The 72,089-nt window shown below is 40.2% G+C and overlaps 1 protein-coding gene across 1 annotated transcript; it reads right to left on the bottom strand.

Annotated features, from left to right (window-relative positions):
* Positions 1 to 27,904: 27,904 nt before the first annotated feature.
* On the bottom strand, positions 27,905 to 58,278 carry LOC117542109. The gene is made up of 3 exons (XM_034209591.1): positions 58,172 to 58,278; positions 35,965 to 36,054; positions 27,905 to 35,836 (listed from the first exon to the last, which is right to left on the bottom strand). The coding sequence occupies exon 3, from the start codon at positions 33,158 to 33,160 to the stop codon at positions 31,718 to 31,720; it is 1,443 nt and encodes a 480-aa protein (XP_034065482.1). The 5' UTR covers positions 33,161 to 35,836; positions 35,965 to 36,054; positions 58,172 to 58,278; the 3' UTR covers positions 27,905 to 31,717.
* Between the last annotated feature and the right edge of the window lie 13,811 nt (positions 58,279 to 72,089).

Below are 72,089 nucleotides of genomic sequence, written 5' to 3'. Positions count from 1 at the left end.
AAGTCACCTCTCAAATATCTTTCACAGGGAAAACGGGACGGCAGTTAAAGCGGAGCGAATACACAGGCCGCGGGATCCATTCCATTTGATTATTGCGCCATTTGAATAATTTAACATAAATGCAGTATTGCTAGTGGTAATGGGTGGAGGCGGAGTATCAGGGATAAGTGAAGGGAGATGAGGAAAAAATATAACTGCAAATCAAACCCGGAGTGCTGAATTTTAAAATTGAAATGCATTATTCATGACTAATCACTTCTGGCAGTGATTGCATGAACACAAATTGCAAGTGGTGGGGAACTGACAAATGCTCAACAAACAACACATTTAGGATGTAAATACTTCTATTAAGCCACAAACATACAGGGTTAGGATGAGGTTGAATTAATCAAAGGGTGCTGTAGCTTGACTTTTGATTTAGGACCCTCAGTAGGAGGCTGGCACCTATCCAGGACAATACAGGCTCCTTATCGCGGCAGTGAAGAATGAAAAAGAATAACAAACTCTGCAGAAGACACTGATAGTCTTCTGCATATGCATTGAAATTTCTGGTCCAATAAACACAGTTTTTCACAGGAAAAAATGATGGTTATCCAAGCGTGCTGACGTTCCCGGAATATCTTACAGAATGTGTGTATATGATACTAATTTGTTTTGCCATTTGGGAGAGAACATAACTGCTGACAGGCTTACATTCATTGGCAACAGTTCTTCCAAACTAAGTGTATTACTTCAAGGGTGGCTGACAACAACGTTTTTTCCATTCGCAGCACCTGTTGCGGGTTACAACTACAAAAGCATTTTTGGTACATTTAAAGTAAGATTATTCTCTAGCTAATTTTTTAATGAGTTGTCCATACGATGTTTCAAGTCACGGTTTTCTGGACATAACCAAACCCTGATACAAGTGTTTGAAGTTGCCAAGACATAGCCATAAATACTACTTGCACTACTCATTACATTAATTCGATCAGCTAGGTATGTTAATTGTGCAAGATCTGAAAAGTGAAATAATTATCGGAACACATTTCCAATTGAGTCTGCTGATTGCGTGAAATGCTGATTAGTTTGCAAATGGGTTCACAATGAAAACATTTTAAAGTGAAAATATGTTAAAATTGCATAGACAGCCTGTTCCATCGCCCCCAGGTGGACAAAAACATATAAAACAGCTCTAGAGATAGCACACTTTACGAAAATCAAGGACCATAAATTGACGGTAAACTGTTTGCACATATGTTTAAAGATGTTTGTTTTTGTTGAGCATTAAATATGACTAAATGTACGTGGTATTGTAAGTTGATAGTATATTACTTAACAGAAAGTAGGCATGTGCATGCAATCTGGGTCTCCTGATGGTATTGCATGGCCCTCTTGACACTGATGGATTCATAAGGCTTGTGCTGAGAACTGTGAGCTGAAAGCTTCAAGATTAGGCCTCAACTTGCAGCACAGGGCGTACTGACATGAAATCCATCTGGGGCTAATATGTCATGATTTATGTGTCTAATGTCAGTAATCAGAGAATGTACGGAGGGACTGGAGGGTGGATGAACCCTGAAGGGGGTAGGCAAACCTATTTTAGTCTGGAGGAATTAGCTGCGAAGATGCAGAGCTTGCGAATGTGTGAACGCCAACGTCAGATGTCAGGGAAAAATGAAATGTCTTCTCTTGCAACTGTGTTACTGAAAAAAAGACTGTCAGATAAAGAGGGAAATACCTACTATATGATTATGATTTGAAATGACTTTTACTGAGACTACTGTATACTTTATACTAGGAACAACTTCTTAGGAAATGCAGTTTCTTTCATGATCTTAGTTTTATGTCACGGTTTTATTTTGCAATTCTGTTCTCCCTGTGTCTTGTCTTCCTCCCTGTCGTTAGTTTCCCTGGTGTGTCTGATTGTCTGATTGTGTTCACCTGTTGCCCTTGTGTTTCTCCTTCCCTGCCCGGCTGTTTCTCGTCTCGTGATTACCCCTCCCTGTATTTAGTCTTGTCTCTTCCTGTGTTCGGTGTTTGTTCATTATTTGTCGTTCATGTCTCCCTTCATGTTGGTCACAGTCACCTTTGATTTGAATGCTACCTCGTGCTACAGTACCTGTTAATGGATTCTTGTTTTGTTCAGCTTTTGTAAATAAAGCTCGCCTTTTGTTTCCTTTTGAAACCTGCTTCCTCCTCAATCTGCATTTGGGTCCTATTTTTCCCCAACCCTGACCGTTTCTGTTTAAGGTATACAGCAGAGCTTTGGGTGCCCAATCAGAAAATTCAAGGGTTTTCAAACCTTCTTCTCCTGTGCAAATATTGATAGATTAGCCAGTGTGTTTGCCATGTAATGCTCTCACTAAAAAGCCATTTTACATTCATAAAAAGGTGCTTATCAGCAAATGTTGTGAGTGAGAATCATTTAGTCAATTCATCAGTGAGGAAATTACATGGAACAATATGTGACCAGACTGACAAGGACATGGCGGCAACCTGTAAACCTTTCTAGATAAATCATAAGACCTTTTTTTATCCAATCTTATCCTGTTATTTACCCTTGTTTCACCATGCCACTTCAACATGTGCCTGTGGTGTGCGGGGGAAAACGGCATTTACATAAAGATATTACATTTCATTAATCATTCAGGTAGAAGAAATGTTTGCTTTGATTTACGGTGAGAGGTTTTAAGTTAAAGATGGCCGGGATTGTTCCATCAGCAAACAATTCAATCACTCAGCGGCACTTTTCATGTAGAGGGCGCAGGGGATAGGGAGCAAAGGGGTGGTGGGGGGGGGGGAGTACATGGAGTGATGGGGTTGGAATAATTAACCAAGCCTCGGGGGAGGGCTTTGCATACTCTTGATGCGGTGGGGGCCGTCCTGAGCGGTAGAAACAACCGCCTTATTCGTCATTTCATGAAAATGGCCCGCTTCCTCCCCAGTCTTGTGGCTCCGGTCTAAAAATACTCCAGAGGTAATTTGCCTGGCTTATTACGATCAATAGTTCCCTGCCGTCCCCCCCTAACCAGCTGCTACCAGGATGGTGCTGCACGGTGAAAAGTAACACAGCACCGAGGGGGTCCAATAACTGTACGCGACTTGTAAAGGGTCTGATCCGAAGGTAAACTGTGACAGGAAACAGATTGCTGATTTGACATAACAGAGGACAAAGAGTTGCCCATGTTGCAACCAAAGTTAGACCAATATATCGGTTTGTCAAAGAGTGACAAGCCTGTGTTGAACAGTGATTAGCAGAGTATCGCACGGATATGACAGAAGAAAATATTGGATTTCACTTGACAGCGTCAGGGGAGTCGTTACGTCAAGTCTCGCCATCCCTCGAGATGCTAACACACTGCCATCAGAAAAAAAAAAGGTTTCTTATGGTATAATACATGTTTTCAGTATACAGAACAAATATAAAAATTAAATTTCCAAAAAAATGTAATGTACTTTAGCGTTTAATGTACACAGGGTCAGTTCATTCATAGAAACAACACAGTCGCAGATGTACTGCTGTGAAATTAAACCAAAATCCACAGGCAAGTGCTGCTTGTGAAAGGATTTCAGAGTGGGTGTAGTCTGGTCCTGCGGGAATTCATTTGTGTGCAGGTTGCAGTGCCGGTAATTGGCATGTTTGCAATAGAAACCATAGAGAGATAATTGTCCCGGCTTATGTTTCTCAACGTGATCCTTGCGTTTCGTGCACCGCTCTGCACTTACATGCTTTGGTGATGCACTGAGCGTCAGAAGAGAGTAATTGTTGGAGTTCAGGGTCACTCAGGGAGCAGCAGGTAGGCAGCTGCTGCTAGCAGAGAGCCTAATGCATTCCGTTGTCTACACATAATGGCCAGAAGGTATTGCAAAAATATTCCACTAATTGCCCTAACTCCAAAATTGTGCTGTAGTTGTGCAGATACACAATAACTACCTTGGCTTATTTCAAGATGTATTAAATAAAACACAGTTGACTATATGGAATCATCAGTATTACAGTCATTGACTACTGTAAGGTGTATGAGAGGTGAGGTCTGTGGCCTAACAGCGGTGAGAGTCAGCCTTTTTTTTTATCCTCCGGTGTATTTAACCCTGTAAAGCCCAAATATAGAAAAACATTAGAATTTTTGAGGCATTTTACTTACTTGAATCGGACAAATCCAGTCCAATAAAAAAAGAGATGTTGCTTGTTTGAAGATTCTGAAGTTTTGTGAGTGGTATGCTCCAGAGGGCAGGACCTAGAAACACATGTACTACCCATAGGTACTACCCAATAGCATTGTGAGGCTGAACAAAAGGACCATTAGACTATGTAAATGTAGTCTTTAAAAAAACAAAAACATTTACTGACTTTTTTAGGATAGCTTAAAGTAATGTTGTAAAATTACAACAGTTGATTGCAAACGCTCCGGAGGGTCGTTTATTCACAAATAACCCTCTCTGGAAAATCCTAAATTGTAGAATAGTTTGGCCATTAAAATGCTTTTTGATTTCTAGCGAGAAGTTTATATTGTACTTTTAGAATCTACGTCCAGTGGATGTGTAGGATCTATAGTTTGATAGATATTACGAAGATGATTTGAGGTCTCGCCAGGAGAACCTGTATATACTACGTCTTTCCCCATATTCATTTCTATTGACGGCAGTGAAAACAGTATTTCCGGTCTAGAAATGTTCATAATAAAACCGGAAGTATTCCCCTCACTGTCAAATGATTACACAGTGATATCTGCATTACTCATCCACTAAAAAACATCAGTTTATCCTTGTTAATTACACAATATTGATTGGTTTAAATTGTGTACAATGCTTTTGCGTTTTTAACCTTCGATTCGGAGAAACAAATAGTTTTTTCGGAGTTTAGACACTACAGAGTTTCCGAAGACACTACACTACCCAGAATCCTCAGCTATCTTTTGGGACTACAACATCCGCTTTCCTTTACAAACCCCGTGATTAGCCCTCAAGCTCTGTGATTGGATTTTGGAGTGGCAGTGCGACAAGGTTACGCCGAGCGTCAAACAGCTCTTTGAAATGGAATGTAACCACGGCAGACTATCCAAAACTGGACTTGGACGGGTCCAGCCCAGCCCTCCCCCCCAGAATTACACATGCTGGCTATTGTGTGTTTCGCAAATTGTTCTATGGCACGTCTCTACTGGGAATTGTAGTTTTAAAAGACGTTTTCGTATTTCCCATAATTAGAAGTTGCCAGTATTAAACTGTGTACATCCCTGGAGGTTTAGGGGATACGAAACACAGTGGTGTTATCAAATTTGAAACATATAATTAATAAATGGGTGAAAATTGCTTGTGTCCATAATGGGCAGCATTAATACACCCACATGACAGCTAAGGGAGGAGCTTTATTTAACAGCTGGTCTTATGTCTGTGACCCCTCCTGTTGTTCATTGATAAGCCTGAAACATGCACTTGTCAAGGTTCAGAGGCACATTTTGCAAATATGGCAGTAGCCATCGATCATCTTAAGATAAGATATACTTTATTGATCCCAAGTTGGGAAATGTTTTTGTTAAAGCAGCATGTACTACTTTGTTCTACTCCACTACAATTCAGAGGTTAACCTGGTATTTTTACTCCGCTACATTTACTTTAGTTACTTTGCAGATTCTGATTAATGATGTGAAATATATACAACCCTTAAATCAGACTTTAGTTACACCTGAGTAAAATTCAGGGAAGGTGATTGTCAAGTGCCAAAATAAACTATGCAATATATTAGACGTTAAGTACTTTGTCAGACTTCATATATATCTGTTGATACCCCCAACATTTTGTTCTTATTCAAAAGAAGACCTTAACTTAAAGTATTCTTTAATGTTTAAATAAAGCCTTCTTAGTTTGTCTGTTTTGCACATCCTCCTATTAATATCTTTGGACGTCCTGCACTAGCTGTTTTATTGTAGAGATCACTACATTATCTTCTTGATATTTTCTATTCTATATTTCTATCATTGACCTTCTACTTTCCCCCTATTTTGTATGTAGGCTTCTCTTAATATTTAAATGTTTTCATCAAATACAACATTCAACAACAAAATGCAATAGCGTGCTTTAACCACTAGGCGGTGCGGGTTAAAAAAACAGTGGTCTGGTTAACAAAACATAATATCAATATCTTTATTGTGAAATTAAAACAGAACGATAAAGAAAAATACAGTTTCAGTCTCTCGATTTGAAGCTTATGCATTGTACCATGAACCTGTATAGACCCTTAACTGCATGAGGAGTCGGAAAGGTAGTTTCTGAAGATGTTACAAATAACACACAGCATACAATGACATCACTTTGTATTATTAGTGTAGGACACTTATGTATGTATAACATCTGAAGATGTGTAGTTTTATTCATGTTTTCACATAATTGTAAAGGATATTGCTATAATATTATAGCTGATAATGTATATATGATATATATAATGTAATATATCAGATATTGATGTGTATACACATTAATATCTAATTTGTAAAACATCAACGACAGAATGGTATATCCGTCATTTAATGGTAAGCCATTGAAATTGTGATTCCATAGATGTGTCTCCCATCACCCAAAACCCCTGACTATTCTCTCAACTCAGTATTTACATTCTTATATTCAAAGACAATCAGTAATATCTTTAAAAACTACAAGTCCCTTTCTATCAGCTGTGCACCGTTATGGTGTAAATACAGCCTATTTACCAATTGGATCAAATATAAAAGTCAGCCGAATTAGTGTTGATACTGCAAGGAGACGTATTGTGTGAAGATGTTGTTTAATTGCTGATATGATCCACGTCACGTATTCAGTTTTGGCAGCATTTCTCCCAGTTTGTCCAGAAGCCTTCTAATCAGGGCTCTATAAATAGAGAACTACGGCAGATGTGTAATATGTAATGCAGCCGAACCGTGTATTACAATGCCGTTATGTGATGACTTCCAAAGAGAAAAGCAAGCACACTCGTAATAACGTTTTTGTTTTTTTTAAATGTTTTCGGATTTCATATTGCATAAATACCATATCCCGACGTGCATTGCGGCTAAAACATCCAATCACCAAGCTTGAATGGTAGCTGATGATTATGGGTAGGTAGATGTTTTAGCCTATCAAAACCTCTGAAAAAAGAAATGTCTCTCAGAATCGAAAGGGAAAAACACAAAAGCATTGTACACAATTTAATTAAACAATTGATGTTGTATAATTAAGGATAAACTGATGTTTTTAGTAGATGAGTACCGCAGATATAGCTTTAAAATCATTTGACAGTGGGCGGAATACGGTTTCATTATGAAAACTTCCAGACCGGACATACTGTTTTCACCCTGGATTGACGCTAACTTTACATGGACGCTGCCGTTACACGTTCTCCTGGCGAGACCTCAAATCATCTTCGTAATATCTATCAAACTATAGATCCTACACATCCACTGGACGTGGATTCTAAAAGTACTATACACTAATCGCTAGAAATCTAATCAAAAAGCATTTTAATGGCCAAACTATCCTACAATTTAGGATTTTCCAGAGAGGTTTATTTTCCAGAGAGGGTTATTTGTGCATTCAACGGGAGCACTAGAGGTCAAACATTTTAAAATGTGATGATAGGTCGTAATAAGCGCTTGAACAATCAACCTATTTGGTCGTATGAGTTGGAGGACTTGTTGAAAATAATGGTTAGATTGGAAGCAACAGATGCTGACATCTGAGTCTCTATTGTGGGTAAAGCTCCAAAAAGGATAGATCCATTAGATCAATAAAACTTATAATGGGTACATTAATCTACTACAGTAGTAATTAATAGCAATTGATACAATTCTGGTTAAATTAAAGTTAGGCAAAACAATGAATTTGCTAATATTAAAAAAATACAGCATCCATTATTTTTTTATTGTGTAGTGTGTGCATTATTTGATTTGCATTTAGCTGTCTGCTGTCTAAAACCTGATCATTTGCCAAGATTAACTTTTTATCTGTTGACTATATCTTTAGAACATTTAAAGGTGGGGTAGGTAATTTTGGAGAAACCAGCTCGAGTGCGCGAGAATTTGAAAAAACACAGCCGGACCAATGAGGGCACGAAATCAGTTTGTGCACAGATGGAAGGCTGACAGGCAGGTAGGCCATCCAGTTATTTTAGCCGGGCCGGCTCAGATGATTGGTCGCGCTTTTTACAGTACTACGGCTTCCACAGATGACATTTGTTATGGATTTTTTGTCAAAGCACTAAAGATATTCATTGCTATCGGGATGTTAAGAGCATTCCATGCAATATAACAAAAAGTGTATCTCGAGCCGGTTTCTCAAACTTACCTACCCCACCTTTAACCCTAGTGTTGTTTTACAAAGATACAATTGTGGTGCGGTATCATTTAAATTCTACACTGAACCAAGCATTGTAGTTTTTGACATTTTCTTTGAATGATCATGCAGTAATCTCACATCTAGGCGGCATGTGTTGATCTGTCCAGATCGTTTACCTTATGCTGAGATTTTTTTCGAGAGCCGTCAAAGTAGCCTGTCGGGTCCCTTCCTCTACACCATTGTGAGTATAAGTGATCCCATTTAGGCCATTTCTCTGGAGAGGCCACACAAACTCTAATGCTCCACTGAGCATCTGCTGTAAGTGAAATGTTTGCCCTGTAACAGACAATCCTCTGCAAAGCCTCAACTCCAGAGCAGCACCTTATGCCGGTTGCTTTGCTGCCAAATCTGACAAAAACCCACTGATCTTAACCATTTAAGTCAAATTACTTTGAAATATAGCGCTCCTAAATTTCAGTTTATATATCGCTGTGTAATGAAAATAATTTCTTGGAGCAGACACGTTCATTGGGAATAGTACTATTATATATGAGTCTCATCACAAAGAACATATTTGATCTGGTCCGAGAAGTCGTTCTGGTTTGAAGTTGTAACAAACAATTAGTTGACATGACGGACTTGTCACGCCCGATGTACCATGAGGATAATAGCTGTCAGTTATCGTAACCGTCTATAGTGATGATCATTAAAAGGGGGAAGGTTGTGGAAGGTCCCAGCGAGAGATAAATATTTTATGGAGGTTTTAATAAAAGGCTTAACAAGCTGAATTATTGAGGGGACAATTCGCGAGTGAACTGCACCCAGAGCTAAACGGGTGTGTGTTTAATTATTCAGCCACCCGCATTTAGCTCCTAAAATTCCTCATCAAGCTAACAAGTTGGAAAACCTCTTGGCTCCTTCCCAGAACCCTACCTCGCAGTGTGAAATATTTGTTATGCGGTCAGGTATTGATTCAAGATAAAGCAGATGACAGATGGAGCTATGTTCCCCTGAGGAAGGTGGGTACTTGGAACGTCTGTAGTTAACTGTAATGCCTATAATGTCAATTTCCCCAAAAATGTACCAATGAGAATATTGAGATAACATTGACAGCAAGAGGACAAGAACCAATGAATTTCATTTTCTAGATGCTTGTCTAGTTGAAAATTAGGACCCTTTTGAAAAAAAATCATGGCATCTTAAATATAAAACTTGCATAATTGATATACATTTTATTTGACGATTAATGCAACATGTAATAATATACATATGTGATAATGCAATCAATCAATATTTAATAAAACGGTGTTCTTTAATGTTTTCACAAATGTAGCAATGGTAAGTGCCAAAGTGCCCATGTAGTGTATGTGTTATGTACTAAAATTAGTTGCTCACTTTAAGCACCATCTTCCTCACATAGTAGCTGAGAACATATCTTACAGAGGGTCCTGAATCTCCAGTTTGTTTTGTGAATGTTCCTTCTAAATACCCACAGGGGCCTGAAAGTGGGGAAAAAAACATCTAAATAAAAGGCTTACCAAGAAATCCAGACGGGAGCGCAGCTATCCAGGTATCGGTGGAGTCATAGTTATTGATTAACAGCCCTATTTCCTCCCAAGATATATATATTTAAGAAAATGATGGGTTGTGAGTAGTGATATATAGACCAAACATCTTACCTTTGTATGTTTAAGCTAAAAGTTGGTACACAATATAAATTATATAAATATCGCTATTATCTATGAAGTGGAAAGTAAGTTAGATTAGTTAGTTAGATGTAAGTCAAAGCAAGAGATCTGTCAAATACGTATTAGAAACAGATATCATATTATACGACCAAGACAAATAATTGCCAATTCCCAATCTTTGGGAGTACAGTTCTTGATTTTAGAAAGAGAATGCTAAGCGCCTTTCTTTCAAAGTGATTAGAATTCACAAACACACTTTCCATTATAAGGTCCTCTCTAGATGATGTCAACATAATCAATAACGCCATTACCTTTCAATTAGCTGCAATCATGCAGAGTTTATTAGGTTAACACGGCAATGATATCCCTCAATAAAATCAAGAAATGCTTTTTGAAAGTCAAGGGATATACCCGCCTCCTGTAATCTACACTTCAATATGCTCTTCACCATCACTCTGACATCTTTAACTCAGTGCATCAGCATTAAAGTATCTCTTCCTGTAACATCTCTTATACCTTTCCATATTTCCTCTTCATCAGCCAGAGAGTGATTAATCTGTGAGCCAATACACCCTGACCAAACATAATGTCATACCGTAGAAGAGATAGCATTTGGAAATCTTCCAGGTCATTCAAAGGAGGAGGCTTGATGGTGGCATTACATATGCTGCGGTCGAGCAGCAGGCCTACTATAAATGTGATGGTTTAATATCACCTAAAAACTCCTTTGCTTCAACCCATCTATACCCATGCTTTACTTTTTACTGCTTTTGAATGTACATTGGACCCTTCCCTGCCATCAAAACTTTACCAAAGTTTTCACAAGGCAGTTTTTAAGCGGTGTAATTCAGATGGAGAACACAATCCACTTTGATCACAACATCTGCGCTGTGGTACTTCTGTTTCTTGTTATGTCATGGGAGCAGTAGAATACATTCTGGGAGAGCTTCTAACCAGGACGGGTTGTTCTCATTGTTTATCCAGCACGGTTTCTCGCTGGCGTGAAAGGGCTGTCGTGAAAGGGCTGGCGGTTAATTTTTAATTTTATCCTTTGAAACACATCAGTAAAGTGGGTTCCCTAATTAACCCCATTGCCTATGCAGATTGAGGCAAGAGACAGCCAGAAACAACACAAGCCTCCTATGTGTTGCCTGTTTTACTAAGACCTACTTCCATCACCTTAAACCTTGCCATCGCCACCCTCCGGTGGCACGGCAGACGTCCTCATGCAAAAAGAAATCCAAACATCTATTGGTGAAGAACAGAAAAACACACGTAATATAAGATTGTAAGCTTTACTTCAGAAAATGATCTCTTTCTTTTATCTGTATGGGCAACACTATTCCTTCTTTGAGTACCCCTGCTGTCAATTGGCCTTTTTTATCCCCCTCCGTCCTCTTTCATGTCTGACAGCAGAAATAACAGGCCTGAAGTTGGCTGATATCTGCTGTTTGAATAGAAAACAAAGACAACATCAGCCCATAGACCTTCGATGGTAGACAGTGCCATCCATTATCTTGTTATCTCCTGTTTGGGAATTGAATCGGCTGAGAGGTGTTATACAGTAATCATGCTGCCAGATTATATTAGTTCTGTGTCGCAGCGAGCATGATGCAAACAGCCTGTTGCCCGCACAGCCACAGCGCTTCAATCTGTCCAAAAAAATGCAGCAGACAACAGGTGTTGAAAGGTGAAATCTAATGCTTCGTGTCAACCTGCTGCAGGTGAGTAGAATATTTCATCAAAATGATACTATCTTCAGTTTTACTGGAGGGGTAAAAAGGTTTGTCATCACACAGTTATTTAAAGTAGTATTAAATAAATACACAGCTGGATGTATACGTATATAACAAGGTTAATCACAATCTATTGTGAATCTTTGCCTTTCCATTCTCACATTGAGCGACCTTGGACATTTTTTCCGTTCTCCAATGTATTTCCCAAATAACTTCATTTTCTTGACTCTTGAATCTAATGGTGGTCTAAAAAGTAGCCAGTAAGCTTGATCAGATTGTTTTACTGAAATGTTGTACCATTAAAACAAAAAAATGTAAACAATTTATGTTAATCCTCATATCACACAAGTTAATACATTTCAAATTGTTGTGATTTCTTTATTCTATCATTGCAAGTTCACTATTGGAGGAGTTACGTTTGGAGTGTTAGAAACTTTAATGACAATTCTGAATTTTCTAAGGTTCATTGCAGATTAAAAAAAGTATTCTCCAATCTAAGGCCTTTGGCTTCGAAAGTATTTCCAACTTCAAGTCTATAAAATGAGATACAAATCACAAGGAAGAAGTAGTACCATTACATTACATTGCATTTAGCTGAAGCTTTTATCCAAAGCTTTATAAAAGTCTTTTCTCGCTTAAATGCAACTGATCATGTCATTTTTTCTAAAATGTTATCTTTTTGTATCCTAATTTTCCCATCTAATGCAAACCCTCATGGTGTTATTTTGTTTTTTTGTTTATTTTACATTGAATTTATAAAAAACACAAATACATCTTGGCGTTCTTATGGACATAATAAAGTTGGCTGAATGTTGGAGAATATACTACATGTTTAAAATGGAAAAATCAGATAATAATATATATATTGTCAAAGGGAAAATGGCAAAATAGACTAATGGAAAGACTAATGAATCAATTCAAGAAACAGCCTTTCTATATTCAATACACACATTGCCGGGCTTATTTGCTCATGTCAACAAACTGGCCATTGGAAGAAAGCTTCCAGTAGTGTGTATAATGCAGTTATCGTCTTGATACCAACACAGACATCTTTTCACAAAATGGGTAGCTCAATGTTTGGGACATAACCAATGAATCAAAAAGGTTGTGTGTAATGTTAAATGGTTTAACTCAGTGTGTGTGAAAAAGGTTGCGTAATGGCAATGGTAATATTGATGCTGAGCTCTTAGAAACACAACATTAGTGTCCTATTACATTCAACGGTGCAGCCAAAACAACTATTCAAACATTTCTATTAGTTATTGAAATCTGTCTGTTCTTTTCAATCTTTTAAAAACATGCCTGGATAAAATTAATTCCAAACTGTGAACAAACTTGCCAATAACCTTGAGACAGAGGACTGCGTTTGTTTGAGTCAAATTGTGTATATAACCGTATCCCTGCTGCTGCACTGAAAATCACATGCTTATGATTCAAAGCCTCTGAAGGTTACTTTTTCATTACAAGGTAGAAGAACCTTTAAACAAATAGAAGGACAAAAACAGTCTGTGTTTACTTGGCCTTCTGAATTGTTGGACGGTGCAGGAAGTCTCATCCTTTTTGCTGCACACAGAAAGGGCTTTTGTTACTCTTATGCAATCTCACCTACGCTTAGTGTTTCTGAATAGGATTATCAGAATTCAAACTTTTGCAAATGTGAGTTCAGGGAAGGTTAAGCCCAAACACCACATATACACCATATTCAATTACTCACTCCCAGATCAGACTGAATTTGACTCTGTGTTCTTCTAAAAGTCCTTGCCTCTAATATAATTTGCAAACAAATAATACAAATACATTCTGTTGTACTGTGAATACTCTCAAGGAAACACGCACAATTACTATAACTATGTCTGCCAACAGTTGCTTGAAGCAAATTATTGGTAATCTCCTTTTTGTTGCTGCTCTTTAAAGGAATAGTTTGACATTTTAGTGAAGAGAAAACAGGATTTCTTGTCAAGATTTAGATGAGAATTGATACTACTCATGTCTTCACAGTAATCATTGCATGTACGAAGATTATGCCTGCAGCCAGCTAGCTTAACACAAGCACTGGAAACTGGGGGAAACAACTTGCGTAACATAATATCCATCCGCCAAAAAATGTTTATCTTGTTTGTTCAACGCATACAGGGGGGAAAAAGTATTTCAAGTAAAAGGTTTATAATGTTGTCACGCCTGCAGGTCAACCAATGAAGTCACAGCTCCTGGCACAAACCTAGTGAAGCCGCTTCCACTCTTTTTGCCAAGCCAATTAAAGAGCTGGTGTTTGTGGTATACCTAAAGTGGTGGTACCTAAATCAATTTTAGCTATCAGATTAATGTGAGAGTAAGAGATGTTTTAACACAGGAGTAAATGCTCTGCTCCCAATAAGAATATGCATTCAAATGTTATCTTCTTAAATGTTCCTTTTTCGCTGTAATATTATCGAATTATATATTCAAATATTGAAATCCAACAAGTGTTGTAATATTTGATTAGATTAATCAGTTTAAATGGCAGTTTGAGATCAAAAACATATTATTATAAATAAAGTAGTGCATGTGCTTCAGCAAAAGGATCAAAATATGATTATTAGATTCCTCAGAAGATTATTTCCTTTAACTTAATATACCATAGTACAAAAATATGTTTCATTGAGCCCAAATACCAGTTAAACAAGGCTGATCAAAACATAATGTAAACCTAATCTAAGACATATATAAAGTCACACCTTTATAAATATTTATAAAGGAGAAATTAAACTTACCAGGGTAGACTCTCCAATAGTTTGTGCAATAAGCATTTCCAAACAAAGCATATGCAATCTAAATCTATGTTATTAATTGAGCATAGATCAATAAAGTAATCCATCTACACTGCAAAAAGTAGCTTATGTGTATTGAAGATATGGTGTGTTTTGAGAATGATCAGTACTGCCTTCATTCATGTGAACAAAGCCCCTGATTTCTCAGTAAGCATCAGTGGACATTGGGAATCTTTGAAATAGTCTTCACCGAAAATAAAAAAAAGAAAGCCATGTGCGGCTCTGAGGAATATTGAGTGACATCTGCCACAGATATGGATCAAAACCAAAGGAGGGGATTCCTACTGAGTGACATCTGAAACCTGAATAGAAACCCAACAATGCAAGCAGACTGGCAACTACACAAGGCGAGTTGATATTCACTCAGCAGCAGTGTTTGAGGTTACCAGCCAGTATTTCAGTGTGTATTCAACAGTATGTAAAATAGTTGTGTGTGTATATGTTTGCGTTTGTGTGATGGGAGGTTATCGTTTCCATGTGCATCTAAATAAAAGATTCAAATGCTGCCTTTGCCGGCTCAGCCTGTGTTTCTGGTCCTCAATTTATCCAATTTGATATGCTTCTTTCAGACAAACGGACAGAGAGGATGGAAAGAGTAATCTCCAATCCCAGCTTTGCATAACCACATATGATATCCTCAATAGTACACCTAATTCTTCAATTTCTCAAACACAGCGCGGAAATAGTTTTTGCATTTGCACAGGGATTTTGCAGAACAGAAACCCCTTTAGAGACTCAATCAGTGGTGCTTTTCCAGGAAAACAAGTTATAATGTATATAATAATAATTATAATATAGCTGAGTTTGATGTTGCACATTCCACTTGTTGAAGAAAAGCTGTAAGTGATTTGGCACGATTGTCCTTTCCAGAAAAAACAATGCCATCATTGGGTTGTTCAAATGTCCATGATCTTTGAAATATCTTAACATGTAGTGGCATTGATTTTTAGATGTTTGGGATCTGAAAAATGTTTTAGAAAAAACCTTTTGTGGTTCTAAGAAGTCTCATCAGCAATAGTCGGGGCTCAAGGCCTCCAGTATGACAATGGAAAATAGATATGGGTGTATAAAGACATCTGTAGGCTGCTCCCTAATAGTAGACCAATCACTATTCGACTAATAAAGTCTTAATCGAGCAATTTTTCATTAGTCGATTATTTTAAAAAAAAGAAAATGCTGCATGTGCGGCAACGCGTCAGCCGGAAACCCCCTCAGACTTCATTCAGAGCGGAGCCTGGTTATTAAGTTAATTTGGTTGTGCAGGAATTCCAAAGTGTGGATCTTTCTGAGCATGTAAAAGAGGTGGCAAAAGTGCACACTCTCTTTACTTAGAGTAAGTAGAAGTACAGATACTTGTGTAAAAAAAAGACTTTGGTAAAAGTAGAAGTGCTGATTCAACTTTTTACTTGAGTACGCGCTTACAGTACACTAATTGCGCCACATAAGCGTATAATAGTGCACCGCATTCAGATGAGGAGGTGAGGCCCCCTCATAACTGCATGAACCCGTATGGCACAATACAACGCAGACTGGCTTACGTGTACGCAGTGGCGGCGGGTCATTAGGGGCAGGTGGGGCACAGCCCCACCTAGTGTCAGAAGAAAGTATTACAAATAATGATTACAAAAAAATACAAAAAAATAAATAAAAAAACATATAAAATATATTTTAAGGTCATGTTTAATAATCTGATTCGTCTGTACATTTCTGTTTTAGTCTGTGTTCTTCTAATTAGTGTCTAGAGTGCCGTTTTGAGCTGTTTAGAGCCATGTGGGACAAAACCCGATCCTGCCCCTCCCTCTCACAGTCTAAGTGAACGGTGATTGTAAAAACTACACTGCGCATGCTCAGAGTATTTTTCTATTTAATGTGTGTGGCAAAAAAATAATGACCGTAGGGGCATAGTGCTCCCATCCCCACCATACGTCATCTCACATAATTCAGAATTGATTGGCTGTAAGTACTCACGTGTGCAGTGCTGCGAAACGTCACGTGTAGTTTGAAGAGGAGACGAGAGAGCAGCATATAGCTAACATCACCAGCGATTACAAGAAGTAAAACACTGAAAGAAAATGAATGAAGTTGACCATTTACTGGAGCACACATTTGAGACACTTAGTCTCGGAGAGAAACTGGAGGTAAAGCGCCTCGGTGCCCACCATCCACCGGATTTCCAAATGGTCCAGACTGCGGGCAAAGTTAAACGTGGGTTTAACGCTGAGTGGTTTGCTAAAAAGAAATGGCTAACGGCGAGCATCCAGAAGAATTCCCTCTTTTGCTTTCCTTGCCTGCTTTTTGGTGAAGATCAAGGTACTTGGTCGAGGACAGGTTACAAGGACTTAAAGCATCTTTCGGAGAGGACAATGAAGCATGAGAGCAGCAACAGTCATTTGGAAAATGCCGTAAAATTGGGATTACTTGGAAGGGTGAATGTTGCAGCTCAGATTGACAGCGCCTACAGACGCGGCATTGATTCTCATAATAGGAAGGTGGAAGAAAACAGGTACGTGCTTGGTCGGATCATCACCTGTATTAAAACTGTGTGGGAAATGTGAGACAGCACTGCGGGGCCACAACGAGTCGGCGGACTCTCTGAATCCAGGGATATTCAGGTCAATTTTCGAGACAATGTGTGAGGCTTCAACGGCACTACGAAGCTCAGCTTGTTTTCAAAGGGACATCAAGCACCATACAGAATGAACTCTTGGACTGCATGTATGATGTGTACAGGGAGGAAATAGCCAAGCAAGTGGACAACACATCATTTGTTGCCGTTCAGGCCGACGAGACAACCGATGTCTCCTGTAAATCGCAAATGGTGATTGTGCTGCGATACATTATGCCTGACCTCACAGTTACAGAGCGTTTTTTGGAGTTTGTGGAAGTAAAGGACAAAACTGGTGTAGGTCTCTCTAACAGCATCAAGGCTGTTCTGGAACCCCTGAAGCTGAAAGAAAAGCTAATCGCTCAGACCTATGACGGGGCGGCCGTCATGAGCGGTAACGTGCGCGGGGTACAGACTGTGATGAAGGAGACGTACCCAAACGCTCAGTTTGTTCACTGCTACGCCCACCAACTGAACCTGACCCTGCAGCAACTGTGTTCAGCAAGGATGAGCATCCTGAAGGTGTTTTTATCAGATCTAACTGCTTTTTCCACTTTTTTCTCCGGTGCTCCAAAACGTGTTGCAGCTCTTGCAGAGGCAACACAGAGACGCATCCCACGGCCACCGGCTGTGAGATGGAACTTTAAAAGCAGAACTGTGAACGCGGTTTGGGAGACCCGAGATGCACTACTTCAGTGTATGAAGCATATACGCGCACAACCAGGATGGGATGCGGTCACCATAAGTGAGGCATACGGCCTGTCAAAGAAACTGCGGGACCGAGCATTTATGCAGCTCCTGGAGTTTTTTTCGTTGCTTATGCCAGAAGTGGATGTTCTATACAACACTCTGCAAAAACGAAGCATCGATGCACCTGGGATCAACAGCGCGCTCTGCCGTTTCAAGGAAAATGTTCAGAAAATGAGGCAGAAAACTGATGCATTGGCCGCCACTGCTCATGATGGAACAGACGAGCCAGGCCGACGAGTCAGCAGCACAGCGCCGGTGATGAAGGAGGCTTGTGACACAGTCATCTCACAGGTGGAACAGAGGTTCTCACAGAGTGACCATTTGATCGCTGCAAAGCTTGTTGACAGCTCATTCTTCCCACAGCATGTCCTGTCATTTCCTACACCTGAGCTTGACTGCGCCGTGAAACTGTGGCCTGCGTTGGGAAACAAGGAGAAGTTGAAGTCTGAGCTGACCACGCTCTACCGCCACAGTGAGCTTCACACTGGAAACACTGCCCTGTCTCTGTTGAAATCCATTCACGAGAACAACTTGGAGGAAACGTTTGCTGAGACTGTTATTTTGGTCAAAATAATAGTGACAACTCCGATGACGACATCCGAGTCAGAGAGGAACTTTTCCACCCTCAAAAGGATAAAGACTTTCACTCGCAACACCATGGGACAGCCGCGACTTAACGCATTGGCCATGCTTTCAATTGAAAGCCAGTTGATCCAGCAACTACAGGACTTCATCCCCAAAGTGATAGACACATTCTGTCAGAGGAAGGACCGCCGTGCCGCTTTTCTTTTCAAGTGAGCCTTCAGCTTTGGTAAGTTCATTTATGTCATATATTTTGTTGATCTTCTGTGTTTTGCCTCTGCTGGATCGATTGATATTGTGACCTCGATGATGAGTGTCTGTGTTTTCCTTATATTTACAGTCTATGGTGTTTTAATGCTAAAGCATTACGGTTGTTGTTATTGTTAAGAATTACTTTGTGATGGTGACCTTTACTCCATGTATGAAGGTGCATTACTATGACATCCCCACGCTGTGTACGTAAATGTATGCGCTCACAGTGTTGCTCCTGTGGTCTTCAGTATGTAATTTGACACTCCCCCTCTCTCTCTCTCCGCCCCCCCTCTCTCTGTCCCCCCTCTCTCTCTCCTCCCTCTCTCTGTCCCCCCCCCTCTCTCTCTCTCTCCCCCGACCTCTTTCTGCCCCCCCAGTTTTGTACACCTAGAAACGCCACTGCGTGTACGTCAATCAAGTGGCAAATGCCATAGTAAGGATGGATGATAGGCTAACTTTTTTTTGTTTTTTTTCTTGTTTTTTTTTCAATGCCATGCGATCTACCCACACTATCTTTGCGATCGACGTATTGGGCACCCCTGGCCTAAACAAATCAAACAAAAATGATTATAGTGCATTCGCCGCAAATCATTTTTTTGCGCCCACAACTTCAAACATCTCCCTTAAGTAAGGCCATGGATGCAGGATGTCTTGCTGGTGGTCTGATGAATCACCTCCGTCCATGTTATCTTAATTTTCAGTACTGTCGCTGACTGTACTAGCGTTACTCTTGGACATTATGCCGTTAGACCTTTCTCCCTTAATGTCTCTGCCTATAGCTGTTTCGTCATACGTCTTTTACGTTGTTTTCGTCTGTCGTGCATGATCTGCACACCATGGCTCGTCTTCTTTACATGTTATTGTCACATCCATTTACTGGGGAAGGCCCGCAATGATGCAAATTAAAAAATAATTGATAATTCACCTGCATGAAAACGAAAGTAAGGAGCCTGAAAGACGAAGAATAGAGTTTGGGTTGCATATTCAAACACAGAGAGAGGAGAAAGGGAGGGGTTGAGCTTGGTGATAATGAAAGGAGCATTCTAGAAGTTAGGGAGGTAGGGAGAACGTTCAGGGTGTTCTTAGTTCACCTGAGTTGAAGGGCATACTGTTGGTGCACATGGAGTGTAACTAACAACACTGCAACAAATCTTCTTAATAAGGAGTCTTCCCAAGCTTAGCTAAGAAGTGTGAGAAGTAGTAAATATAGATAAACATTAGCAAATAAGAATGATATTATTAGTTATTATTAAGTGAGTATAATATTTTTCTATTACAATATGAATAATGTGTGCTTGCTGCTTATTCACACACACAATACGAATCCTTACCGGAGCTTCTGCTGTTCACACCGCTGCGTCCGTGCGGTTCGCTGTGACTCATGCGCTCCTTACATTTAATTTATATTTGAAAGGTACATTATTACAGTTTTATTTTATATTTGATGTGAAACACAATGTACCATGCTGTTATAATAACGCTCTTTATCAGCCTTTGAAACTTAAACAATTTTCGGAGACAAAAAAAGAATTAAAAATAAAATATATAGTTATATATAAACATGCAACGATTAGTCGACTAATCGCCTAAATTGGCCAACTAGAAAAATCTTTAGTTGAGGGCAGCCCTAATCTTTAGCGCTTTGCTCATCTCTTCAGACAAGTGGGTCAAAGCTACATTAGCCGCTACAAGCTAAAGATTCCAACAAGTCCTCCAACTCATGCGACCAAATGGGACGATTTGAACAATCGGCCCATTTGGTCGTATGATTGAGGACTTGTTGGAATATTTAGCTTGTGGCCCTTATTACGACCAAATATGTTGTTTGTTCAAGCGCTTAATACGCCCTATAATTACGTTTGAAAGTTTTCACCCTCTAGTGCTCCCGTTGAATGCAAACATTACACAGGGTCATTTATTCACAAATAACCCTCTCTGTAAATCCTATATTGTAGGATAGTTTGGCCATTAAAACGCTTTTTGATTAGATTTCTAGCGAGAGGTGTATATTGTACTTTTAGAATCCACGTCCAGTCGATATGTAGGATCTATAGTTTGATAGATATTACGAAGATGATTTGAGGTATGCGGCAGCCTCCATGTAAAGTTACGGGTTGAAAACAGTATTTCCGGTCTCGACGTTTTCATAATAAAACCAATAATTAAATGATTTAACAGAGATATCTGCAGTACTCATCAACTAAAAAACATCAGTTTATCCTTGTTAATTATACGACATTTATTGGTTTAAATTTAGTACAATGCTTTTGTGTTTTTCCCATAGGTTTTACTCTTTCGATTCTGAGAGACACCTTTCTTTTTTCAGAGGTTTTGATAGGCTAAAACATTGTTTTAGCCGCAATGCATGTCGGGATATGATGTTTATGCGATATGAAATCGGAAAAACATTTTTTTAAATAATACTTAATTCCGAGTGTTCTTGCTTTTCTCTTTGGAAGTCATCACATAACGGCATTGTAATACATTAAATATTACATATCTGCAGTAGATATTTATTTATAGAGCCCTGATCAGAAGACCTTTTGACAAACTATAAGACATGCCGACAAAACTGAATACGTGACGTGGATCATAAATATATTAGCAATTAAACAACATCTTCCATTTATTTTCACACAATACGTCTCCTTGCAGTATCGACAATAATTCGGCTGACTTTTATATTTGATCCAATTGGTAGATAGGTTATATTTACACCATAACGGTGCACAGCCCGTGGCGTTTCTATATGTACAAAAGTGGTGGGGCACAAAAAACTTAGATGTCTATATATAAGCTTCTGCAGTGAGGTCCATGGCTGGTGAGGGACTGGCACTGACTCTTCAGGTTTACAAATATTATATTTTGACCTAAATCAAAATATAATATTATTTTCAAAAGCCTCTTTAGTCTGAAGCTTCAATTAATTTTAAACAGACAGTTCAACAGAATGATACCCAAAAAATGTAATTTTATCATTTAAATATTGAATTGTTCTCTCTTAGTAAGATCCAATTTTCAATAAAATTGCGGTCTTACCTTGACTTGAAGAGGAAGTCCATTTGCCTATCCTTCTGGACAAAAATCTCTATTATTTTTTGTAAAAGTCCTCCTTATCTTCTTGTAGTTTCAAAAGTCTATCATAAATCTAAATTATGGATTTATAATTCGAAAATTATAAAAGTAGGGTAGACATGTGGATATTATCCGGCTGAACAAAACGTGCATTTATCTAACAGCTACGTTTCCCACAGATCTTATTTTGAGATATTTTCTAAAATCCTATGGAGAAATCTATAGGTTACTTACGTAACCCCAGTTCTCAGAGTAACATGAAATGAGATGTCTCACTATGGGATACGCCTCAACGCGTATGCAAACAGAATCTCATTCTGATTGGCTGGTGATCTTGACGTCAGCGTCAGGGAATCCACCCACCCTTTAAGTAGCTTGCGCTACGTCGCAGCGTCATTCAAAATAAGCTCTTCTCGCTCTTTAAGCTAGTAATCCAAAGCTCTTCTCGCTTCGCCTTAGCAAGAAGGGCCGTCTGGTGAGACATCTCACTTCATGTTACTCTGCGTCTTAAATTAATTTAAATTTAAATTACAGAGAGGGTTATTTGTGAATAAACGTCCCTCCGGAGCGTTTGCAATGAACGGGCCGGGAGCATGTTTCTTACACGACCACTAGAGCACCTCTAGTGGTCGTGTAAGAAACAACATACACTTTAAAACGTGTCTCTGGGTCGTAATAAGGGCATGAACAATTGGCCTATATGGTCGTTCTTTGTAGGAGGACAGGCTGAAATATTCCACAACCTCAACTGTCGGTGGGCATGTTGCATTGTGGGCATTATAGGTGTCCGTTTCGATAAGGTAGAAGAATACAGGACATTACAAAAAAGACGATATCTCGCTGCATGGAACATTTTGGTCCTTTTTCTCTCAAAACTATTTATAGCCACATCTTAACAGTTGCCTAAACCCCAAAAAACGTTGACACAATTAAACATTTGGAGAAATAACAATATTTGCATTCAGACAAAGACTGATGGGAAATTAAAAAAAAAAGAATAATAACATCTACAACCAGCATATTGTTAGCTTAGCATTGAGAGTTAAAAAAAGGGGAAATAGCTTGTCTTTCTTTGTCTAAAAACAAAATCCAAATATCAGGATCCATTTAAGTTACCAAGTAACATATTTTATGTTGTTTCTTTAAATCGTACAAAAACCAAGAGCGATGTATATGTTGGACTTTTTCTTGGCCAAAAGCGCTGACTTAACTGTGATGTTGCCAGGAAACCAGAGGAGCCTCCAGGAAATTGGAAGTAACATTTGCGAAGGGGCACTGACAAATGATGACATGTTCATCTAAAAAGAAAAGTTTATTACTGCCAGGTTGGATAGCTATGTTCAGTGTTTTACTTCACATGACGGGACATGTTTGGTTTGACATGGATGGTACTTTAGGGCTTTTACACTAATAAAACATATTTGTAGACCAAACAATTGGAGTTATATTAATCAAGCAGGACTTTTACCACTGAAACAGATGGAGGAAGGCGTAATGCCAGGACATTGTGCAGGTTAGTAAGCATTCTGGCCATTTTGATGGAAGCTAAAGTTGTAGTCCGTTTTAAGCTGACATTTGCTCGAAGAAACCTGGATAATTGGAACTCATGAAGTTGGTAGTTATTTTTGACTTTGTTGATTGTATTTAACATTGGTGGCAGTCTTTCAATTCATAAAGCATCCTAACTGCCTTTGCCATCATTAAAATGTTTCTGACTCTTATTAGGGAAGAGACACAAAATCAATACAGTTCGCCTTTCGAAAGGTTTGAAACAGTCCTGCTGTTTTTCTCTGCTTGGCTGTGTGTGTGTTTGGGAAATCACTGAAGGGTCATTAACAGAGAGTTATTCCATTCAGCGGCAATATATACAGTAAGTACTCCATTATTTATGTTGTATATGTGCTGCAGCTTTTAAATGTGATGGTGCCTCATTAAGTGCCTTTTAACACTTGTGTTCTGCCTTCCTTTCCTGTTCTGTTGCCAACATGTATTGATGAAAGAATCAAGTAAATGCACAGTTTCATCACCAGAAATATGCACCCTCAATCTAAGGGTATTTTTGGCATTACTTCAGCTGGAAAACCTGCCCCCTGTGTGTCATTACACTGCTACTTATCTCACCATTGTTCAGCAGTGTGTGACTAATTTCTGCCTGAGCTGGCTTGGAATGTCATAGTCAAAGTCAAACCTCCAGTTTTGGACAATCTGCAGCTCACTGCAGAGACCACAGAAATCCAATCCAAATCCAATTTGGCCCGTGATTGATTACCGTGCTCGCTCCTTAATTAGGTGGGCAGCTAGACTAATAACTGATGTAGATACATAGGAGCCATTTCCTCCAGCTTTCAGCAACCTTTGCAGGCACGTTTGTCCACATGGCATCCCTTATCTGTCACTGGCTTGTAAAGGAACACATCTCTTCCTAATTCCACTAACATGCAGATAATCTACCAATTCATCTTCCAAGCTTGAAAGCATTTTGAAGGGAAAATGCAATTTACTCTTCTATGCACTCTAATTTTTCTTCTGATTTGTGAAGAGACCTTTGCAAGGAAAACATCATCACCCAATGGTGAAAATAAATATCAAGCAAGAAAACAGAGGCCATTACCTGGTGACCAGAAGCAATCCGTTGCTCTTATCAGACCAATGACAGCCTTCTGGATGATAACACAAGGTGAGCAAGAGAAATACACACAGCTGATTCAAGTTCACTTGGAGCTTCTGGTTGGACATGACATAACTTCAGACAATCAGCTGAACCATCTTGACTTGGGTTTGTGATGAATAAATATTTGGGGTCTCAAATGGACAAGGTGCAAGATAATGCCCTCCCTAAAAATATTTTTGCAGACTGCATTTATAAGAATAAACTATACAATTATAGTATTTTCTCCTCGTGTTGGCTTTCTGTCAACACAAAATATAATGTGCCTGTTGTGATGCAGCTTCTTCTTTCCCGTATAAAAAGGTTCGGGAAACACATTTTGGTGATCTATTATTGTAATACAAGAGAATGTTACCAAATGAGTGGCTTTGTTGGTTTCCGTTTAAAATCCGGGAGCAAAAATCACTGTTACACTTTAGGATTGTGGGTAGTGGTTCATCATGACATCCCTAATAAAACATGTTCAAAAGGTTGATAATATATGACCTATACCAGGGGTCGGCAACCCCTGGCATGCGTGCCATCATTGGCACGTGGCACTGTAACCAGTGGCACACTAGGAATAAGTGGAATAGGTGTGCAAAATATTTAAATGTTATTTTTGGATCCTGAACGAGACCGCCGCCAGAGCGCGTCTCCCCGTTACCTGCAGAAGGAAGCCATGTACGCAACGCAGCCCCGCTCTCTTTAATGACTTTCTGCCGCTTTCCTCCGTGGTGCAGTGCTGATCGTTTCACCACGGAGGAAAGCACTGCTGCCGTGCCGGCACTTATCAAATTGCAGTACCCATAAGGAGCTGTACAAATGCCGCAGTTTTTGCGTGGCTGTGTCTTTGAAAGCCCAGTGGCGATCTGCTCACCTCTGTTGTAGCTGAGAGGTTTTTACAACCCACCTCGGCGCCGCGTGTCGTTTGGCGAGCTGCTTAAAATCATAACAGGAAGGAAATCAGAAGACACCAGGATACCAGTTAAACAATAATCTGTTTTAATTATAAAAGGTAATAATCCAATGCAATACAATACAATACAATATAATATAATATAAGGAGTACTCCTGCCCTGGTTCGCGTGCTGCTTAGATCCTTCGGTCCTGACAGCCAGAGAAGAGAGAGCGAACACACGAACACAAACAGGAGGTATAGAGGTACCACGGGGAGGAGTCGGGGGAAATTATCCTCCCACAGAGCCCCTCCTGCAGCATTCCAGAAACTTCAGTTGTGTCTAAAGAATATTCCCTTGGCGACAAAGATATATACAAAGGTTTAATTTCTCATATTTCCAGCTCCTGGTTACACAGACTGCTTATTATTAATACAAAGTAATTAAACACACACATCTACTATTCAAGATATAGACTTCCCTGACATGGTGGAGATTTTAAGAAAAATGTTTCTTCCCCTACCTCTCTAGTCTTCTGTCATGAAAAAGCAGCTTCTATTTCATACAGAGTAATTAAACATGTTTAAGCCAACTACTCCACAATGTTTATAGCAATGTAGTCCTCACATTTATGAAAGAATAAAGCAGAGAAGTCAATAGAACACAAACCCAGGTATTGTTTGAGCAGTATTCACATAGCTGCTCAAATAGCCTTGTCCTGCATATCTTTAACACACACACATCTTTATCATTAACAGAAGTTGATTGTTCTTTTAGCTTAAGGGCTTCTGTGAACTTCCTTTCACCCCGAAGTCCGCGTTTACTGGAATGAATGCATTCATTGACAATTCAGACTGACTATTGTCTCTCTTAACTGTGTGACTCAATTCTCAAGGCCTGCAGGATGTGCATTATTAACTTAAGAAGAATGTAACCATTATATCTGGGGGAAATGTCCCTTGTTATTTTGCAAAGACCATTGATGATTACCTAAGAAACTCATGGCCTCTGACTGCAACAAGACTTTCTTAAAAACACTTAACGGGTAATCTTTTCACTCAAAACAGAAATCACAAGTAATTCTGCATTTTACCTCCTCACAGATAGCCAAAAAACCACCCTTTTGATTATATGTAAAAGTGGAAGAAAAAGACTATTGCGCTAATCTACTTTTAAGGAAAAGGGAACATTGTTTCAGGAATGTATAAAAAACCTCTCTATATTTAAGAGGAAAAATGTACTTTGTTCCTTCAACTATTAACACACAGGAATGTATAAAACCACACATATATTAGTGATAACATGATGCAACACACCTCTTATATATGGGTGACATTAAAAGAATATACCAAAACTATGCTGTATCAAATTTTCTGCATAATACTTTACATCAATTCCCACACCTCTCATCGAAATAATATGCTACAAAGGGGCGGACTGGAGAATCACAGATTGGACGGTCGTCCTTATTATTATGCCGTTTAAACCAATTATTTAAATTAGTTTAAACGGCATCATGTACAGCCTCTTACACACCAAACTGACACCAAAGAACACGTCCCGATGGAATGTCGGCTCAAGTCGCCTCATGTCTCCTGCTTCTTGGTCATGTTTCGCACTGGAACACACCACAAAGACTTCAGCCGACGGCCAAGTTGCACGTATGAACTGCGCATGCGTGAGTGGCAATAACTCTCTTTACCAGCAGACGGCGGTAGTGTGTATTCATCATTCAAAAGAGGCAAAAACCGGAAGACAGACTGTGTGATACACCGAGAGAAGAAGAACAGACTGTGATATACATTTATACAGTCTATGGATATAAACAAGCAACAAATAGCGTGTGCGTTCCATTTTCACTCTACAGCGAGAAGTGCTGTAAGGACCTTAAGTTGTGCTGACAGGTGAAAGAGGTCCACACACTGCTTCCCCGCAGCGAGGCTCCTCCTGTTGACAGTTCACGAACGTCGAGCTCTCCCCCCCTAAGAAAATTCACGATCGTCGGCACACACTGATCACAATTTGTTTTCTTCATATCAAAAAGGTTGCCGACCCCTGACCTATACATACAGTAAATACTGTATGGGTTGTTCAGGAGCATAATGTACGCCATCATCGTAAGTGTACGTTAGATGTTACGACATAATGCGTGTACTCCAAATCTTCAATTAGAAAATGTAAAAGGGATTTTTGCTTCTGGAAGCTCACTGTTATGACATAGGCCTACAGCCTGAGTACTTAAACTCGTCAGTAAAAACCAACAAAATAAATGTTTGCATGTCCTCCTCTGCTGTGCACAAATTGTACACAGTAGGCTACAGATGTATGACTCAGTTAGACAGAATGTTAAGAAGAAATAGGGCAGAGAGACAAAAACCATAGAGGACTTTAAAACACTTTCTTATGGTCTTTAGTATTTTCAGTAAAGTACAGGTCTTAAAAGTATTTTAACAGATTTGACATCTTTGTCGATAAGATTTAAATCCAAGTAAAAAGTAGTTTACATTTTGAAGAGCCAACACATTTATTTGCGTATACAATTGTACACGCTCACATGAGTCATCAGTCAACAGGCTATTACAGTATAGATGTAGGTTTTTAATCAAGCTCATAGACATTTATAATTTGAAGACATTGATGAATGCATAAAATACACATAACACATATTTCTGCTTATGTAGCCCCTGTAATGTTTGTTTGGATTGAAACATACAGCGTTAATATTGCATGGCTGCAGTTGAATATGGCAAATAGTAATTTAATATCATTCTTGATGAATATGCATTTTTTAAAAGGTCACTAACAAAAGTACAAATACAAATATGTATATTCTTCATGGGGAATACTGCTCAGCATGGGAAGGCAGTTCTTTGACGCTCTGAAGGAGAATTTTCAAAAGTGAGATAAATTAACCCTGGTGATGTCATCAGGGGGTCATCAACAATTTGGCTTGGTTTTCTTTAGAGTGGAAATGTATAAACGCATGTATGAGCCTGTATGCTATAAGTGAGAGTATAAGAAAAGGGCAAGAAGAAAAAAAGACTTTTGGACTTTCTTGTCCCCATCTATGCCTGTCTTCAAAACACCGACACTCGGCATGTGTTTTGTAGTCCTATGTTTGGAGTGCTGAGTGTTCTTCTTGAGTGACAAAACCATTTCATGCCGACTGGAGAGCATTCATTTATGCAGACTCGTAACTGATGTCAGCTGGACTGACGGGAGATGAATGCAAAGAAAAGCTGGGGGCATCGCACCCAGCAGCACCCAGGTGCCGGCACATCAGAGAGCAAGGCGAAGCTTTTTGATACAGAGCGGAAGATAGCAGTACAAGTTTCAACCTTGACAGTTTGCCACAGTGTGCTTTTGTAGATTGCTGTTTGGTCTTTCACATGCGAACGCCGCACAGAAGGTAAACAGCAGACAGTCTGACAGAACACACATCAGGGCATCTCTCTGTGTTAGCTGAAAGGAACAGCAGAAGCCTAAACAAAAGTTGTGTCAGATCTTTGCAGGGCCTGTAACTCAGGGTCAACGCACAGCAGAAAGAAGCACTTACACTGATAAACTTTGATGATTTCACCAGCTTCACAATAGGAGTTTTCTCTGCTTAAAACGTTATCAAAGTGGCCTATCATCTAAAATAATTCCTTGAAGTGAAGGAAAATCAGCATAAAGAGGTGAAATCCAAAATGTTGGGTCCTGCTTGGCAAGCCTACAAATCCTTCATATTTGTTGTGCTGATATAGAGAATAAAATACAGGTCTTAGGTTAAATGTTGCAAACTTATTTTATGTTGCCCTGCAGATGTAAACATGATTACAACTGTAAATGCGTTCTGGTATTTAAACATCTGCTTGCATTTATTCCTTGCTAAACAAGCTGATAACTGTTTTATAGTATCATCTCTTTATGATAAAGTGCACCAGATGTATTCAATATTGTCTTCAAATAAAGAAGTGTTTACCTTTAACCTCATTATGATTCTTATCATGTGCATCCTAATTTGTATTACTGTGGGGTTCAGTTATAATTAGGGCTGTGCAATTAATCGTATTTTAATTTCGATTACGATTTTGGCTTGCAACGATTATGAAAACAGCGTAATCGAAACAAAACGATTATTTTTGCTGCATCCCTTTCGCAATGATGCTCTCAATTTGTCTTCAGTTAAAGCCCTCTCGGCCAGGTTGTGTTGTGACTTGCAGTCTGTTGAATAAATCCATATAAACACGTTACAAGTGAAGCTTTAGTTGCCGTGTCTTTATTCTCCGGTCAGCTCTAGTGTAGGCTACAGTCATCCTTCAATAACCTCGTCAAGCCGGAGCCTCTTAGCTCGCTACTTCCGGTTTCCGGATAAGGGGTTACCAAAATAAGAGTATTGCGTGTAGCAGTATAATTAAACATTACAGGTTGTGAGTGACATTAGTTATCATATTTACGGTACGTCCACACTAGTAGAGGACCTGGGTTAGATATGTATGCACTTAATTTAGGAGAGAATATCTCAACTGTTGTAGACTAATATGACCCCACTGAACAACTTGGGATGTGTGCCAAAATCTCTATCCGGGACAAAAAGCCCCCAAATTACCACGCCCTTTTTTAAATGACCACGCCCCTTTTCATCTGAAGTGCTACTTCCGATATAGCTGTATCTTCTAAACAGTTTGAGCTACAGATTTTCTGAGGTGCTCAAAATGTTCAGAATGGCCATATCTAGGGGGAGGGGGGTATTAGAAATTTCTAATTTGATATTTTACGAGAACATTCGGTCCACTTATTACCATACAACTACCCAAGTACAGGAAATTGAGTTATCCTCTCATGAATTATGTGCATACATGCCTATCTTAACTTAGGTCTTCTACTAATTAATATAACCATTTAATTATAAACTAACAAGACTGCTTTTGAGGTCCTCAAAATGTTCATATTTTACTAGAAATGGCTAAAAACCGTTAATAGGTCAACTTACATACAACTACCTATACACACTGGAATGGCCATTATATTTATTAATTTAAACTTTCTGGACTTAGAGCAAAGTTAGAACATTTGTGTCATGTAGAGAGCTTAAATAAATTACCCAACAGCCAACAATACTTATTTAACACCACATTAGTACTGTTTATGTGTCACGTAAACCAGGGTGAGGAACATGAAGAGTAAGACAACAGAGTCCAGGTCCCCGTATGAGGATGATGAGCAGTGCTCATTCAGTGATAGGGTTTTTACAACAATCACCTCCCTTGCATTTGCAGTACTTGCAACACTTGATCCCAGCTACCCTGCAGGGACACCCATTCTTGTGAGCACACTTGCCACATGTGCAGGGATCTGGCAGGCCTTCGGGTTTTGAGATCACAAACTCAGGGACTAATGAACTACAAAACCATAATTCTCGGCATTCATAATCGAGGTGGCGTCTCTAAATGGGGCTTGGACCCACAGCTGCTGTTGGTGATACCCTCTATGGATATGTTTTCTTGCATTAGTTGATGTGCAAGTGGTTCTCTCGAAGTCCATCTTGAGGGCATTGCTATCAAATGCAGCGAGTCGCAGGTCGTCAAATGTCTTCAGGTCTGTTGATGGTTTGAGACACTTGACCAAGAATGTCTCTGCCAGCTGTATTGCATTTTCTGTTAGCTGTGGACTGTCGAAATTCAGGATCAGAGAGGAATATTCTGACAGCATTCAGGGCTGCAAGTTTAGTTGATATCTTGCTGGTTGTATCGCACCCAGTCAGCGCATGGAGTGCTGGGAGACACTTTGTGAGCTCGTCTCCCAGCGCTAAGCAGATATCGTGGAGTGGTAATATTGATCTTCTCACTCCTGAGTTGCGGACGAGCCAGAGCTCTTTGAGACCAAGATCTCTCCAATTGACTGTGATGTGGTATAACAGGCACACAAATACATCTGTGTCACCTGATGACAGCGTAATGGATGTAGGTCCTGACCGGTGGCATAGAATGTCCTGCACATGGAACATCATCCTGTCGTCAGCTTCCTCGTGTGTGCAGTTGAGCCGAGGGAATGGAGAAGCACACCCAGCTGACACCGTCCATGCCTGTGGTGATATACCAAGGTATAGAATGTTTGGTACCTTGGTAATTGGTGGTGAGCCACTCAACATAGAATGCCTGGAAAGCGGTTTTGCTGATGGAAGACGACCAGAAGTTCTATAACACCACTGGGACATTTTGGTTCGGTGATATCACATCAAGGACAACCATTTCCTTTGACTTCCATCTTCTCTCCCTCTCTCCATTCTTGATGCTATCCTCTCTGTAAGTGTCGAAAACGATGTGGATCTCATCACAGTTGTGCCCAGCTTTGGTGACCATAGATGTCAATGCAATAGCAAAGTCATGGAATGTTTTGACGGGCGGATCAAGCTTCTTTAAGGGGACCTTTCTCACCAAGGCCATGAAGTCGATAATGATGGCGTGGGTTTGTGGGGATGTTTCTGGACCTTTTTTTATCTATTAGTGGGCACAACTTCAGCAGCTCAGTCCCAAGTTGTGATTTGGCACTCTTCCTCAAGTAACCATCTTTGTCAACCAAGAAGAACGCAGAGTTGGTGATCTCATGCTGGAGTAGCTCCTCAACAGTGAAACCCCGGTGACACCCATACTCAATAAACATGAGAGCTTTGATTGTCTCATCTTTGATGTCTACTTTGGGAGCCAAATTCAAGGTGGTCTTAGGGGACGTAAACTTGATTTTGCTAATAGTTGAGTATATCGATATCGACCTATTTCTGAGTCGCTCATCGATACATTTAGCACAAGCAGCGCTGCCCTCCTTCATACAGCACAACAACTTGTCTATGTCTACGTTGGTCACAATTCCTCCAGTGAAAATATTCTTCAGCGCTACCTGGTCTTGTAGAGGACTGCATACCTTCAGGAGATACTCTGCTATGTCTTGCACCATCCCAACTATCTTAGTTGCAGTACTCGGATTGAAGTCGTGGTGAAGTGAGAGTTCTCCTTCTACATCATCCTTCATCTTCAGGAGGTCAACGTACTGGTCTTTCTTATGCTTGATGATACCCCACAGAGCTACTGCTTCCTTCTTCCTGGTGATACCAATTATCCCCCCACTCACTTTGGCAGGCCGGTTGTAGCACTGCTCTAGCGCCTGGTCAAACGGCACTCCACTACCTTTCTTGGTGGTGTTCACGACAAATCCACCATGCATGTAGGAGTCGTACAGTAGTGGGAACTTATCCTTCAGTTGATAGCAGTCCTGCAGGAATAATGGTGTCCACCGACAGTAGTTTGTTCTCCCAAAAAAGAAGAACAGTGAAGTTGCCCTCTCCATAGCACTGAGGTAGAGAATCCAATCTCCAGAGCGCAGAGAATTGGTCAGATCCCTAACTATTGGGTACAGGTCAGAAACGTATGTGTTCCAGTAATCAAAGGACTGGGACAGCGATGCCCTTTCCTTCAGGTAGACTTGAAAGGCTGCTTGGATGGTGTCAGCACGCTCCTTTGTCGTGTTCCATTCTTCGGCCGTGAGGTCTTTGGACTGGCAGTTGACCTGCAGTGCCTCTAGCTCCGTTAGTCTCTCAGGGTATTTGGAGAGGAATGCTTCCAACATCATAGATGTGAGGACCTTGTGTATCATTGAATGGGCAGTGCGGGCCCTGGAATAGTGGGAACCGGAGATCACAGTCTTGATGACATCAGTACCATAGCACTCGGTCTCAACTAGAACAGCAAACATTCCAGAGGGTTCCAGATATGTACCAAGACAGGCCAACACAATCTTCTCCATATGAAACCCACCTAGACCAAGGAATATGTTGCTAAACTGGTCTGGTTTCATGAGCTGAATTTCCTTGGCAATACGGTACACACCTTCGTCGGCCCACAACCCACCGTAGGTATTGTGAAGTAAAAACTTCTTTGCAGCAATGTTGAGCCAATCATCAAATGAGGGAAACTGGATTCGCCTGTCAATACACTGATATTTATTGAGAATTCGTACGGCCGGAGAGATCACAGTATACTACAGTTCTCATGTAAGATACCAGCCAACTCTGAAGACAAAAGCGCCAAGAACACATCTATACCTTAGAAGAGGAGGGCCCTAAAACACGCGGGTTTTCCTTTAATGCATGCCAGATGTCGAGACAAAGACTCGTTGCATTGCAAACCCACATGAGCCAAGCTTCTCCCCCCACAAGATATCAGATGACCTCTTGACCTGTGTCCTCCTGAGAAGCTTTGGATCACATTACAGGCAGGAATACACTTTAACCAGAAACAGATTCCCGAGGACAAGTCACTAAACTCTATATACTTTAACAAGACTAAAATATTCCTTTACAGGTATCACCCTTCTGTTTCAGAGCATCCTGAAAGTTAATCATCGTGGTGAAGATTGCATCGTATGTTGTAGCTGGATAGGGAAGGATGGGGGTAAGAATTGTGGTGGTAGGATGAAAGGTGCTATTCACAGTTGCACTTCTCAGAGCTGTAAATCCTGGGACATAGTCACTCTCATGTGTCGCTCTTTTGGAGAAGCGATTGACTATCCACAGAAAATAGTCCGAATCTATTGACTTGGTGGACCCAGTGAAGTCTGTTGCTGTGGTGGAGCTATCAGTTGTTGTGGGAGAGGGGTCTGTTGACATATCCAAGACTTCTGCTGCTGCAGTAGTGGAGCTTGTTGTGTTGGAAGTTGGTTCTGCTGCCATGGCGATGGGGCCTGTTGTCAAGGTTGATGGGTCTGTTGCCGTGGAAGTGTGTATCACATCAGATACTACAGTGGTTGACTCTGTTGCTGAGGTAGAGGGTTCTGCTGCTGTAGTAGAGACTGTTGTTGGATCAACAACTGTTGCTGGGGCTATCGGGCCCAATGTAGTAGAATTGGAGAGAATCTCTGATACCTTGTAGTTGGTGGGTATCACCCCGCGTTCCTTCACTGCCCCCATCCTGATGAGCTGTTGGCAGCTGACTGTATACCTAAGCTTTATTGTGGTCCGGCTCTGAGCGGCAAGGGGCCTTGCAGAGATCTCACTCTCCTCTGATGGTTTCGCCAGATGAATTGGAACATTTTGGAAGAGAACAAGGATGGTATCGTGTGTGGAGCCTGTTCCTGCCAGGGTGCTTTCATTGCGGTCAAAGTTGTCCAATGCCCCATTTAGTGGGCTTGTTGCTTCAAGGACAGTGGGAAGAGGTACTCTATTGCCACCTGCTGTAGTGATGATCCGTTCAGCGAGGTCCACATCAATCCTCTTGACTGTGTTGTAGCTGACACATATTCCATGATGGTTAAGAGCGGTCACTAGCTCTTTTGATCGTGTCAGACTGTGCACTCCTTGAGCCGCCATGACATGGAAAGGTGTTGGTTCCTTGCCATCAGTCATGATGTAGTGCAGAATTTGAAAGACTACATCAGTCTTCAGCTTAGAGGTTGTTTTCCCCTTGAACATATAGGAGCAAAACTCCTCCCATCTTGGTGGTGGGTTCTTAATTAATATGTCCATGGACAGTTTGAGGTCTTGGGGCTCACAGAGGCACATCTGCAGTCCAAACCTATATCCTGTCAGCTCCTGTGCCAGCTCAGTTGCAACCTGTTGGACAGGTGAAACTCGCAGGGACTCTACCAAGGCCTCTATAGAACTGTTGGTACAAAGTACCATCTGGGATATTCGTTTGTTACTTGGGTATGTAAAACAGACGGCGTCTCCATACATCTCGATGATCAGCTGCTTTACAGTTCTGTTTGACACTATTCCAGCTGAACCTTCATTTAGCCTGTCTCAGATGGAAGTCAGACTGTGTGCTGACCTACTAAAGTCAATCCCAAGGGCTAAAAATCTAGCCTTGAAGGAGTTGTCTCCGGCTGTTACCGACTCCTCCATTTTGAGGTTTTTCAGTATTTCCTCAATTTTAGCATGATATTTATTGAAATAGACTTTACAACATTGGTCGTGATATCGGATATCAGCCGCAAAAACATCATCTAGCTTACACATTGCCGCTGTTTCAGTGTACACATGGTCCTTGAACAACATGGCCGCATTTAGTAGTTTTTGGGCCATGGGCCTTTCACAGATTCTGAACAATGTGTGTATTTTCTTCTGTTTAAATGTCTTGCAATCCGAACCACAAAAGATACAGACATTTGTAGTTACACTGGACTTAAATCGCTTGCTGTGTCGCTCAGATGTATCATTAATAGGCCCCTGCTGAGATGGTTCTGATTGTTCTAGTGGTTGGGTTATGCTGTCAGTCTTAGCCATATCCCTTTGAAAACTACTGTAGCAAGATGAGGTGTGGTATTTCATGATACCCTGCTCTTGCACGGTCAGTCGAAGAACCCTAGCAGCTCGAGTGTCATTACTCTCTGTTTGTTTGGCAAGCGAAACAATATAACCCCTGCCGATTTCACCACTAGAGAGGTACTCTCTCTCTCGCATAGGATGCACTCCTCGAGATCGATCGGCTTGATCGGCTTAGGTGTAGCAGAAGGAGCAGCGAGCGGTACCACATCCTGAAAATAAAAGAAACATGTTTAAAATTATCGATGGCATGGGTTATCAGTATCACCATACAATATACTACTTGGCATACCCACAGAAAGAAGAGGTAGGTAAATAAATAAATTAAAGCTTGTCTTACCATTTCGCTGTACTTCAGTGAGATATTATCTCTGTTAAACTGGATGGATAAGTCTTTCTCTCATACTCTCTCCAGCTTTTAGCACTGGTGCTATGAATAAACAAAAAGCAGTTAGTTTTATATAATTCAATGGTTATATTAATTAGTAGAAGACCTAAGTTAAGATAGGCATGTATGCACATAATTCATGAGAGGATAACTCAATTTCCAGTACTTGGGTAGTTGTATGGTAATAAGTGGACCGAATGTTCTCGTAAAATATCAAATTAGACATTTATAATACCCCCCTCCCCCTAGATATGGCCATTCTGAACATTTTGAGCACCTCAGAAAATCTGTAGCTCAAACGGTTTAGAAGATACAGCTATATCGGAAGTAGCACTTCCGATGAAAAGGGGCGTGGTCATTTAAAAAAGGGCATGGTAATTTTGGGGCTTTTTGTCCCGGATAGAGATTTTGGCACACATCCCAAGTTGTTCAGTGGGGTCATATTAGTCTAGAACAATTGAGATATTCTCTCCTAAATTAAGTGCATACATATCTAACCCAGGTCCTAGACTACACGGCAGCGTTGCGTTGAAGCTTGCCGGTGGGCGTGTCTGGCGTGCGACCAATCACATTCATCTCCCGCCCCGGACACACAAGCACGCGGTTTGATTGGCTAGAGCTTGTACTGGCACATGATTTGATTGGCTGGCGCTTCCGTTGACGCTTGAAAGTTGAACTTTTCTCAACTTTCAGCGCGAGCAACAGAGGCAAAGCGACGCGACGGAACTACAATGCAGTTCGGCAAAGCGTGACATCACCCCATTCAAAGTGAATGGGAAGAGTCTCCGTTGAAGGGCTCAGTGCTCTGACATATTTTGTTCACATTATATATGCTCCGGTTAGGCAATATTATAAGGAATCATTCTGTAAACTTTCATTGTTATGCGGATGATACTCAACTATATTTATCAATCAGGCCTGATGAAATTAATCATCTAAATAAAATTCAAGACTGCCTCAAGGACTTAAAAACGTGGATGACCTTCAACTTTTTGATGTTAAACACGACCAAAACTGAAGTTATTGTACTTGGCCCGAAGAATCTACGAAACAAATTATCTAAGGATATACTAACTATGGATGGCATTAATTTGGCCTCCAGTGAGACTGTAAGGAATCTTGGTGTTATATTTGATCAGGATTTATCCTTTAACGCCCACATAAAATCAATTTCAAGGACCGCCTACTTCCATCTACGTAACATTGCAAAGATCAGGCATATCTTGCCTCAAAACGATGCAGAGAAACTAGTCCATACATTTGTTACTTCAAGGCTGGATTATTGTAACTCTTTATTATCAGGGTGTACCAAGAAGTCAGTCAAGTCGCTTCAGCTGATTGAAAATGCTGCAGCTCGTGTACTAACCAGATTTAGGAAAAGGGACCACATTACTCCTGTTCTGGCTGCCTTACACTGGCTCCCTATAGAACACATGATATAATTTAAAATTATTCTTCTCGCCTACAAAGCCCTTAATGGGCAGGCGCCATCTTACCTTAAAGAACTCATTATACCCTACTGTCCTACTAGGGCATTGCGTTCCAAGAATGCAGGGTTGTTGGTTGTTCCTAGAGTCTCTAAAAGTACAATGGGAGCCAGAGCCTTTTCTTATCAAGCTCCACATTTGTGGAATCAGCTTCCAGTTTGTGTTCGGGCGGCAGACACCCTATCCGTTTTTAAGAGTGCGCTTAAGACCTTCGTTTTTGATAAAGCTTATAGTTAGGGCTGATTCGATTCAGCCCCTAGTTTTGCTGATATAGGCTTAGTTTGTCGGGGGACATCTTACTTCTTCCTTCTCTCTGTCTATAAAGGCGCGTTTCCACTGCAGCGGGTAGCCCCGTTTAAGCGTCCTTAACCGTCCTCAAGCGGCCAGGCCGGTTTTTGGTGGCGTTTCCATATAGCCTAGTACCGGCCAGCGGGTACTTTTTCCGGCCTCATAAAATCGTGGTTCCCTCAGACCAGGGCCAGGGCTGAACTAGTGACGTCAACACTCTCGACTGCTGATTGGTCAGAGAGAATCGTCACAAGATTGCGCGCGAGTTCATCCCTAGCGTCGCATATATATCTAGAAGCAAGTTTGCAGCATTTTTATAAACAGCATTTTGTAAACGGATGAGCTACAAAAATGGCTACGTCTAATAAGAAAAGCACACCGTGGTCGACCGAGGAGGTGACGACGTTCCTACATCTCATTGGGGATGATCAAATCCAGCGGGAGCTCGACGGAACAACTCGAAATGTGAACAAAAACAAAGCCGATCGCCCCGCCTACACTGCGTTGCTACCCCAGGTCCTAAACTGTAATGGAAATGCGCCACGGCCTGGGCCGGCCAGCGAGGCAGCCCGAGGACGCTTAGGGACGCTTAAACGGGTTACCCCGCTGCAGTGGAAACGCGCCATAACTGTGTACTCTCATGTTCCGATTAACCCAGCTTCCCCAAATTTCTTTCTTTTTGGTGTCTATATACGCCGGGATCCGGAGTCATGGATGATCCTGCGGTCCTGTGTCCTGCATTGCGAGCCCTGGATCTTGAATCGTGGCTGTGGTCCTGGATCATAGGTCCTGGATGGATATCCTCGTGGATTCATCTTCCTATTATACACACATGCATTTCCTAACATTTGGACTACCTATGTTGCAAATGTATTATCTTTTCAATTTACACACGGCATCTATTGCACGTCTGTCCGTCCTGGGAGAGGGATCCCTCCTCTGATGCTCTCCCTGAGGTTTCTCCCATTTTTCCCTTTAAAACTGTGGGTTTTCTTCGGAAGTTTTTCCTTGTACGATGTGAGGGTCTAAGGACAGAGGGTGTCATATTGTCATACTGATATTCTGTACAAACTGTGAAGTCCACTGAGACAAATGTAACATATAAATAAACATTGATTGATTGATTGATTGAAGCATGCGACGCTGCCGTGTGGACGTACCGTTATATATGTTTAGTACAACCCACTCTCTTCAGTCTGCGTACAAATGACACGACTTTACACATTGGAAATGCGTGCAATAGATACGCAGAAGTCCGATTTTGCGTGCATATGATACACTTCCCATTGAGTTGTGATGCCGAGTATTGCGTGCATAATGATACTCCCACGTTACGTTTGTTATAAACGTATCTTAAATACGTTTATTTTCTACATATCTTTGCCATTTATTGTCTTGCTTATAATAATGATAATAGTCATTTGTAAATATCATTTTAGAACACACATTTGAAATCAAGAATCGGGCTCGATATATGGTTAAATTAAAATCAGTAGGCGAGGCTGTAATTTTGCCAGCTGTTACTCTCATGAGCGAGGCAGAAAATAATAGTTTTAACATGCCAAAAAGCTGCTGTGTCGTTTATTGCACCTCAAACATTAAACCAATCCAGAGTTACGTGTTTCTGTACTTCCTCTAAGACAGTCTTTCTTAAAGAGTGGTCCGCGGACCACTGGTGGTCCGCGAGCGACCCCAAGTGGTCCGCGAGTATATTAGTAAAATGCCACATTTGAAATTCATATGTATTATAAGTTTAAAGTGTTTCTCAAACTGTTAAACAATTACTAGTATAGAGTGTATCATAGATGTAGCGTAGGTACGTACGTACGTTTGTTTTACGTCTTATGTCATAAATGATCTGCGCGGTCAATTTGAGCGGTCAACTAAAAAAAATAAACAAAAGAACAGTCAACTGACAAGATGGATCGATGGCTAAAGACAGGGTCAGTTAAAAGAAAATTAAATGAAAAATCGGATGCGACAATCAAGGTGCATCGTCCTGATGCAGGTGATTCAGCAGCAAGCTTTTGTGTGCGTTACTGTGTCCCAGGAGAGTGGTTCACTGTCTAACAACCACCCGGCTGAAAGCTGTGAAACTCGGCTTGAATGCAGAAAGTCCAGCGCTAAAGTGAAGAGAAAATATCACAGCGACTACATCAAATTTGGCTTTTTTTGGACTGGAGATGAAGAGGATCCCAATCCACAATGTGTTTTGTGCTACGAGTCGTTGGCGAACGAGGCTATGAAACCTGCCAAGCTCAAGCGACATTTTGAAAGTAAACACAAGGATTACATTGGGAAACCTTTGGGAGTTTTTGAGAGAAAACTTGATGAATTTAAGAAACACATGACGAAGGCGCCCTCACAGTTTTTTGTACCGGGGGTAAATGACGACGCTGAAGTTGGCTTCCGATTCAGAGCATCCGATTCGGCAGTTAACGGGGAAATTAAAGGGATAGTGGAAATCCGCGAATTTTGGGTTTAACTTATGTATTTTTATTAAAAATAAGCATAATAAACAATTTTTTTTAATTTCATGCGCCTAGTTTCATTTTATTTTCAATTTTACTGCGCCCTCTCAATGAAACGAAATACTTCGGGAATCGTCGGGAATCTTCGGGTGATGACGAGAGCATAGGAAGACGGGCACAAACAATGGCGGACATTCAATAGCATTTGCATGTGAATAGCCGACCTTTATTATGGTGAATAGATGTGTTTTGTATGGCTGTAGTGCGACAGCAAATGCAGAGAATGGCGTATCGACGCATGCGTTTCCAAGAAACCCAGCCATTCGTCGTCAGTGGGTGAAATTTGTTCAGATAACACGGGCAAACTTCACGGAGCCGAAGCTGACGAGTAATTCGGCAGTCGTGTGCTCCCGTCATTTTACTGACGATTGTTTCGAGAATATGATGATTGATTATCAGTAAAAAATTCTACGTAACACAACGACATTGGATTAACCTTGAGATGCGTTTTTATTCCGTTGAACACAACTTTTGATCACAAATCAAAAAAGGTAAGACGTAATTATTGTAATATTTTTGGAACCGGATGTTGTTTACTTTCTCTTTTCTGGCTGATAGCTCCAGGAATTCGAGGTCTTACAGTGATGACATTACACCTGTGGAGTCTCAGCTTTAAATCGTATATCTTGTTTGTGCAGTTAAGATAGTAATAAGGGCATTTCTACCGTGTGTTGTGTGTAAAAAAGCGTTAGCATTAGTTAGCATTGTTTCGCTCAATGCTAATTCAAAGGCTTGGTATTACTCTTGTGTTTTTTCTAGCTAACAATTGTTCTTATTGTCAGTTAGCGGAGTTTCTTACCTTTAAAAGGGTATGAAACATTAATAGTTTCATAAATGTTAAGAAGCCCTGAGACATGTGAGAGAAAAAAAACTGTGGGGACCTTCGGGCTGGTAAACAATGATTAATATTTGTAAAGGCTACAGGTGATCTTAAGATGCGTGAGCTATGCTTAGGGACCTACCAGTCAAGATTATTTGTGCGTAGGGGTGCATCATCTGGCGCCTGGTCCTGGTCATCCTCGCCATTGCCCATGCCCTGAACCATCACCTCGGGCTCGGGCTCGAACAAATAAGGACGTAATGGTCCATCGTCTGGCTCAATATTGTCACCATCGTCGCTTACTGAACCGGATTCAGATTCAGTTCCTAAAACGACATTTTCGTAGGAAAGCCGAGAGGATGTTTCTGACTCGCTATCATCACTGGATACCTCGTACAATCCTTCTTCTTTGTCTGGTATATTTGCCCTTCCACGTTCATTCTGCATAGACGCCATGGTTTGTTATCGTATCGTCTTCCTAAGTTTTCGTCACTTCCGGTTTGGCTGGGTCGAACATTTCGTTTCTAAAAAACTTCGGGGAAGCTGCAATAAAGTGCTTCTAACATGCGTAAGGCAATTATTATATTTTTTTAATCAGGTGTGATTGTTTTGGTACGTAATTATGCTTGTATATAAGTTAAAACGAAACTATTTGAGGTTCCATTTCCACCATCCCTTTAAGGGACATTTCATTTACAGCGCTGAACGAACAATCCTCCGTGTTTGAACCTCTTAAATCGCTTCATAGCCGATTTATTTGGCCTGGATTATCCCAGAGAGTCTAAAGATTCTTTATAACACAGTTTGAGATTTGTGAAACCTTTATTATATTTGTGAAAATACAAACAAGGGAGATTTCAGTGCTTTTTTCGCATCCTGACCACATTAGACCAGGTCCTGATCTAAAACCACTAGACCTAGACTCATCAAATCTGGACTGGATTATCCCAGAGAGTCTAAAGATTCTTTATAACCCAGTTTGAGATTTGTGAAACCCTTATTCTATTTGTGAAAATACAAAAAAGGAGATTTCACTGCTTTTTTCGCATCATGACCACATTAGACCAGGTCCTGATCTGAAACCACTAGACCTATACACTCATCAAATCTCTCTGGATTATTCCAGAGGGTCTAAAGATTCTTTATAACACAGTTTCAGATTTGTGAAACCTTTATTCTATTTGTGAAAATACAAACAAGGGAGATTTAAGTGCTTTTTTTTTACATGTAGACCACATTAGACCAGGTCCTGATCTGATTCACTCATGATTGATTATGGGAATATCATTGAGATGCAAGGTTGTCGTGGGGTTTTTCAAATACTCTCCAAAGAGTTTTCAAACTCACATTACTCAGTGCAAGAAATGCTGTCGGAGCAAGAACAAGAAAGTGATCATGTTGACTTGGTATCTCCCAAAAATTGCATATTTTAATGAGTTTCAAGATGTGATGAAGAAATGGTTAGCCAGAGCTGCCTCCTTTGAGCATGTGCCTCCTTCTGACCATGGCTCATATACTGCACATATGTCAAGTCCACATAAAGCAATATCAGTGGGCATGATAAGCAAAAAAGGTAAAAGTTCTAGTGGCAGCAATAAATCTTCAACAGCTTCATCAGTAAGAAGAAAGGCAGAGGCAGAGAGAGCTGCGCTCAGATCACGCGCTGCTGCCTTATCACAGAAACACTCACTTGAAAAACAAGAAGCTGACCTGGAAGCAATGAAAGCCAATATCAGAGCTAAAATGGAAAAGCTTGAGCTTCAAACTGATATTGATGCTGCAACAGCCACAATTAAAACATTGGAAGCTTCTGAGGATGATGACTCTGATCCTGGCCCTTATGTGGGAGAGGAGCAGTATGACACGGGTCAGCCAGATGAAAATGATGATTTCCAGGATGAAGAGAACCAAGGAAATCCTGTGGAGAAGGACAATAAAAAGAGTTTCATATACTCAAATTCAATGAACTCAAATCATGCAGCCCCTAGTGGTCATGTCCAAGTATTACAACCAGGGCCCACAACAAGGATAGCAGCATCAGCACAGCAGCATCACTCCATCCAAGTCAGACAAAGCTCTCGTACAGAAAGCAATGACTTTATTCAAGTAATGCAGCGGCAAAACGAAATCACTGAAATGCTAATGAAGGAGCAACGCTTAACATTACTCCCATCCAGAGAAATACCCATCTTTAAAGGAGATCCATTACAGTACCTTTCATTCATCAGAATGTTCGAGCATACAATAGAAGATACAACTGACAATTACAAAGACAGGCTGTTCTTTGTAGAGCAGTATACAGAAGGCCAAGCTAAAGACTTGGTCAAAAGTTGCCAATACATGGATTCTAAAAAGGGCTTTTTGGAAGCCAAAAGACTGCTCCAAGAGAACTATGGACATCAACTCTTAATCGCAGCAGCTTGTTTGGACAAAATGTTGAACTGGAATGCCATCAAGAGTGAAAATAGAAAAGCATTGCATTCTTATGCTATCTTTCTTCGTGGATGTTGCAACACAATGGAAGATGTTGAGTTTTTGGATGAAATGAATAGCACATCAAACATGAGAAATGTGATCATGAAACTCCCATTTAAACTTAGGGAAAAGTGGAGAACAACTGCATATGCATATTATGAACACAATAAGACAAGAGCAAAGTTTCCAATATTGGTCGACTTCATTGAAAAGCATGCACGCATTGTATCAGACCCCATGTTTGGAGACATACAGGATGTCATGCCAAAAAGGGATATTAAAGTGTACAAGTCACCCAGCAATAAGCCTGCTCATGGTTATAAGGGAAGTAGTTTTGTTACTGTGACAAGCCCAGGAGTTAAGGAAGAGCAAAAACCTTTCCAAAACATCAACTCAGACCATAAAGGCATTACTGTTCAGAAGCGCTGTGTATTTTGTGCAGGAGAACACACCTCTGAAACATGTAAGATGAACAAAACATCTCACAATGACAAAATCGACTGCTTAAAAGCACAAGGAATTTGCTTTGGCTGTCTAACGAAAGGACATCTAAGCAAAGACTGTCAGAAAAGAATGAAATGTGAAGTTTGTTCAATGAAACATCCAACAATATTGCACATCTACAAGAAAAGGATTGTACAAAAAGACAATTCTGATAAATACACCCAAGCAACTTCTGTAAGCAGTGCATTAGTCTCTTTAAATGGCAGAAACCACACTGTCCACGGTGGTCAACAAACCCTACCAATTATCCCAGTTCAAATCAAGTTGTCAAACTCGAACCAGACTGTGCAGACTTACGCATTTATGGATCAGGGAAGCACTGCAAATTTCTGTACTGAAGCCCTTCAACAAGATTTGCATGCCAAAGCCAAGAGAACAAAAATTCTCTTAAAAACAATGGGTCAGGAGAAAATGACACTTCCTTTGTCAAAGGTCTTGAAGTGAGTTGCATCGAAGGCAATGATTTTTATCAGCTGCCTAAAGTCTACACACAAGAGGAATTCCTGCTGGAAAAGAGCACATTCCCACTCAAGAGACCATACATAAATGGAAATATCTAAGAGAAATTAAGTTGCCTGAATTGGATTGTGAAATCGGGTTGCTTATAGGAACAAATGCACCAAAGCGAATGGAGCCGTGGAAAATAATAAACAGTCAAAATGGAGGACCTTTTGCTGTTAAGACAGTCCTAGGTTGGGCTGTGAATGGACTGAATCAGGAAACCACTGAATCTGAGAATACTTCATGTGCTGTTGTTAATCGGATATCAGTGACAGATTTAGGTGAGCTGCTGGTGCAGCAATACAATCATGACTTTCCAGAGAAAGGTTGTGATGAGAAGAAAGAGATGTCAGTTGAAGACAAACAATTTTTAAAGATCATGTCAGATTCAGCTCAAATCAAAGATGGACATTATCAGCTTGAACTTCCATTCAAACAGAAGAATATCATGATGCTAAACAATCGCAAACTTGCAGAGCAGAGAGCAGAATCATTAAAAAGGAAATTCAAAAGGAACAAAGTTTTCCATGATGAATATAAAACATTCTTGGAGGCTGTGATAGCAAAAGGTCACGCTCAGCTACTGCCCCAAGAGCAGCTCAAACCCACATCATGGGGTTCATCACCCAAAGAAGGGCAAGATTTGTGTAGTGTTCGATTGTTCCACATCTTATCAAGGATATTCATTAAATTACAAGCTTATTCAGGGTCCCAATCTTACCAACATGCTACTTGGTGTGCTCATTCGATTCAGACAAGAACAGATAGCTTTCATGGCTGATGTGGAGGGGATGTACCATCAGGTCAAGGTGGCTCCTGCCGATCAAGATTATCTTCGCTTTCTTTGGTGGCCAGGAGGAGATGTCAGTTTACCTCTCGCCCAGTACAGGATGACAGTACATCTATTTGGTGCCACTTCATCAGCAAGTTGTGCAACCTATGCTCTCACTAAAACCGCTGAAGACAACAAAGATGATTTCTCTGCAGAAGCTGTTGACACTGTCGGAAGAAATGTCTATGTTGATGACTGCTTAAAATCTGTCGCTTCTGCTGATCAAGCTGTGAAGTTATGTGAAGAACTCAAGGATCTTTGTGCAAAGGGAGGATTTAATCTGACAAAGTGGACAAGCAACAGTAAAACTGTGCTGGCATCCATCCTAAAGAGTGAAAAACCCAAAGAGGTAAAAAACCTGGACTTAGAGACCCAAGACAATCTTCCAATAGAAAGAGCCCAAGGGATACAGTGGCATGTGGAGGAAGATGTTTTCAAGTTTCAAGTCTGCTTAAAATCTCAACCAGCCACAAGGAGAGGCATCCTTTCAACAGTCTGCTCTGTGTATGACCCACTTGGATTTCTTTCACCATTTATCTTCACTGCAAAGCATGTCTTACAAGAGTTGTGCAAACTCAATTGTGGGTGGGACGAAGAAATCCCGGAGGCTCTCAAGAAACAGTGGCAAAGATGGCTCATGGGATTAAAGCAGATAGAAAGCTTCAAGATTGATCGATGTATCAAACCAAAGAATTGTGGACAAATAAAATCTGCACAATTGCACCATTTCAGTGATGCAAGCGAGATTGGTTACGGTGTTGTCACCTACCTTAAGATGACAAATGAAGATGAAGACATTCACATATCCTTCATGTCAGGAAAGTCACGTGTCGTGCCTCTGAAAAAAGTCACTGTCCCAAGATTGGAGCTTACAGCAGCAGTACTGGCAGTACGCATGGACAAGATGATCAGAACCGAGCTGCAAATCCCATTATGCAAATCTGTCTTCTGGACTGACAGTACATCTGTTCTGAGATACATCATGAATGAAACGCTAAGGTTTCAGACATTTGTAGCCAACAGAATAAGTCTGATCAGAGAAGCAACAGCAACATCACAGTGGAAATACATCAACACTAAACTGAATCCAGCAGATGATGCATCTCGAGGATTGGCAGCAGAATCGTTCTTGAAATGTGAGACTTGGATAAATGGTCCATTGTTTCTGAAAGAACCTGAAGACAAATGGCCTCAGTTTCCGGACGCACTTAAACTGGTCAATGACAGCTATCCTGATGATCCAGAGGTGAAGAAGGACAAATTCAACGTGAACCCAACCATTGCAACTGACCTAAATGCCACAAGCAAGCTAGTGCATCACTACTCTGATTGGAGGAAACTGAAAAGAGCAGTTGCATGGTTCCTTCAAGTAAAACATCTCTTGCTGCTGTCAAGTAAGAAGAGGAAGGAAGTTACTTCTACTCAAGCAAAAGAACCAAATCGAATAAAGCTGATTGAGAAGGAGATGAGTGTTTAAAGACTCTATGAGAGGTCTCACACTCTCTAAGGATAACTTGGATAAGGCTGAAGGAGCATTGTTGTGTTTCTGTCAAAAACAGTCTTTTCCAGAGGAAGTGGAAACTTTGAAAAGGGGAAAACCTATCAAAGGAAGTAGCACACTGTATAAATTGGATCCAGTGTACGAGAATGAACTGATAAAGGTTGGAGGAAGGCTAAATAAAATGGCAATGCCTGAGGAAGCAAAGCACCCAACCATTCTTGGAAAACACCACCATGTCTCTAAAACCATACTTCGAGATATTCATCAACAAGTTGGTCACAGTGGAAGGAATCATATGTTATCCAGGTTAAGACAAAAATACTGGATACCATGTGCCAATGCATTAGCCAGAAAAATAATATCTGAATGTACCGTGTGCAGACGCATGCATGGAAATGCAGGAGAACAAAAAATGTCAGATCTGCCAAAAGACAGAATTACACCAGACCTACCACCATTCACATATGTTGGAGTGGATTACTTTGGCCCACTGGAAGTGAGAAGAGGACAAAGCATTGTGAAACGATATGGAGTTATCTTTACCTGTCTAACAACCAGAGCGGTGCACTTGGAAGTAGCTCATTCGTTAGATACAGATTCATGCATTAATGCAGACGTTTCATCAGCAGAAGAGGACAAGTATTGGAGATGAGGTCAGACAATGGGACTAATTTCGTTGCCACTGAAAGAGAGCTGAAGGAATCTATAAAAGAGTGGAATCTGAGCAAAATAGAACAAGCCCTCCAGCAAAAGGATGTGAAATGGACCTTCAATCCTCCTTACGGAGCACATCATTGCGGAGTATGGGAAAGACTAATCCGACTTGTAAAGAAAATTCTGCTATCCATCACAAAGCAACAAACACTTGATGACGAAAGCCTTTCAACAGTTCTGTGTGAAGTTGAAGGAATTCTCAACAGCCGACCAATAACTACAGTGTCAAATGATCCAAATGACTTGGAACCTCTCACACCAAACCATTTGCTGCAGCTCAAGGTCAAACCTTCGTTGCCCCCAGGCTTATTCCATCAGCAAGATACATGCTCAAGACGCCACAGGCGACAAGTGCAGTACATAGCTAATTTGTTTTGGACCAGATGGATCAAAGAATATCTACCACTTTTGCAAGAAAGACAGCAATGGAATCGCATTAAAAGGAACTTCATACCTGGAGACATCGTATTAATCATGGATTCAAATGCACCTCGTGGATCCTGGTTAATGGCAAGAGTTATGGAGACGCATCCTGGATCTGGAGGACTGATTCGGAGTGTTCTTCTTAAGACAAAAACCAACACACTGAAAAGACCAATAAGCAAAATATGCCTACTGGTGCCTGCCTTAGAATAAGGAAATAACTGAAGATGGACAATTAAGACACCCTGTCTATCTCAAATAGAATATGAAGACTGACTTTGTCTGGCTCTTTTTGAATTTGTGTTTATTGTTATTAAAGATGCCCATAACAATAGGGGCCGGTATGTTAGAGCCAGTATTTTTGATTTGATAAGAAAGGCCACCTAATTGTGACGTCTGTAGTCAATGCGCTATAAAGGACTACAATTCCCACGGCGCCTGTGCTAATGATGGGCAACCTGTTGAGAGACGCCGTCGAGGAACAGTTTTTAACCGTACTCAATCGTACTCGTAACCGTACATACAAACCGTACAAGTACCCTTTAAGTTGTGAAGTTATCAAGAAAGAAAGAATACCTAAGTTGTGTTGTTTTATTTGAGTTTTGCCTATTTCCTTTGAATATTGTAAAGGCCTATTTTTCTTTGTTGCATGTGCAAAAGTTTGTTACTTTATTTTGAGCAAACACATCGCAACATCTTCTAAACCATCAGAGGCCAAGCAACACTTCAAACTGTGAGTACTTTAAGGAAAGAAACGAGTTAGAACTGTCTGTTTAAGGCGTCTAGTGGCTTGGTGGAAAAACAAAGGAAGGAAGCCACGACAAGTGTTCTCTGTTCGCTGTGTTCTCTGCTCGCTGTGCTGGTTGTGCGGCTGGCGGTGCTGCGTCATGTGCGCAAAGCAGCCGCTGCTGGCATTATTCATACTACGCAGGATCCTATCTCTGGAACCCATTGGTCGATTTGGGTGATTGACACCTTTTTTGAAACTTTAGAGCCAATATAATCGATGGGGAGTTAGTAAACCCCGCTAAACACTTACGTCAAGGAGAGAGAGGCTTGCGTAAACAGCACGTGAGACAGTCGGAGCCCCGGACTTCAAAACTTTATACCTACTCTGCGGCCATGAATGTAATGATGGATTATCAGCAACAATTCTAAAGTGACTAAGAGACATTGGATTAACCTTGAGCAACGTTTTTATTCCCTTGAACACGACTTTTGATCACAAAACAGCAACGGTAAGACATAATTATTGTTATGGTTTAGAACACTGTTGTTGTTTTCTTGCTCTGTTCTGGCTGATAGCTCAGTGAGTTCGTGTCCTACAGTGATGATACTTATATCAAAATAATCTGTGGAGTATCAGCTTTCAGATGATATGTATGTTTGTGCATAACATATTAAGTTTTAAAGATCGTTTTTTCACTAAGGGCTAACGCTTCTTGTGAGACTTGTGTTTTGTTTCGGTAAAAATGGCTCATATCGTCAGGTTGCTGAGTTTTTTCCCGTTATTTGAGTATAAGACATTCATAGGTTTTTAAATATTAAGAAGCCCCCATACTATGGAGCTATTTCAGGGTCATAAGTTTTGATCAATCAAACAAATACAATTTATTTGAAAGTCCAAGTTTTCATCCTGAACTTTGAAAAATACAATGTTTTTTCAAAACAAAAAAAAGTATTTGAAATAATTTTTCAGGTTGAATATTATTTTGATTCAGTTCAGCAATTTGTTTGAATAAAATATTTATTTTCCTATTTCACTTTTATACATATTTTGATATTTGAATATTTTATTTTTTCAGTTTCAGATCTTTTTTTTTCGCTTTCAGATCTTTTTTTTTCGCCTTCAGATCTTTTTTTTTCGCTTTCAGACTTTTGACCCTGATATTGCTTCGGGGGGCGGGGCTTACCAAAGAGTAGTTTGGTATCCTGAGTGACAGCCCTCCCTCTGTCATGATGCCTTCATGGATGTTAGGTAGCGCAAGAAAACAACTACACACTTTCTATACACAATACTCCCATGATTGGTGGTAAACAAAACTGATACCAGCGTCAAAGTTCCGTTAAGCGAGCTGTTGAGCATCGTAGTTGGCAAAAATTGCGGTATAAGAGCAATAAACTGTGCTAGAATGTGAAATTACGTATCCGCAATGAAGCGTTGTCCTTCCCCACTTCCACGTAGCTCCATGAACGCAGCATAGTATTGGCTTGGCTTTTGCGATCGCGTCAGGTCCACCTGCTGGCTCCATGGCTGTCACCAGCACACAGGTAAGAAATATTAACTTTTTTCCATTCATGGTCTTAGAAGTTATCCAAGAGCATGATTATAATATTATAGCGACATACATAAAAGGAAGGCAGGCCTTTTGAGGTGGGGAATGAATGTGGCAACGCGGGAAACTAACCATGGCATTGAGGCTACTCATGTAGGCTATGCTATTAGCTATAGTCAGTGCAAGTGAATTTCCCTTATGTTGATAGAGTCCAGCTCATGTGTTTCTCAATCTGTTTTTGCCAGAGTGGCGACCGTAATTCATCTGTGGCTGCAGCAGCACACACTTTAATAACCGTGCTCACACAGCACCTCTCTTTAAATGATTGGTAATAACTTACATTATGTTTTGATTTGATCACCTATTTATAGAGTTTGTTTACAAAGCATAATTGTTGCAGTCATTTTCTTTGCACATGTCCTTAACGATAGTTGTCATGCTGTTTATTATTTGAACATGAACTAATCCAGTGCAATATGGTAAATTGATGTTTGTCAATTCTAGGAGCAACTGAAAAGGGACTTTCTTCAGAGACTACTGACTAGAATTTCCCAGATCACGCAAAGACTGCCCTTAGATGTTGACTATTTGCAGTTTGCAGTGGACCAGGAGATGGCTATTTTTAGGTCGCTATCAGGCCAGGTTGATATGCCACAGGATGTTATCAATGCTTTGACTGAGCTGTCAAGGCTTGTCAATATTGAAGACATCTCTAATCAGACCCCTCATCAGGTGCCAGTAATGCAAGGAGAAATGGGACGACCAAAATATGTTGTCTGTCCTCAGCAACTACAAGGCTTAATAGAAGACTTGTCCCTACCAGTGTCGGCCATAGCAACACTTCTGGGTGTATCTGAGAAGACAGTCAAAAGGCGCATGCATGAAAATGGCCTTTCCATAAAACAGTCCTACAGTACCCTAACTGATGATGAACTAGACAATTTGGTTCGGTCAGTTAAGGCCAGGACACCACATGTAGGATATCGAATGATGAAAGGAATCCTGAAGGCCATGGGTCACCGTGTGCAATGGAAGAGAGTGTCTTCATCAATGCATCGTGTTGATTCTGTGGGTGTACTCACAAGAATGGCAAGGATGGGGTGTGTTGCAAGAAGGACATATTCTGTTCAGGGTCCTCTGCACTTGGTACACATCGACACAAATCATAAACTCATCAGGTACGCCACACATTTGATGTTTACATGCTATTTACAATAAAGGATAATAGAGTACAAATTAAAAAAGTTATGTTTTAAAATGCCCTGTCACAGTTGTTTGCATAATAAATAACAGACACTAAAAGTGATTTTGTGTTGTTTTTCAAAGATATGGTCTTGTTGTTTTTGGAGGGATTGATGGCTTCTCACGGAAGGTAATTTTGTTTTCACAAATAACGATTATTTATAAGTCAGATAATGACAGTTATTGGTTAATAACTAAACCTGATGCATGATTTACAGTTCCTTTCAAAATATCTATATTTTTAGTTTGTATCCATCTTAAACCTTGTAGCAAGAATGTCTGGTGTTGGTTTTTAAACACATTTAGAGATCTGCTTTTATTTATTCTGCTTAATAATTTTCTCTGCTGCAGATCATGTACCTGGGTGCTGCCACTAATAATAAAGCATCGACTTCACTTGACTTCTTCTTGGAGCGTGTGCAAAAGTATGGCTTTCCATTAAGGTAAGGCCAACATTAGGTGTGGCTCCCTGTTGTACTCTTTAGTAATTTGGGCCTTATCTGTCATTAAAAGATGCATAATGGTTTGTATAACACTTACAATGATCAATGTTTTGATCACTGAAATGACCCGAGAATTATTCACGACCGAGTCAGGAAGTAACTACGACTCTCGAAATAAATCTGACTGAAACCAACCTCAATCTGTCCAAAGCCCTATTGATGATAAAATATATCGTATAGAATACTTGATGACTAAGTCACCTTCTGTCTCTTCAAACAAACCATGTTTAGGATTATTTCCATTATACCATTACATATTCATTTTTGACCTGTCTTTAAAAAACGATAATAATAAAAATAACTTGCCTATTTTCTTCTACATTAAGAAATCTTAAAAATGCCATGTCATAACTTTTTGTAATGTTTTATTTCATGTGTGTGATTCATCTTTTTAAGAGTAAGCGCCGACCAAGGAGTGGAAAATGTTGGCATAGCGCGATGCATGTTCACTAGGGGTGTAACGGTACACGTACCCGTACCGAAATTATTCGGTACGGGCCCTTCGGTTCGGTACAGGTGTGTACCGAACGAATATAACGTTAAACGTAAAAAATTGAGAACGTGAACAACTTTTTGGAAGTAATCTCAGGTGCTGCGTCGCAGCATTCAGAGTAATTTGCTCACATTGGGTTCAACGCGTCATAGAGCGAGCAAGTCATTTAATTGGATGAGAGGCATACTTGAGAGCTGGTCAGAGGGATGCGTTCAAATGTAGATAGTAATTTGAGGAAATGTCGAAAATTAATGGCGAACGCAGATAAAGTTGAGCTCGAAAATCCTCCAGCATCATTGAAGTCTCCGGTTTGAGAACATTTTGGTTTCGCAGTTACGTACAAGGATGAATGACAAAGACAGGTGGACCGAACCAATGCTGTTTGTCGGCATTGTTCAACTAAAATTGGTTACGCGGCTGGCAATACATCAAGCTAGCACACTGATTTGAAAAGGCATCACCCGAACGTGAATATCACCGGTACCAAAAGAAAACAGACTGAAGTGCAAACCCAACTCCCGCTCGTATGTTAGCCTCCACCACTCGCAGAGAGTTCAGACCGAGCCAAAGCTATTACAAACACCAAATATCCTTATGTTGCCATGTTAGCAAAGCGCTACCTGGCTGTATCTGCTACCTCTGTCCCTAGAGAGAGGGTGTCCTCCACAGCAGGAGACATTGTTAGTGCCAGCAGATCTGCCCTTTCAGCAAGCAATGTGGACAAGTTCATCTTTCTTTAAAAAAACATGAAAATACAATGACAAGCAAGTCCTAATGTCAAGCTGGCTGCTTAGGTGCTAGTACAGTACAGTTCAAATACAGATTATTTCAGTTCATCGAAATGCTGCACCTTAATGGTTATTTTATTATATTTTGTATTTATTTGAGTGAATACATTATTCACAGTTTAATAATAATACCATATATATATATATATATGTTTTATTTTGTGAAAAAAAATTCTGCTGTACCGAAAACGTACCGAACCGAACCGTGACCAAAAAACCGAGGTACGTACCGAACCGAAATGTTTGTGAACCGTTACACCCCTAATGTTCACTATAAGGGGCTGTGGAAGGGGTGCACAATCAAAAGGTACATTCTTTGAAGTAATGTCAAACAATGACAAACACAAAGCCATAATTAGTGAATATACTGTGCTTTGTCCAATTTGATGATTTTTATTTTAACAGAATCGAACGTTTGTGGCGAGATGTTTGGATGGCTGTTTCAAATGTGCACTACGAGGTTCTTCACAGCCTCGAGGATGAGGGTGTTCTAGATCCGTCTGATAGCATCCACATGTTCTGTGCCCAGCATGTTTTCTTCCGCGTCTTCAGAGGGATCTCAATGTCTTCAGGATGGGTTGGGATAATCACCCTCTAAGGACAGAGCGAAATTTGTCCCCACACCAACTGTGGACAATGGGACTCCTCCATAATCCTATTGATGTTCCAGACCTTGCAGAGGTACTCATTACATGTTTATTTCAAGCAAAATTGTATCAACATAATTTTGGCCAGTGTTCTCAAACTATTTAAACTAAAATATATTAGACCAAAGTATTGTGCTTAAAACAGCTTAACAAAATTTAAAGGAACTCCATTAAACTTATATTATGAAAGAAATTGGCATTGCCACTGTATGTTCACTGTTCATTACATTAGTATTGAACCTTTGGGCTAGGAAAACATTATATTTGTCATGTTTCAATGGAATTTACAATCACTAGCATCAAATAAATGAAAGATAGATATTTTTCTATAAAATTGCATAAAACTTGGTTACTAATGTAAAATGCAAAGCATGGGACTGCACTTGAAATGCATTTTGTAAGACCTCAATCACCTCTTTTGATAGGTGTACCGTTGAAAAGGCAAAAAAGTGTTTTGTTTTTATTCTTTACATTCTCTAGTGTTTGTGGTGCTTAAAGTTATTCTTGGTCCCCTAAAATCCATGACTGATATTTAATTTTTATCAAGGAAATGGAGGATGCAGATCTTGATTTCAACACTTCCAGTGAGCCAGATGAGACCAGTCCTGGAGTGATTCTCCCACCTGTTGAAAGTCCCCTCAGTGAGCAGGATATGGCAGGACTTTTGGCCAATATTGATGTTACAAGACCATCTGGGTCCGACGGCTGAGACATTTATTTAGCTGTATTGAACCATGTACTAAATCATGCATCCTAAATGCAAACATGTTTCAAGGGTTTAACCATTTAGACATTGTGACGGCCCCAGAGCCTGTGTGCAGGTGTGTTTCAGGTCTTACGGTGGGGTGGAGCTGAAGAGGCCAATCGGCGCGATCGCGGACACCTGGCCGGAGCTGAGGTGCTATTAAGCCCAGCTGCCCGGAGTCACATGGCGGCCCTGACTCTCTCCAAGCCGGCCGCAGGAGGAGTAACACGGCGATCCTCTCCCCTCGTCCATCCATCTTGTACTTTATACTGAACAACCGCAATAAATGTGCCGTGGTTTTTGGAAACTCGTGTACGTCTTGTCATCTTTCCGTTGTGGTCTACGAGCCAGTCATAACAACATCAACACCTTTAAACCCTTAACATTTTATTATATTCCATATCACAGTTCTGGGTAGCAACATGTTATATCAATTTGTTTGTTTTTCTTTAAGAAATGTTTAACCGAGTGGTGTAGTGATGACGTATTTGTGTAGTTCGACCCGGAAGTAAGCTGCAAGGGTTCCCTCGACAAAAAGCAATGGGATATCCTACAGTATGGAGAAATCCCACTGCTTTTTTGTTGAGGGAACCCTTGCAGCTTACTTCCGGGTCAGCCTACAAAAACACGTCATCACTGCACCACTCTATTGCTGCCATTACATTGTTTTTTAAGATTACTTGACTGGAAGCAGTCAATGCTAAACCTGTGAAGTGAAGTGACGTACTTCCAGTTCAACATGAAAACATTCCCAGTTAAACATGCAAAAACAAATCTCTAAATAAAAAGATAAAACACTGGCATGTAATTTATGTTAGAATAAATAGAATGGTTTTGAATAATAGATGAGTCAAATCTACGTCACTTTACAGCCCCGCCCACTTTTGGGGAAACCAACGCTGTCATTTTAACGGCGATCAAGCCTGAAGCCACAGAGCTCTTCTGTTACTGTCCTTTCTTCTTAGAGGAAGTACAGAAACACGTAACTCTGGATTTGTTTGAATGTTTGAGGTGCAATAAACGACAGCAGATTTTTGGCATGTTAAAACTATTATTTTCTGCCTCGCTCATGAGAGTAACAGCTGGCGAAATTACAGCCTTGCCTACTGATTTTAATTTAACCATATATCGAGCCTGATTCTCGATTTCAAATGTGTGCTCTAAAATGATATTTATAAATGACTTGACAAGACTGAGCTGCTTTTCCTTCCGGGAAAAGATTGTCCCACTCTTGACCTGACTATCAACATCGGCACCTCTGTTGTTTCCCCGACTCAGACAGCAAGCAATCTGGGTGTGATCCTAGATAATAACCTGTCCTTCACTGCAAACATCGCTGCTACAACCCGTTGCTGCAGATACACGCTTTATAACATCAGGAGGATGCGTCCCCAGCTGACCCAGAAAGCCACGCAGGTTCTGGTCCAGGCTCTCGTCATCTCACGCCTAGACTACTGCAACTCCCTCCTGGCTGGTCTACCTACATGTGCCTTCCGACCTCTGCATCTCACCCAGAATGCAGCTGCTCGTTTGGTCTTCAACCTTCCTAAATTCTCCCACACCACTCCGCTCCTCCGCTCCCTTCACTGGCTTCCGGTAACTGCTAGAATCCACTTCAAGACACTGGTACTTGCTTACCATGCTGCGAATGGATCTGGCCCTTCCTACATCCAGGACATGGTTAAACTGTACACCCCAGCACATGCACTACGCTCTGCATCAGCCAAACGACTCGCTGCGCCCTCGCTGCGAAGGGGACCCAAGTTCCCATCAGCAAAAACACGTGGGTTTGCTGTCCTGGCTCCAAGATGGTGGAATGAGCTCCCCATTGACATCAGGACAGCAGAAAGCTTACACACCTTCCGGCGCAGACTGAAAACTCATCTCTTTCGACTCCACTTCGAGCGATAGAACTATTAACAAAGCACTTATATACTAATAAAGGACTGGCTTATCTAAAGCCAGTTGAGTAGCACTTGAAATGTTTGGCTCTATGAAACCTGATGTACTTATATGATTCTGTTTTCTTCAAGGTTGTGTCTTCCTGGTCGAATGTACTTATTGTAAGTCGCTTTGGATAAAAGCGTCAGCTAAATGCAATGTAATGTAATTATCATTATTATAAGCAAGACAATAAATGGCAAAGATATGTAGAACATAAATGTATTTAAGATACGTTCATAACAAACGTGACGTGGGAGAAAATGTGTTTCTAGAAGATATGTAGAAAATAAACATATTTGAGATACGTTCATAACAAACATGACGTGGGAGAAAATATGTTTCTAGAAGATATGTAGAAAATAAATGTGTTTGATATACGTTCATAACAAACGTAACGTGGGAGTATCATATGCACGCAAAACTCGGCCTCAGATCTCAATGGGAATGGTTAGCGTATCATTATGCACGCAAAATCGGACTTCTGCATATCTATTGCACGCATTTCCAATGTGTAAAGTTGTGTCATTGGTACGCAGACTGAAGAGAGTGGGTTGGTTTAGTAGGTTGTGGAAGTGCGATCCAAAACATTAGTTGATCTTCTTTATTCGTATTTATTATTTTGATATTTATTTAAAAAAATGTTTTTATTGGTTTTTAAGTTGAATTATACTTAAAGTTGAGGGTATTCAACTGTTAAAAACATACTGTTCAAATTTCAATGAATAATCGTATTTAATAATCGTGGTATCAATATTGACCAAAAATAATCGTGATTATGATTTTTACCATAATGGAGCAGCCCTAGTTATAATAATAACAATACTTTTCTTTTTTACCCTGCCCTGTAAGCAAGTGTATCTAAAGGATATGTGCTTTTGAATTTGCTGCATTACTGCAGTCAGTGTGATTACAAACAGTCATGGTTTCTGAATGAAATGCAGAAAAGAAAAATCAATCATCCAGTGCTGGACAGTGGCTTTGGTCAACCTTCTTGACTATGACTAATGGCTATTCTACAACTAAACTTTGTAGCAGCTAATCACCAAAACCAAATGTTTAATCATGTGTTCTGGAGCGCTCTTCCATTCAAGCCTAAAACCCAGCGAGCGCTCCCTGTGGATCGGCCTCAGCAGCCTCCACTGGGCTCGAGAGGGGCATTGTGTGTGGCACCATCTGCTTGACTATGCAGAGGTGCATTAGAAGGGATTTCTAAGCCATAACACTTTTGGTTGTACTCAGGCACTTTGGTTTAGTGCCATTTGGACACTTACGGCCCGTCTACACTACAGGCATCAAAAAATCTTGAAGCTGGGCGTGTCTGAGGCTTGGCGATTTCTCGCGACCAACAACAATCACATGAATCTTCCGCCCCCGACATACAAAGCAATAGCAATATTAAAACGAAGTAAACTGGATATAAAATCCCCAAACAGACGAAAACCTACCAGTTTCATCCACTGTCTCTGCCACCTCCCTCCATGCCTGGTTCCTCCGGTTTGTATCCCGGTAAATAGTTCTGGTCGTAAAGAACCGGGTGATTTGCTACCGTAATTTCTCGTTTGGAATATGAGGAAATGAACTGTGGTCTGGCTCTCCCAGCTTGCACGCGGTTTGATTGGCTAGCGCTTGTACTGGCGGGATTTGCATAAACGGGATTTGATTGGCTGATGCCAGCTTCGAGCAAGCATCGAGCCTCAAAAGTTGAACATTGCTCAACTTTTGATGCTCGCGATGCTTGCAAAGCCACGCTCCGCTCCCCACAATGCAGTTCGGCGAAGATTCAAAATCAACTACGTCACCCCATTCAAGTGAATGGGCGAAGCGTTGAAAGCATTTTTCGATGCCTGTAGTGTAGACGGGCCGTTAGATGTTGTGAAGCCACAAATATCAACATGTTAACATTGAGTCCGAAAAAACGGTATGTGCAACATATCTTTCGAACTTATAATACCACTCATACAGCTCAGGTAAAAATGAAGAGACAGCTTAAAATTGTTCTTAAATCTGCTATGTATAGCATTAGCAGCCATTCCATTCCAGTGTCGGTTGAATTCCAACACAGAGAAATGTTGTCAGTAGTTTATAGAGTAACATTTAATAAAAACATTCATTTTATAAATAGTACAACAAGAGAAACTGATAATGCTGCAGTGGTCTCTTAATTTTTTTTCAGAGCTGTATATGCAGTTATCATTGGTTTTACAGGTTTTAGTTTGTTTTATGCTTCGGTTTCGAGGCCAATAACTTTCCTGTTTGTGTTCAGCTCTGATAATCCCAGCTAGTTGCTTGTTTTGTCTGTGTGTGGTTTAGTGCTGAGTAGGTAGCATACACCTACGCAGCACCAAACGGCACACAGATTAAAAATAGGAACTAGCTAGTGAACATATGGCGCAATGCTTGAAGCTAAAGAGCCACATTTGTTTGCTAACATATTCACCTTGTGAAGAAAATGATCAATACTTGTAACGTGGTTCATTTATAACAATACAATAATTCTAGGGAAAACAGGCCCCTAACTCTTAAAGGGGCCCTTTTATGCTTATAGTTTACCATTTCCTGTGTGTTATATAGGTTTTTGTACATGTTAATGGTCCGCAAAGGCTAAAATCTGAAAGTTCACGCCAGAATGAGTTTCTATACCACAAACACTTCACAAAGCAGCTTTAATTAACCATCATCCATAGCTAGCCACCTAAAAAGGTTTAGAATATCAAAGTGACATCATGTCATCACTCCAAAGGTTAAAAACTACAATTAGTTTCCACTGATACAGGTAGAACGTACGTAAGGAAAGCAACTGCTGCACAAAAATATGCATCTTGTCAATTAAATGTTACTGACATGTTTTCCACTGAGGGAAAATCGGACCTCCGTGTGCACCATCCACCCCCTACACACATCCATCTCTGTTTATCTCAGGGTATCGTGAGCACACCAGCCTTCAATCTGCAAATAAGCCCGTTTAATTATAGCTAACTGTTGGCTGTGCTCAAAGCCATGAATTAAATTCCATAACGCTGTCCACAATCGATTTCTTAGATCTCATGTGATAGCCATCAACTGCTTAAATAGATCAGCGAGCTGGGAAGCATACCCCGTTGGTGAAAGATGGATGACTTCACAAGGCGTGAATCAATATGTATCCTGCACAAGGCTGGGAATCAAGCTAAAAACTAGCTGCTCTCATTTCAAAATGAAGAGAAGCATCCAGCTTGGTCAGGTTGTTGGCTGTAGATTATCACACATTTGTGTCTCGGACATATGACAGCCAGTGCCGTTCAGTGCGCATGAAAAGTGAGAAATACGGCTTTGCTCTGTGAAAATGTTATCTTGGAGACATGACTAAAAAGGCAGCTGAGTGTCGGTGAAATAACATGGTTAGCTATGGGGTGGAAATATCTAGGCATCTCAATCCAATTTGATTCTGATTCAGAGGGCTGCAGTTGTAAAATTGTATTTATGCAGCTTGATGCATAACTTAACTTTTTTATGCTTTAAGGGTATCCCCACTAATATTTGTTATTAGTATCAATGGAGGTAATAAAAGTGAAACTTGCAAACTAACAGAACCAGCAGTCATATCAGCAGAGGAAATGAGAAAGGACATATAATAATATTTGTAAATTAATTGATTGTTTCTGATGTTAACATTACTGTTTCTCCTGTAGATAGAACACCTACTCATTTGTAATACAACAACATTCTAGCCCTGTTTGAATGTTTTGTTTTTGATTATATAATTACATTGTAAAAGAGTATCAACAATAGTAATAACAAAATAACGCTGTGTCCCTTAGTGGCAATTGTTTTTAGAATTGCTGCTTTAATACACACATGATATTTGTATCAAGAGAGACTTTGGCCTTTGTAATTATTCCTCCAGTCCATGCTACTTTTGAAGCTTACCTGACTACACAGTAAAACATGTGTGTAAAAATCCACTCCTCATTGTCTGTATATAATTTAACCCTGTCCAGTTCTTAACTTTTTTTCCCGATCCAGATGCATTATTCCAACCAGGTGTAACCTTACGGTCTCCCTAAGTAGAAGCCATTACCGTTGCAGAATCCATCTGATGCTGTATGAAAAGCATCTAAATGTAGATTAGAAAAACAGAGCAGCTTAACAACAGCACCAAAGCTTGTGTTTTCAGCTTCCCCCGCACAATTTTGGGGAATAGAAACATTATCATGTGTAAAAACAGCCCACCAGGAGACAACGTTGAACAGAGGTTGAGATAATGTATCGTGCTTCTGGCGTCTGCATCTCAGCTCTGCCCTCCAGTCCAAAAGCAGTCTACCCGTCTTTCATCCGATTGCGTATGCATATCAGTGTCACAGACAAATAAACACTTGCGCTGACTACAGAGCCGACTGTGTTTTGGTTGTCTCTTTCACAAGATTGTAGCTGCACTCGCTTCCAGTCTTTCAACACAATACTCCCTCAGTAGGAATAATTTAATTTGTTGCAATTTTCAACACAGAATGTTATCTTTGTGAACAACACTTGAGCAATCACTCATTTTGCCCAGGCTATTAAAAGAGATTAAGGAAATCGCATCTTAGAGAAAGAGTTGTGAGGCTCCATGTACTGTTGCAGTGTGTGGCTTCTCATAACGATTAATTTGCATCACTCCCAGACCTTGGTGGAGAGTTCTGCTCGTCCGCCCATTCCCAACGCCTCAAGAGGAGAACGTAATCACTGCAATTACCGTTCTTCTAATTAAGGCTTTGCTTGCTGGTGCTTTAATGGACCACACAATACTGACAAATTAATCCATGCTCAGATAATAAATCTGATTTGACAAAGCACAAACTCATTAACCTCATGACCTAATAAGAGTATCCAACAGAGTGTGTAAGATGCTTTGATTGGCTGAACCTGATGGGCTCTTCTTGTCATCCATCTTTACTTGAAAACCATTATTTTCACATGTGATGTTTTTATACTTTCAGGGAATGTCAGCTATGTCTTTTACTGTTATGACTTACAGAACAGGTCCATGTGTTTTACCACTTTACTGATGCTGTAGAACTGGTGATATGTCATTGTTAGGATACGCTTATGTTTTGGGAAGGCATCTCAGTTGCATTTACAGTATGATACATGATGATGATATTCTGGACAGAAGTGTGCCTTAAACATGGCAACAGTTTTCAGGAGGCATTTTTCCTTTTGACAATGTGTTCATTAGGAACGCACGTTAACCGTGACTTAGGTTCCAAGTCGATGGCAATATTCTGAAAACACAACAGTACTCATTTGACTACAAAGCAGAAAGTACCTTTGGGCAGGAGAAAAAGCCCTCCCACAGTCCATAGGAAATGATTTTGGGGTCCAGTGCACTCATTGTTATCTCAGATTTATTTTCCTGATAATGCTACAATATACACAACAAATCTGTGTAGAGTTCAGCTGTAAGCAGCCAGTGAACAGTTCCACAGAGTTGCAAAATAGTGCATTCAAGATCAGTAAAAACATCAATTGGGCGAGGGTAAATTATAGGGTTCCGGTTTCTTTTAAAGGAGATGTTTTTTAATTGATACAATGGTTATTAGCAAGGAAATTATGTTCGATTTTACTTCCTAACCAACAAAAATATGCATAACAGTAATAAATTAGTATTTTCTGTAGTATATATGAGGTATTGTCTTCTTTTTACAGTGGTATCAAATTGGTATCAGAATCTTGGAGCTCCCCCAATTTCTGCTATTGTGACATCCCTTGTGTGTGTGACAATACCCTCATGCACAAAGCATGGCTCCCAAATTGGTGTGGAGGAACATGAATTGCCCACACAGAGGCCTGACATGAACCCCATCCAACCGGAATAAGGATTTACTAAAATGCTGACTAAGAGCCAGGTCTTCTCACCTAACATCAGTGGCCGGTCTCACTGAAGCTTTTGTGGCCGAGCGGTAGCCAATCACTGCAGGCAGATTCCAATGTTTTGTGAAATGCTTTCCCATTACAGCAGAGGATTTCATTGCAGCATATTTATCACCATAGTTTTGAAACGGTATGTTCAACAATCACATAGGAGCGTGATGTTTTGTTTTAAGAAATTAAAGTCATTATCAGATAATATCAGGCTTTGGCAGCAGCCCGGAGACTCACCATTTTATGGCAGTGTTGAATAATCAAACAGCTTCTGTTTTTCTGTCTGTCTCTCTTTTCTGAGACTCGCTGCACTTCTGCTGCCGCTCTCTCCACCTACGTGTTTACAGCGCACAGAAACCCTTTGTTGGAGGCTGTTAAAAGCCATTCTGGGAAATAGCTAACTGATGTAAAAGTTTGACAATGCAGGTTGAGAAGAAATGGGTACACGAAAAATATAAATTACAATACAGCTACAGAAGTTTGATCAGACAATTTTGATGTAGAACAATGTTGGAGTTTTTGAGGGTGGATTTATGGGACTGAAAGCTTGTTCACCGAAAAAGTAAAAGAGGTCTTCAACCCACAGTGGCTATCAGTTTCAAGTCAATGGGGCTTCAATTTGATAGGTTTCAGATTTGTTTGGGTAAAATGCCTAATTATGCTATGTAATGAAGCTGCAAAGTATAGTCTTCGCTTTGCACTGTACTGTAGTTAATGAGAGTTAAAAGGCAACAGGTGCATTGCACAGAGTGTCGTAGGCTTAGGTGGGAGGTTAATGGGTGCACAGAAACAAAGTGGGCACCCCCTTCCCGGTTAGCCAGGCCATGCTGTTCCTGCATTACATACGACACATTTGTGTCCAGTCACCTGAGGCACATCCTGGTGCCCATGGAAAGACCAGATTTTGTTCTTATTATCTTTAGATCAAGTCTTGAAGCCAAACTAATGCTGCTCAATATTCTTCAGAGCCTTCCCCTGCAGTGTGATTGCTAAATTAAGCTAAGAATAAGCTTTGTGGTGCACATGACTCCCAAAGAAACAGGTCAGCCAGAAAGAGAACAGAGATCCACATCATGCCTCTGACTGTCTCCCTCTCAAAAGTAAGTGTGTGTGTGTGTGTGTGTGTGTGTGTCCAAGAAACTCCCACAGTAAATATTTGGGGTTCTACCTACCTGAATACAACTAAACAACTATGCCTGGAATTAAAAGTCACTATGAATGGAAAATAAATCCTACAAAAAGGTGAAATAACGGCAAATTTGTTATTTGAATTTTTGAAAAATGTAATCTCATTAGCCGTTTCTCATTTCTCAAATGTTCTCAACTCTCAACATTCTCAACTCCTCGTCTGCCGGTAGTAACCCGGAAATCGATGTCGCCATGTTGAAGGACATCTAATTTCTCTAAATGCACATAGAGGATCGGAGCATCGAGGAGAAGCCGACTCCTTCGCTTGCATCTCCTGTGGGCGGGATTAAAACGCTGGCGAGGAGTCGAGGATGTGAACACTCCTGAAATGAGAAAAGACTGAAATTGTGTTTTGGTTGGGACCAATGATGTTGCTTAATGTTGCTCAAAAATACCCCCTAGAAAAACATTGATTAGATAGAGTAGCATTATGACTTGCTAAATTAAGTTGTGTAAATTAGTGGGACAGAAATATTAGAGAGCCAGCTTTATGACTCATAAATACAACAGTGCCACTTTGGTTTCTCACATTATTCTGATGTGTGGGTCTGAGCCCGTCATAATAGAGCACTTTTGAATTATACAAATGCCATAAGCATATTTTTCACATTTCTGCAAATACTCTCCCACACTTTGCAAAGCTTTGTAAAATGAAGAAGATTGTTCCAGTCTCTGCTATGTCACCATGAATGTGACCTTTGGTGTTGTTCGCTGCTGTAATCTGGCAGCAGAGGAACACTCCTTGAGCCTTTCAAAGCCGTCATGCCCTGCACTCACACATATGCATTCTCAATAATTAAATTTTCTCCCAGGAGACGTTTGTAGAGGAATGATCTACCATGTGGTCCGTATTGGGAATAGCACTTAGACCTCATCCAAGATATTGTTTGTTTTGTGCATAGTCAATATGGTGGCAGCTCTATCTCTCCGATTGATAAGCTCCTTGGTATGAGGGCCCAGCTTCCCATTAGAGGAGAATACCTCCAGCTGATTTATGCTGTCATGTGAGCAGCTCATTTCCCCATAATCCATTGTTTTCTGACCATGTTCGGTTCCATTCTACTTGACCAGCAGCTCATTTTAACAATCCTCTTATTTTCCTCGATCATTCAATGTTTTTAATGTTTTAAGAGTCGGTAGAAGCCTCTTGGGTAGCCCATTAAGTGTTTACTACTTCTTCATTTTATTTATTCACTAACCGCGATAGGTGGGTTTGAGTGGTCGTGGGCTGACACACACATTCCTCTTGGCAGAGGGCCACAAGGGACGCAGCGAACAGGTGTTCCTTGAGTGCTGGGTACTTCCAACGAGACAGACGAAGCTGCCAGTGCTACAGTGTGTGTCTTTCTACTCAAAAACTTAACAGCCAAGAGGCCATATGGACACTCTTATATGTATCTATTTTTCATAAATTAACTTCTGCTATCATAAGAAAACTCATAGCAAATTAAGCTGACTGCACCTATCTCTATGTTAGCCTGTCATCTCAGTATTTAATTGTAATTACCTTCAAGACCTTTTGGCCTTGAATAACACAGTACGTGTTTTATTTTTTTGAAATGAACAATTGTTTGAGAGAATTAAATTACTCAATGACTGGAAAATATCAAAGTAGGTTCCCTTCGGCTCTTGCTGTTGCAGAGCCACTTTCTGTTTTCAACCAAATCACCATGGCAGCAGAGAGAAATGACAGCGCCAAGGGTAAATTGCTTGTGTATTTAACTCTGTATGGTTGGGTTGGTCGCAATGGACGAGAGGGAGCCAGGAATGATACAAGCGGTACCTATACCGATGTGTGTCCCTCCTTGACTCTCAGAATTCATTGTGCACATATGCAATTGTAAATAATGTGCAGTGATGCAAATTGCAAACTCCCTCTTCCTTGATGCAGCCAGTGTTGGTGGCCAAGAGGAAGCGTGGCTAATTGAATTTTACAGTTCAGTGGTGAAAATGGCTGTGTGCGGGAACCACTTGACTCATGACAGAGGTCAATTAAAGACTGGAGGCCCACCAGTGAACAGGCTGACTGGAATGCATAAACATCACACTTTAACTTATTTTAAGAGTTAGTAATTGGTTCTCAATGTGGTCACCGTAGTTTAACTTTGTTTTACCCATCTTGTTTTTTGGCAATGTACCAGCAATGCACTTAGAGTATCCATAGCAATAATTGCCAAACCCAAATAAAATGAGATCAATGAAATTAGCTTTTTTGTTTTTTTCATCTACATAATGAATAATGTTGTCCTTTATATTAAAAAGAGGCTGTTACATCCCCACTAGGGGATGAAGAAATGCAAGACACACCAGTTGGAATTGGTAATAATTATAAATGAGTTTATTATATAGCAGATTAACAAAAATGGCAGGCAAGCAGCCTGGAACAAACAAAGTGGCCAAAAGGGCGCAGGTTTAAATGGGCAATCAACGAAGGGAGGACTCTAATAAGGGAGCCTACGTAAATACAAAGAAATATACACTAATCAACAAAATAACAACCCTCACTATCAAAGTGGTACAACTAACAAAGGAGCTGTAAGCAACCACAGTGATACTACAGAACAGTCAAGGTGATGCTAAACTAATCTAGACACCTTCAATCATAACCACACTACTAATAACAGATCACAAGAGTTAACCACGGTTAATGGTTTTGTTTACAGTCACGAAGCAAAATAGCGAAAGGCGTCTGTTCACACAACAGAGCCCCCTGACTGATCGTTGTCCCCAGGCTTTGTAGTCGTCTCCGGAAGGTGTGCGCTGGGATTGGGGCGCGTCGGCCCGGCGTGCTCCCATCACAATCTTCGGGGACAGACCAGGAGATGGTATGAAGGTAGATATGGTGCAAAATGCGAGAGCGTGTAAACCCTGATGTGAACACTTGCAGAAAAAAAGTCTGAGCTTGTGTGCATACATTTACACTTGTATAAAATATCCACGTAACTGAAACAAATTTACACTTGTATAAAATATCCACGTAATTGTGAACCAAATTTACACTTGTATAACATATCCACGTAACTGTGAACCAAATTTTAAGTCACAGAAGAAAAAAAAAAGTTTTGTAGCTTGTAGAAAAAAAATGAACTTGGTGATAAAATGTTCACTTGCAGAAAAATAAATATGTTTTAAATATATTTTCCATTACAACTGCAACTTGGTTATTACAACCTCTCAAATCAGTCATTACAACTTGACGAATCTGCTCTGTGGCAGTGTAAATCGACGAATCTGCGGTCTTGACTTTGGCTACACTTCTCGCGATAAATGTGTCGCAAAAGTAATTTTCACCTGTAGATGTGGGGGGGTTGGAGCTATCAGAACGACGAGGCTCGGGTCAGTCACACCAGCGCCATATAGATACTGCTTTGGCACTAACGGTTGATAACCGTTTATGAAAATAAAACCAATTGAACTGTACTGAAATAATGACACGTTTTATAATTGTCTTGGGCTCCTGCTGTGTTTTTAAAGCCTTAGTAAATTATCCATGCTATTTTCCATTTAGCTAATGTCGAAGTAGTGTATGTGAAATCAACCTCACAATAAGATGTGTGTATATTACAATCATTAATGTCATATTTCAAGATGATTACTTAGATATTACAATATGGTTGGTTGAGCTGGAGTTCATTATTGAGCTTACGTTAACGTCACAGTCATCTGAAGAACGAACCCAAACCTTGTTGTTTTTATTAATTGCATTACCAAATGGGTATCAAATAAACAGTAAGCATTGGTAACACAACTTCCAAAGTTACAGTAAAATAAAAAAGGACCCTGACAATACACAATCCAACAGAAGAGAATCAGTGATATTGTTTGTACACATGGTACTTTACATATATCTGTTTGTTTAAGGTGTCCAGGTGATGCAGACAGGCTGGACCAGAGAGTGAGAGACATAACTGGACTCCTCACAGCAGTGAACTTCAGCACAGGTACAAAGACTCTTTTTTCATACTGTACAAAGAATCAAGAAAGATATTGGTTTAAATGAATGAAGTATTGACTTGAATACACTGATATACATTCCATTAAACAATACTAAATACTAGATCACCTACACATCAGTGAAGTTGAGGGTTTTTTCCATGCAAAAAGTTACATTTAGATGATAACAAGCAATATGACTTTGTCAGCTTTCTAATTTAATGTATTGAAGGCAAAGATATTTAACACATAGTGAGAACTGCTGCTATTTATCTCTCAATATTGTCTGTAAAAACGTGGTAAAAGTTATTCTTTCAGTGAGACAACACAGCAAGCTTCTACAGTTGCACTACGTTTTGATAATAAAATATATCTCAATGTTGATGAATTTCATACTGTTCATTCATAAACTGATTGTCTTTGTAGCTCACTGTTGAAATAAAAAAAAAAAACATAATAATGATATATACAGCCCCTAAACACACAGCTTTCATAAATAACACACTTGTTCTGCAATAATATGTTTCCTGTCATTTTTGTTAGGAAAGGACATGCCTGAAAAACACGACTCAGCATCTCTTCTTTCTCTGAGGGTCAAGAAGAACATTAAAAGCTGATGTTATGAGATGTTAAGACCAGTACAGGACATTCACTAAGAAACTACTTTTATTGTGAAAACAAAGATCTGCACACCGAATATTTTTGTAGTCTATCAGGACCATCATTTGTTTGTGACCAGCACCTCAGAGAAGGTGTGGTTATAGTCAGGCTTATAAAGTGTGGCGAAAAACAGTCAGCTGATGGGATGCATCTATTTCCATATCTACACTCCATCAGCTGATTATTTCTATTTGCCTCACTTTATGAGCTTCACATCACCTGTGCCTTGTACCACAGAGTTTGCAATGTCACAAATAAATGGGGCCAATCTTCAGTCAGATGTGAATGTGTAATCTAACATTTTCAGTAAGAATAATGGACAAAAGGAGTGCAAATACAATTTATTGAAATGTGAACCAAAAGTTAATCAAATGTTTTAAATAAAAAGCACATATCGACAGAAGGTGTAAACCTATTAAATGTATAAGTAAACACATTTAGTCAAATAAAGTGACAGACTATGCCTGTGCAGTTGGTATCAGCTGTGCCCAGCATGGGCTCCTCCATCAGGCCTGGTCCTCCTCGCAGAGGAAAGACCCTCAGTACTCTCCAAACCAACAGACTGGACGTCCATCACACAGAGGTTTCTCCCTGAAGTCTCTGCTGCTCTCTGGACACCACGCTGTCGCAATCCGTCCACACTGAATATGACAGGGGAAAAATGAAAATAATAAATGCTTTAGACAATAAGAAATATAAAGTTGACTGTTGAGTTGCTCAGTTTTTTTAGATTGTCAATACTATTACTGTATAACTAATATCCCAGGTTAAGAAGCACCTTCAAATAAATATTGGTCTTTAAATACATTTTGTCTTTTGAATTGTTTGTCTAAAGTCAAGGATCTAGAACTGGTAGTTGTAATGGTACAGTCTGGTTATTATGCTGTTTGGAGGAGGCCTCACAGGTAAGAGCACTAACTAGCTACCATCACATGTACCTTAGCTTGACTTAAATGTATTAAACGTATAGTTAAGTGATATCAAAATATAAATAACTAATGTCATGCAAACATATTAATATTTGCTTGATTCCAGAGTTGAATTTAGCACAATTGCATACAAACGTCAAGGGATTTTGAGATTCTGAAGTCTTCGTTCTAAATAGAAAATAGCATGGATAATTTACAAAGGCTTTAAAAACACAGCAGGAGCCCAAGACAATTATAAAACTTGTCATTATTTCAGTGCAGTTGGTTTTATTTTCATAAACTGTTATCAACCGTTAGTGCCAAAGCAGTAGGCTATAATATATGAATTACTGCTGTAGACTACAACCACTACTTGTTTAGCTAGCATAAACTCAACAAAGCTAGCGTTAACTGGCTAACTGACGTTATTTTGCCGCTAAACTGCTCGATATAAAACGGTGGTCTTCAAAGCGGATTTAATCCTCAATCACAATAATCATATTCAAAGTAATACTGGGCAAGTAATGGGCAAAACTTACCGTTGATTGACGCGCCATGTCAGCGGACTGGGAGCGACACGAACAGTTAGTCCCGCAGTCATCCAGTACGGCCTGACTGTGGCTGTGACTGACCCGAGCCTCGTCGTTCTGATATCTTCGCTCTAACCCCCCCTCCCTCCCCACATCTACAGGTGAAAATTACTTTTGCGACACATTTATCGCAGGAAGTGTAGCAAAAGTCAAGACCGCAGATTCATACTGCCACAGAGCAGATTCGTCAAGTTGTAATGACTGATTTGAGAGGTTGTAATAACCAAGTTGCAGTTGTAATGGAAAATATATTTAAAAAATATGTATTTTTCTGCAAGTGAACATTTCATCACTAAGTTCATTTTTTTTCTACAGGCTACAAAACTTTTTTCTTCTGTGACTTCAAATTTTGTTCACAGTTACGTGGATATTTTATACAAGTGTAACTTTGGTTCACAGTTACGTGGATATTTTATACAAGTGTACATTTGGTTCACAGTTACGTGGATATTTTATACAAGTGTAAATGACTCAGATTTTTTTCTGCAAGTGCTCACATCAGGTTTTACACGCTCTCGCATTTTGCACCATATCTACCTTCATAAGATGGCAGCCAATTATGGCGTTATATTTGTGCCTCTATCCTGAGCACGCAATGAAACATGTTGAGCATAGAAAATGCGATTGAGCGAGCACTTTAACATTTTTGAGCACAGAGAAATATATTTTCTCTCATAAAACTCCTGCTCCGTGCGCAAGCAGACCGCTGCACGCGCTCTCTCTCCCTCGCTCGACCTCTCCACCCTGTGCGCGCTCAGCTTTGCCTGCGCTCGCTCAAGTTGTCACAGTGGAGAGAAGAGTTGCGACAGCGGAAGTCCAAAATGCTTGATCGTCACGTGGTTCAGAGAGACTCAGAAAATTCCCGGAAGTTCGTGGCGGGCCATTTGAAATGAAATGAATCACGATTTGAATACATTAACAGGATAGAAATGCCATTTTTGGTAATTAGTAGTCAATAAAGGTTTTGATTTGCAATATGTATACAACATATCGATATGTTTATGTAGTTACATCAATGTGTTTTTTGTTTTTTTTTAAAAGTAAAATGTGCTAATATTTGAGGATTAAGATAAAATAAGTACTTTATTGATACCAATTGTGGAAATGTTTACGCTGCAGCAGCAAAAGACAAGGCATTGTACATTAGACAGTTAAAAGACTAGAATTAAACAATCGAAAATGTAAACATCTTAAATAGAAATAACATAGCATTACAAAAAGTAGAAAATATACATAGTGTGAACAGCTATCTTACCTGTTAACATATACATGTTCGGCTAATGTTTCCTTGGTTACTGTTACGGTGTGTGTAGGAAGCAGGACCCAAATGCAGATTATCGTGAAAATTCCTTTATTTCAAAGCTATACTAACAAAGACAGAACAGAACACTCACCGAGGACAAGCCAAATCACAAGACGAACCGACACTGAACACAGGAAGAGCCAAGACTAAATACAGGGAGGGGTAATCACAAGACGAGACACAGCTGGACAGGGGAGGAGAAACACAAGGGCCACAGGTGAAAACAATCAGACAACTAGACACACCAGGGAAACTAACGACGGGAGGAAAAACACAGGGAAAAGGACCCGACAATATACCCAGAGGAAAACATGACAGGGAGAACAGCAAAACACCCAAACCAAGACATAGAAAACGTGACATAACACAATAATCGTAACAGTTACAGAGCCTGTTGCTGTTGTTTATTGCTTTGATTTCTTTAAAACAAATATTATCTTCTTAAATGTGTATGGTAGTCAGGAGCATCACATCCTAATCTGTATTGATATATTTAGAGGGAAGGAAGGAGGGTTTCAAAATTCAGATTAGAATAATTTCTACCATTTCTTGAATTCATGGTGGTTTCAGTAATCCCCTGGTAATTAAGGACCTAAGTAATCTAAATGACTTTCAGAAAGGACAGGAGACCCACAGGTGCCTATCAATGATTGTCAATTGACAGCACAATGAGTCAAAGGACTAGCAGCAGCAGCAGCAGCAGCATGATGATGTTAAATGTGTTGTTTTAGGAACATCCATGTAAATAAATGGAATTCATTGTCTGTGCCTTTTCCTCCGTGTTGTCCTGTCATATAGTCTCCCCCATGGTTTGCTGTGCTGCCGGGGGATGCTCCAAGCGCTCAGAGAAAGGAGTATGAATGTACGGCTTCCCCACTGACACAGAGAGGAGGAAAGAATG

The sequence above is a fragment of the Gymnodraco acuticeps genome, unplaced genomic scaffold, assembly GCF_902827175.1.
Source record: "Gymnodraco acuticeps unplaced genomic scaffold, fGymAcu1.1, whole genome shotgun sequence".
NCBI classification, from domain to species: domain Eukaryota; kingdom Metazoa; phylum Chordata; class Actinopteri; order Perciformes; family Bathydraconidae; genus Gymnodraco; species Gymnodraco acuticeps.
The sequence above is the reverse complement of the archived record's forward strand: the minus strand, read 5'-3'. Positions and strand labels throughout refer to the sequence as shown.

Coding starts and splice junctions, on each gene's coding strand:
- LOC117542109 (XM_034209591.1), bottom strand. CDS start 33,160: ATGAAACCAGACCAGTTTAGCAACATATTCCTTGGTCTAGGTGGGTTT.